This window comes from Hibiscus syriacus, unplaced genomic scaffold (assembly GCF_006381635.1).
Source record: "Hibiscus syriacus cultivar Baekdansim isolate YM2019G1 unplaced genomic scaffold, ASM638163v2 tig00111430_pilon, whole genome shotgun sequence".
NCBI classification, from domain to species: Eukaryota; Viridiplantae; Streptophyta; class Magnoliopsida; order Malvales; family Malvaceae; genus Hibiscus; species Hibiscus syriacus.
In genome coordinates, this window is record NW_024063090.1 from 32,343 (window position 1) to 104,431 (window position 72,089).

General features: G+C 34.5%; 3 protein-coding genes, 1 long non-coding RNA gene and 1 pseudogene across 9 annotated transcripts; 2 read left to right on the top strand and 3 right to left on the bottom strand.

Moving 5' to 3' along the window:
• The first annotated feature begins 15,101 nt into the window (after nucleotides 1–15,101).
• LOC120163231 (BTB/POZ and MATH domain-containing protein 4-like) lies at nucleotides 15,102–19,551 on the top strand. 2 transcript variants are annotated; one of them, XM_039173210.1, is made up of 4 exons: nucleotides 15,102–15,545; nucleotides 17,871–18,216; nucleotides 18,343–18,622; nucleotides 19,209–19,551. In XM_039173210.1, exons 1-4 carry the CDS (start codon nucleotides 15,169–15,171, stop codon nucleotides 19,475–19,477), a joined length of 1,272 nt encoding a protein of 423 aa, XP_039029141.1. In that variant the 5' UTR covers nucleotides 15,102–15,168; the 3' UTR covers nucleotides 19,478–19,551. The 2 variants fall into 2 exon arrangements, with proteins under 2 accessions (XP_039029141.1, XP_039029142.1); XM_039173211.1 differs by lacking the exon at nucleotides 19,209–19,551 and adding an exon at nucleotides 18,976–19,186 and having other exon boundaries at nucleotides 18,343–18,618.
• A 1,587-nt stretch (nucleotides 19,552–21,138) lies between these two features.
• LOC120163234 lies at nucleotides 21,139–27,313 on the top strand (annotated as a pseudogene).
• Nucleotides 23,451–24,274, bottom strand: LOC120163230. Its single transcript, XR_005519636.1, has 2 exons — nucleotides 23,979–24,274; nucleotides 23,451–23,678 (listed from the first exon to the last, which is right to left on the bottom strand). It is a non-coding gene; the product is annotated as an uncharacterized LOC120163230 (long non-coding RNA).
• Nucleotides 27,314–28,777: 1,464 nt separating the features above from the next.
• LOC120163237 (3-oxoacyl-[acyl-carrier-protein] reductase FabG-like) lies at nucleotides 28,778–41,935 on the bottom strand. 3 transcript variants are annotated; one of them, XM_039173217.1, is made up of 6 exons: nucleotides 41,698–41,935; nucleotides 40,336–40,412; nucleotides 39,571–39,937; nucleotides 39,141–39,370; nucleotides 38,725–39,017; nucleotides 33,820–33,833 (listed from the first exon to the last, which is right to left on the bottom strand). In XM_039173217.1, the coding sequence occupies exons 3-5, from the start codon at nucleotides 39,905–39,907 to the stop codon at nucleotides 38,739–38,741; spliced, it is 846 nt and encodes a 281-aa protein (XP_039029148.1). In that variant the 5' UTR covers nucleotides 39,908–39,937; nucleotides 40,336–40,412; nucleotides 41,698–41,935; the 3' UTR covers nucleotides 33,820–33,833; nucleotides 38,725–38,738. The 3 variants fall into 3 exon arrangements, with proteins under 3 accessions (XP_039029150.1, XP_039029148.1, XP_039029149.1); XM_039173219.1 differs by lacking the exons at nucleotides 33,820–33,833; nucleotides 40,336–40,412; nucleotides 41,698–41,935 and adding an exon at nucleotides 28,778–28,970 and having other exon boundaries at nucleotides 38,738–39,017; nucleotides 39,571–40,070; XM_039173218.1 differs by lacking the exons at nucleotides 33,820–33,833; nucleotides 40,336–40,412; nucleotides 41,698–41,935 and having other exon boundaries at nucleotides 38,537–39,017; nucleotides 39,571–40,070.
• Nucleotides 28,934–41,526, bottom strand: LOC120163236 (3-oxoacyl-[acyl-carrier-protein] reductase FabG-like). 3 transcript variants are annotated; one of them, XM_039173214.1, is made up of 5 exons: nucleotides 31,575–31,635; nucleotides 31,404–31,472; nucleotides 29,844–30,210; nucleotides 29,362–29,591; nucleotides 28,972–29,250 (listed from the first exon to the last, which is right to left on the bottom strand). In XM_039173214.1, the coding sequence occupies exons 3-5, from the start codon at nucleotides 30,178–30,180 to the stop codon at nucleotides 28,972–28,974; spliced, it is 846 nt and encodes a 281-aa protein (XP_039029145.1). In that variant the 5' UTR covers nucleotides 30,181–30,210; nucleotides 31,404–31,472; nucleotides 31,575–31,635. The 3 variants fall into 3 exon arrangements, with proteins under 3 accessions (XP_039029147.1, XP_039029145.1, XP_039029146.1); XM_039173215.1 differs by lacking the exons at nucleotides 31,404–31,472; nucleotides 31,575–31,635 and adding an exon at nucleotides 41,472–41,526; XM_039173216.1 differs by lacking the exons at nucleotides 31,404–31,472; nucleotides 31,575–31,635 and having other exon boundaries at nucleotides 28,934–29,250; nucleotides 29,844–30,180.
• Nucleotides 41,936–72,089: the final 30,154 nt, after the last annotated feature.

Genomic DNA, 72,089 nt, shown 5'->3' on the forward strand with positions numbered 1-72,089 from the left:
TTTCTTCAATGGTTAGATTCTTGAAGGAATCTTGAGTTTCCTCATCTTTTGATGATGGTTCTCCAATGTCATTCGTATTTATAATACCTATATCATCATCAACACAAGAATCCTTCATCGTAAGGGGATTATTATCGAAAACAACATGAATAGACTCTGTTGAGTTAATCGATCAGATAAATCGGCCAAGAGAGGGTGAATTGGCAATTAAAATTTTAGTGGAATCTTTGACAGAAAATTGAAAATATTTGCACAGCGATTTAGAGTGGTTCGACTTTCTCAACCAAAGTCTATGTCCACTACCTTAGCTATCCACACTAAGGATTTTCCACAAATTAACTAATTTGTCTTTCTTTTGAGAACAAAGAGTAAGCTTACAACTCCCTCAAGAACTATACCCCAAATTCTTGAGAATACTTTCTCTCAAAGAGAAACTTACAAATTTTGCAAACTTACAGAAAAACCTCACAAGGTTGAATGTTTGCACGATTATAGAACAAGAAAAGAACAGTCAAGGATGAATACAAATGAGCACAAAGTGTGTTCTTAAAAGCAAAATGAATACTGAAAGGAATTTGGCTTGAATTGCTCAAACTTGATGTTTGATGCTTTCTCTCTTGTTTCTAACTTGGTTTTTTTATACTTGATGATCAAAGGCTTCATAACTTATTTAAATACACCTTGGGTAAATTCAGACCTTTGGGTATCAAATTGGTGATAATAGAGTCATTGTAGTGTGAAAATCCTCTTGAAAAGTGTGCTAGGAGCGTATGGGGTATCGATACACCCTGAAGGTGTATCAGTACTACCTGTATAAAATTCAAATATTTCAACCATTATAAAATCAATGGTATTGGTACCTCTCAAGGGGGTATCGATACTACTATGCAAAGAGATATCGATACCTGCCATGGTATCGGTACCTATTTTGCATTATGTTATTTCTCGGAGTCAAAACCAAATGAGGGATATCGATACCTTTGGGCTAGGTATCGATACTCCTATTTAAAGAGGTATCGATACCCTATGGGGTATCCGTAGCTCTTTTGCATTCGATGTTTGAGGGGTATTGATACTCGCTAAGGGGGTATCGGTACTTCCCTATTTAAAACTCAATTTTGACTCGATTATGGTTCGAAATACTTTGTAAAAATTGTTTCAAAAAATTTTTAAGTATAAATCACAATTTTTCATTCGAATATATAATTTTGAATCGAATATAAAATCTTAAAATTCAATCTTAAAATTCATTAACACTTTTGTTATATCAAAATATCAAAATGTTTTCTCAACCATCTCCCCCTTTTTGATATAACAAAACATTTTAGAAATTTTAAGATTTTTGGCTTTTGAAATTTTTCTTTGAAAAATTACTCCTCCTTACTATAACATTTCTCCCATTTTTTTGTTAAATCAAAAAGACTCTATAAAACGTTTAAACAAGTTTTTAAAGAAAATAGCCAATTAATTTAAATGATATAGCTGCTAAGATCAAAGCCAAGAGAAATATTAGTCATTAGTCCATAATCAATATTCATAAACAATATGTAATTAGGAGTTGGTCATAATTTGATCTAAAATGTAGATGATGCATAATCTAACATAAAAATTCAATATAAGTTCAAATATCAAATATCATTCATAATAAACCAAACTCAAACATCCAAAACAAACAAACATTCAAAAACCATCCAAATCATTCAAAATATTTTAACAATTCTAAGTTCATAATTGAACCTAAGAAAACTAGCAAGAGAAGTTCAAGCATTCGTAGGAGGATCGGGATTGAATCGATGTCCTCTAAGAAAAACAACATCATTGGTTAGTGCATCGAGTCTCTCATCAACAGCATTGAATCTATTGTCCATTACTTTGCGGTGAGCAGTCAAATGAGACTCTAAGGATGTGAACCTCAAATCCAATATCACCATAAAAGACTAAAAATATAGAGGCATTAAACTTTCTTGTCGGGATGGCTCATCCTCGGCCTGGTTTATGGGATCATCGACATCCAATAGAATATCTTCTAGCTCTTGAGCATCAGCCGAAGCAGGAGCAGCTCGTGAAAAGCTAGTACCCGGTGTTTTCTAAGTTGAGCAAACCCATTGGTCTTTGTCTCCACTCCATCCCGATTTTCGCAAAGAAGAGAGGTTGATTTGGGTGGTAAGAGGGGTGGCTACATCAAACTCTACCTTAAGCCCCGCTTTGATAAACATATTACTAAGTACACATTCGTAAACTAAAGTTTCAACACATTTAAAGGGAATATTGTTTACGGTTTCTATGAGTTCTCCAAAGATGATCTGAGGGAGATTTATTTTCTTATTTTTCTGGATACAATGTATCCACCATAAGTAAAGTGCTCTAAGAGTAGAGTATTTGCCTCCGGATGGTCTGAACCACCAAGAGATGATAAGATGAAGGAAACATTCATGATAATCTAAAACACTTGCACTAGACTTGGCTTTATAAGGAGTAGACACTATAACTCTCTCATTATCTAACCCTCTGTTATCTAATCCAAATTCACTAGCGATGTAGTCGGAGTCTATATTAATGTATTGGCCTATGAGATAGAATCGAATACTCTCAGTTACGGTTCGAGACTCATTTTGAACATAAACTGCATTGGAGTAGAAAATACGAACAAGTTGGTGGTAAACAATTGGTTCAAGCTAAAAGTGTTTATCAAATTTCCATTATTGGAAGGTAGGGAGGTATTTAAATTTCATGTCTATCACAGCTTGGAGAGATGGGATATACTCTTCCCTAATGTTATAAGACTCAAAATGGTTTACGAACCTAGAGTAGAGGCCTCTACGGTTAGGTTCATTAAAATACGAGTTTAGAATGGTCATCTCAGGTTTATTAGGGTTTTGTGGTAGAATAAGAGGTGCATTTGGAGGTGGGTTTGATCGAATAAAAGATGTCCTAACTCGTTTAGACATGGTTTATGAAATCAGAATGGGATGTAATACCTACAATTTAAAAACACATGTATAAAACAATTATTCCAAAAACTCAATATGAGTCCTCAATATTCAAGGTTCTTTAAAATAATGTCTAATGGGAAATTTTGAAAACTAAGTTTGAAAGATTATAATGTATATAGTTTTCATGAAAATAAAATAATTAAATCAAAAATAATAATTTAAAAATATTTTTTATTTCGAAAATTTTAAAAAAATTCGAAATCTTGTGTTTTTGATGAAATTAGTTGTAGATTCTAGTTCTACTAAATGTCCGATCACTAATTTGAACTAGAACTAACTAAAACTAGTCTTATGTTCAAAAATCAATAAAATAGTGTTATGAGAAAAATTACCTTGAAAAATCGAGATTGAGTGTAATGTGATGTTGTTTGCACGATTTTGATGATTGTAGCAACATTATTAGTTGAAGAACGAATGAAATCCGACTTGAATCGTTGATTTTTAGCAAAGATAAAGAGTTTGGTAGAGGAGAGGGAAAATGGCGGTAATGAGTGATATATGGGTTTTTTTTACCAAATGAAGATTTTAGGGATTTTAAAGCCTAAACCCGACAGGGGGTATCAGTACCCATCGAGGGGTACCGATACACATTCAAGGAGGGTATCAGTACTGTATGAATAGGTATCGATACCTATTGAATCAATATCGATACTATGCTAGTAGTATCGATACCTAGCAAGAGGGGGTATCGGTACTGGGTGGCCCGTATCGATACCTAGTACACAGAAATGTCAAAAATCTATATTTAAACACTTAGCATGAAAAATTAATCAGCTCTAATGGTAATGGCAACTCATATCACAAAAATTAACTATGTTCAATCAATAAAATCTACCCTTAAATTTTATTTGAACATATTATTAATTTTCACCAAGATCATAAACTCCCCCTAACTATTAGCATAGAAGGCATTCAAAAATGTTATTTTTATATGCATTTTTCATTTGCTAATTAAAACTGCTAAAATCATTTTAAACACTAAATCAAGATATGTCAGTTAAACCTAATTCTCTTCTAAGTGTCCAAAATCTTTCTTTATCCAAAGGTTTTCTAAAAATATCCGCTAATTGATGCAAAGTATCTACAAATTCTAGAACTACATCCTCTTTTAAGACATGATCTCTAATGAAATGATGTCTAATTTCAAAGTGTTTAGTTCTAGAGTGTTGGATAGGATTTTTAGTGAGACAAATAGCACTAGTATTATCACACTTGATAGGTATGGTACCAACTTTAATTCCATAGTCTAAAAGTTGTTGTTTCATTCATAAAACTTGTGTGCAACAACTACCGACTGAAATGTATTCCGCTGCAGTGGTAGATAATGCAACACTATTTTGTTTCTTTGAAAACCAAGAAATCAACATATTTCCTAGGAATTGACAAGTACCGGAGGTGCTTTTCCTATCTATTTTGCATCCTCCATAATTCACATCTGAGAAGGCATGTAAGCTAAAGCTAGAGTATGTAGGATACCAAAGTCCTATACTAGGAGTGTCCTTAAGGTATCTAAAGATTCTCTTAATGGCTTGTAGATGTGATTCCTTAGGGCATGATTGAAATCTAGCACATAAGCAAACACTAAACTTAATGTCTGGTATACTTGCGGTTAGATAAAGTAAAGAACCAATCATTGACCTATATAATTTAACATCGACGTATTTACCTCCTTCATCTTTTTCAAGATTTGTTGAAGAACTCATAGGAGTGACATGGGGTTTCACATTCTCCAATACAAACTTTTTGAGCATATCATGAATATACTTTGCTTGATTGATGAAGATGCCATCTTTCCTTTGCTTGATTTAGAGTCCCAAGAAAAATGAAAGCTCGCCCATCATGCTCATCTCAAATTCACCTTGCATTAGCTTTAAAAATTCTTTGCAAAGAGCATCATTAGTAGAACCAAATATTATATCATCCACATAGATTTGAACTACCAATAAATATTTACCTTTTCTTTTTATAAACAATGTAGTGTCAACTTTCCCTCTTGAAAAATATTTTTCAATTAAAAAATTTGACAATATTTTATACCAAGCTCTAGGAGCTTGTTTTAAACATATAGTGCTTTTGTCAATTTAAAAACATGATTTGGAAATTTTGAATATTCAAAACCAGGAGGTTGTTCCACATACGCTTCTTCTTTTATAAAATCGTTTAAAAATCACTTTTAACATCCATTTGATATAATTTAAATTCATTGAAACATGCAAATGCCAACAACATTCTAATTGCTTCAATTCTAACTACAAGAGCATATGTTTCATCATAGTCTATTCCCTCTTCTTGAGTGTACCCTTGAGCAACAAGTCTAGCCTTGTTCCTCACTATATTACCACTCTCATCTAGTTTGTTCCTAAATACCCATTTAGTACATATAGTATTTATTACTAGGCCTTTCAACTAATGTTCATACTTTACTTGTTTCAAATTGATTTAGATCTTCTTGCATAGCCATAATCCAATTTTCATCGGTTAATGCTTCTTTAACATTTTTAGGCTCTATGCATGAGATAAATGCAACATAATTACAAATGTCCCTAAGAGAAGATCAAGTAGTTACCCCTTTGGATGGATCACCTAATATCTCATCATCCTTGACATATTTGTACTCTCTTGCGTATGTGATTTCCCTTTCTTCAATGGTTAGATTCTTGAAGGCATCTTGAGTTTCTTCATCCTTCACTTCTTCTTTTGATGATGGTTCTCCAACATCATTTATATTTACAATACCTACATCATCATCAACACAAGAATCCTTCCTTAGAAGGGGATTATCTCTAAGTAGCTACGTGTGCTTTATGCCACTAAGGATTTTCCACAAATTCACTAATTTGTCTTTCTTTTGAGGACAAAGAGTAACATTATAACTCCCTCAAGAATTATACCCCAAATTCTTGAGAACACTCTCTCTCAAAGAGAAACTTACAAATTTTACAAAGTTAAAGAAAAACCTCACAAGGTTGAATGTTTGCACAATTCTAGAACAAGAAAAGAACACTCAAGGATGAATACAATTGAGCACAAAGTGTGTTCTTAAAAGCAAAATGAATATTGAAAGGAATTTGGCTTGAATTGCTCAAACTTGATGTTTGATGTTTTCTCTTTTGTTTATAACTTGATTATTTTGTAATACTTGATGATCAAAGGCTTCAGAACTTGTTTAAATACACCTTGGGTGAATTCAGACCGTTGAGAATCAAATTGGTGATAACAGAGCCATTGTAGTGTGAAAATCCTCTTGAAAAAGCTTCTAGGAGCGTATGTGTATCGATACATCTTGAAGGGGTATCGGTACTACCTATATAAAATTCAAATATTTTGACCGTTATAAAAACCAATGGTATCAGTACCTCACAAGGGGGTATCGATACTACTATGCAAAGAGGTATCGATCCTGTCATGGTATCGATACCCATTTTGCATTCTGTTATTTCTCGGAGTCAAAACCAAATGAGGGGTATCGGTACCTTTGGGCTAGGTATCAGTACTCCTATATAAAGGGGTATCGATACCCTATGGGGTATCCTTACCTCTTTTGAATTCGATGTTTGAGGGGTATTGATACTCGCTAAGGGGGTATCGATACTTCTCTATTTAAAACTTAATTTTGACTCGATTATGGTTCGAAATACTTTGTAAAAATTGTTCCAAAAATATTTTAAGTATAAATCACAATTTTTCATTAAGTAAGGAGTAAAAATTGATCTTTGAAAACTTGAAGTAATATTTTTGATATTCGAATAATTGAATTGAACATATAATTTTGAATCGAATATAAAATCTTAAAATTCAATCTTAAAAATCATTAACACTTTTGTTATATCGAAATATCAAAATGTTTTCTCAACAGACTCTTCTACCACTAAAGTTCTTTTATTAAATACTTGATAAGCTTTAGAATTTAACGAATAACCCAGAAAAATTCCTTCATCACTTTTTGCATCAAAATTGCCAAGATTGTCTTTACCGTAGTTTAAAACAAAACATTTACATCTAAAAGGATGAAAATATCTAATGTTAGGCTTTTTATTTTTGAAAATTTTCATATGGAGTTTTCTTTAAAATAGGCCTAATCATTACTCGGTTAATAACATAACAAGTGGTATTTGTGGCTTCCGTCCAAAAATATTTTGGCAAATTATTTTCACAAAGCATGGTTTTAGCCATTTCCTCTAAAGTTCGATTTTTCCTCTCAATAATTTCATTTTGTTGAGGGGTTCTAGGTGCTGACAATTATGGCTAATCCCATTTGAATTAAAAAATCAGTAAATCCAATATTTTCAAATTCGGTACCATGATCACTCCTAACACTTTAAATGGATTAACCTTTTTCATTTTGGATTACTTTTGAAAAGGTGATAAAAATTTCTAATGATTCATCTTTAGTACTTAAGAATAGAACCCAAGTAAATCTAGAATAGTCAGCTACTAATACAAAGACATATTATTTTCCACCCAAGCTAGTAGTTCTAATTGGCCCAAAAAGATCTATATGGATCAATTGTAATACTCTACTAGTTGATACATAGTTAATGGATTTAAAGGAAACTTTCTTATATTTACCTTTTGTGCATGCATCACAGATTTTATCAAGATTAAATTTCAGTTTTGGCAAGCCTCTTACTAAATTGCCTTCATTAGTCCCTAAAATCCTAGTTCCCTTGGGTATCCATTTGTTTAGGGTATCCTTATCTTTAGAAGCATTGAGTCCTTTAGGAACCCATATACTCCTAATGATTTTACCATTAGAGGTTATTTGGGGACCTCTATGATTGTAAGCTTTAAAATTCTTTCTAATATAGTTGGATTTTGAACTTTCGCCTTTTTCAAAATGTTTTGATCCAACTTTATTGAAAGAAGCTTTAATATCATCAATTTCCTTTTGATGATCATCATAAACTTTAGAAAGTAAGTTTTGCAAATCATAATTTTTCTTTTCAAAATCATCGATTTTGACTTGTAAATCCTTAATCTTACTTTCAAGTTCAATGTTGGTCTTGGATATGAGATTTTTTTCGTTTTTCAATTTTGAAATGTATTTCTTGTATTTTGAAAATAATTTCTCATAATTCGAAGTCAACCCATTATATTCCTCTAATAACTCATCAAATGAATAATCTTTTAAATTGGATGAGTTAGAGATTACCTGAGAATCCTCCCCGAAGGCCATCAAGCACAAGTTTACTACTTCTTGTTCCTCTTCATCGGATGATTCGTCATTGATCCAAGTAGCCACATGTGCATTATGCTTCTTCTTTGAAAGACCCTTCTTCTTCAATTATGGGAAATCGTATTTAACATGCCCAGGCTTTTTGCATTCATAGCAAATGATTGGGTCCTTCTCATTTGAATCATTTTTGAAGCCTTCGTTTCATTGGAATTTTCTTCCTCTATTTGGCTTCATTAATTTTCTGAGTCTTCTAGAAAGCAAGGCCATTTCTTCATCTTTGTTATCGTCAGAGTCACTCTCATCTTTGGTGGATTTAAGAGCAACACCAATATTCTTCTTTTTTTCTCCGTCTCCTTCTTTGTGTCGTCCTTCTTCTCATGATCTACCTCATCTTAAATCATCATTTCATGAGTGAGGAGAGAACCAATTAGCCCATCGAGAGTTAAAGACTTTATGTCTTTAGCTTCGATAATCGCAATCTTTTTCGATTGCCAAGCTTTTGGAAGAGAATAAATTATCTTCCTCACAAGTTTCTCGTTGGGGATTATTTCTCCAAACTCGTTGAGGACATTGACAATCACCGAGAATCTATCATTCATAGCTTTGATATTTTCATCTGGTTTCATCATGAAATTTTCATAGCTATGACTAAGAAGACTAATTTTGGATTATTTTACCTCGTTGATTCCTTCATGTGTGACTTGAAGTTTGTCCCATATCTCCTTGGTAGTTGAACAAGATTATATTCTCATGTATTCATCTGGTCCAAGTGTACAGAAAAGAATATGGATAACTTTTGAGTTGAGCTGGAATAATCTCATCTCTTCTTCACTCCATATTTCTGGATCTGTGGATGGTTTAGAGTATCCTTTCATCATGATTTTCCATGCTCCTATGTAATTAGCTTGAATAAAGAACTTCAACCTATTCTTCCAATAGGTATAGTTATCTCTATTGAGGAAAGGAGGCTTGTTAACGGACTGAGAATCAAGAACGAAGTTGAAGTTTGATGTAGAGGCCATTGATGACTTGAATATCGATTGAACTTTTCCCGAATCTACTCAAGAGGTGGTAAAACCTTCAAATGAGTGTAGATCTGATAGCCAAGAGGGGGTGAATTGGAAATGAAATTTTTGGTGGATGCTTTGACAGAAAATTGAAAATATTTGCACAGCGATTTAGAGTGGTTCGACTTTCTCAACCAAAGTCTACGTCCACTACCTTAGCTATCCACACTAAGGATTTTTCACAAATTCACTAATTTGTCTTTCTTTTGAGGACAAAGAGTAACCTTACAATTCCCTCAAGAATTATACCCCAAATTCTTGAGAACACTCTATCCCAAAGAGAAACTTACAAATTTTGCAAACTTACAGAAAAACCTCACAAGGTAGAATGTTTGCTCAATTCTAGAATAAAGAAAGAACACTCAAAGATATACAATTGAGCACAAAGTGTGTTATTGAAGGCAAAATGAATATTGAAAGGATTTTGGCTTGAATTACTCAAACCTGAGGTTTGATGCTTTCTCTTTTGTTTCTATCTCAATTCTTGTGTAATTCATTGTCACCAATGGCTTCAAAACTTGTTTAAAAACACCTCAAATGAATTCTGAACGTTGAAATCTTGGTGGAGTCAATAGAGCTGTTGTGGTGTGAAATCCATTTGAAAAGTCTGCTGGGAGCGTATGGGTATCGATACTCATTCATAGGGGTATCGGTACTACCTGTTATAAATTCAAATATTTCAACCATTGCAACCCAATAGTATCGATACTGGCCAAGGGGTATCGGTACTACTTTTTAGTGTAGTATCGATACCGTCCAGGGGTATCAATACTACTATGTAAAGTAGTATCGGTACCGGTCATGGTATCGGTACCCATTTTGTATTATGTTATTTCTCAGAGTCAAAAACAAAGAGGTAGTATCGGTTCCATTGACTATGGTATCGACACTACTATGATTAAGTTTATTATAGAAGAGGAAGTAGTGAATGTCCTTTCAGTGTACACCCCACACGTTGGCCTAGGGGAGGGGGAGAAACGTTGCTTCTGGGATCAGTTAGATGATATACTTAGGAGCATTCCGGAGGACCAAAGAGTTTTCATAGGGGGAGACTTCAATGGCCATATAGGAAGTGCAACCGACGGGTATGACGGTGTTCATGGGGGTTTCGGTTATGGTAGCAGGAACGATGGGGGGCGTACGTTGCTTGATTTTGCTACTGCTCACGATTTGGTGATCACTAACTCCTTCTTTAATAAGAGAGATGCGAACTTGATTACGTTTCATAGCGGGGGACATTGTACCCAAATCGACTACATCTTGATTAGAAATCAGGAACGATGGGCTTGCATTGACTGTAAGGTGTTCCCTGAAGAGGCATGTGCATCACAACACAAATTGTTGGTTTTGGTGTATCGCGTACCCCACGGGCGGAGCACTCATAGGAGGGCTAAACTTGGTAAACCTAGGATCCTCTGGAAGAACTTACATGGAGCGACAACTGATGACTTTAGGAGTAAGGTTTTGTCTAATACAAGTTTTGAAACTACAAACTCAAAAAATGCAGATATGTTATGGAAAAATATGGCAAATTCCATCAGAGATGTTGGCAAAAATACCCTTGGGTTGTCGACGGGGAAGGCCAAGGAACATAAAGAATCGTGGTGGTGGAACGACGAAGTCCAAACTAAGGTGAAGACAAAACAAACTTGCTTCAAGGAGTTTCTACAATGCAATGACGACGAAGAAAGGTCGAGAGCTAAACAAAGATACCAGGAGGCAAAGCGGGAAGCCAAGAAAACGGTAGCTAAAGCAAAGGATAAGGCATACGAGGAAATGTACAAGAGATTAGACACCAAGGAAGGACAAAATGGCATCTTCAGACTTGCAAAATCTAGGGAGATTAGGAAAAAGGATCTAGGTAACATTAGGTTTATTAAGGACAACAATGGTGTTCTTTTAGCGAAAGATCACGATATTAAGAGGGTTTGGGGTAGTTACTTCTTTAGCTTATTTAATGGCGGTGCCTCTCCATGTAGAGATAGTATCGTTGATGGGTTAGCCGACTATCATACTACGGCCAATGACTGCCCTACAAGTAGGATTGGGTTTGAGGAAGTCAAAATGGCTCTTAGAAAGATGGGAAGGGACAAAGCTGTCGGTCCTGATCAAATTCCTATCACTGTGTGGTTGGCCCTAGGAGAAGAGGGAGTTAAGTGGTTGACCAACATCTTTAATATTATTCTAGAGACTGCCAAGATGCCAGAGGAGTGGAGAGAGTCTACGGTGATACCAATCTATAAAAATAAAGGAGATCCCCAACGTTGTGGTAACTACAGAGGTATTAAACTCCTCAGCCATACCATGAAGCTATGGGAAAGGGTGATAGAGGCTAGGTTGAGACAAGTTACTAGGGTTTCGGAAAACCAATTTGGCTTTATGCCAGGCAGGTCTACCACGGAGGCGATTCATCTACTTCGACGGCTTATGGAGAAATATAGGGAAAAGTCTAGAGATCTTCACATGGCGTTCATTGACCTTGAGAAGGCTTATGATAGTGTTCCCCGCGATACGATCTGGAAGACTTTGGAAACGAGACGGATCCCAACTGCTTATATCCGGGCGATTCGTGATATGTACTGTAGATCTACTACTTACGTCAGGACTACAGTTGGCGACACCGAGGCATTCCCGGTGGAAATCGGACTCCACCAGGGGTCGGCTCTTAGCCCTTACATCTTCACCTTGATCATGGACGACATCTATTGTGCGACACCAGACGATGTACCATGGTGTATGCTTTTCGCTGACGACATTGTCTTAGTTGCTGAAACAAAATCTGAGTTGAATAGTAGACTGGCTACCTGGAAGACTGCTTTGGAAGAAAAAGGTTTAAGGATCAATATTGAAAAGACAGAGTATTTATGTTCAAACTTCAATGGGAACCAAAACGATGAAGATGTAGAAGTATGCATAGAAGGACACGTTCTCCCCTCAAAGGATTGTTTCAAGTACCTAGGGTCTATGATACATAAAGATGGGGGTAGATGATGACGTTACACACCGTATAAAGGCGGGATGGCTAAAGTGGGGGCCGCTACTGGAGTTCTGTGTGACAAGAAGGTCCCTCTAAAACTTAAGGGAAAATTTTATAGAATGGCAATAAGACCAGCGCTGTTGTATGGATCAGAATGTTGGGCAACCAAGAAGGATCACGTAAGGAGGATTAAGGCCGCAGAAATGAGAATGCTTCGATGGACATGTGGTAAGACTCTGAGAGATATGACGACAAACTCTGCTATTAGGATGTCCTTGGGGTGGTGTCTGTTTCCGAAAAATTGAGGGAGGGAAGACTACGGTGGTTTGGGCATGTCCTTAGGCGACTACCGTCGGATGCGGTAAGGAGGGTAGAGTCGATTACAGTCGACGGTGCCAGAAGGAAAGGACGACCAAGGCGAAAGTGGGAAGACTGCTTGAGATCTGATTTGAGGGATTTAGCCCTTACCGAAGACATGACCTCTGATAGGAAAATATGGAGGCTAAAGACTAGGGTAGTCGAGTAGTGTGGGTCACATCTATAGGGTGTATCATCTCTGTCTTCTTTTAATGTCTTTGTAGTATTTTCCATGACTTATACTTTTTATACGTTTCTGTTATTGGTATTTATGAAGGATTAGAACTGGGCTTGCTAACGTTGACTTCTGTGTATCATTCTCTTCATGTTTCCTCTTTTAAATTTAGCCGGATCTTATCTTATGTTTATGTCTATATGCAGAGATTCTTTCGCAGGGATAATTATGCAGGGATTAATTCCCGTTACAGACGCACATATGATTTTAATGACTGCATATGAATACTGTTTAGCTATGTATTTATGTATTTATTTATACATGCATTGCATTTTATCTAAATTTTTAATTTTCTGACTGCCGGAGGTCTTCCACGGAAGTTACTCTCAAACTGGCGTTGGGGGTAGCCTACTACCCTACCTCCCCCTTACCCCATACATATGGGAATTGGGTTTTGTTGTTGTTGTTGTTGTTGTTAGAGTAATATTTGAAATATTTGAATAATTGAATCGATTATAATATTTTAAATCAAATATAAAATCTTAAAATTACTTAACACTTTATTTGTTATATCGAAATATCAAAATGTTTTCAACAGATATTCACTTCAGTATATATACCATTTCTGCATTCTGGAATCCATAGTATCGATACATTTCTCTTAGTATTGATACCCACAACAGTATCGATACTAATTGCATCAGTATCGATAATGTTTATCATATTTCCTCAAATTTAAACCTATAGTATCGGTATTGTTCTTCGAGTATCGATACCCTTACCCAGATTTTACATTTTTCATTTTGATTTTTACCCAAATTTTGTTTAATTTTCTTACTTTTACCTCCAACAATACCATTTAACTCATCCTTACTAAACCCAACTAATTTTCCTTCATTAATCTTCCTATAACATCTAAATTCTTCAAAGAACACTCCAATCCAAGAATCACACTACTTTTTCATACATGTTTTTAATCACATCCAATGCTTCTAATCTCTCATTTACTTCTTTGACAAGTCAAATTTACTTGTAAACTTCAATAAAAACTCATTTCATCATATCACTCAAAAAATCATTTTCTCAAATCCCATATAATTCACTAATCACTTAGTTTTAATCATCCTTGAACTTTTCTTAAACCTCTATATCACTTAAGGTTTCAAAACCAACCCATAAACTAAAGGAAAAATCAACTTATAGAAATCTTACCTTTGGCTATGGGGAGAACAGGAAAAACGGGAAGAAGGAGAAGAGAACCAAGTTTGCCTTTTTAACATTTTCCATTTCCAACCTTATTAAATATCCCCATAAAAGTAAATATTAAATTTGTTCATTCTAAAAGACTAAATTATCCTTCCATTCTTCCATTCTTACTAATTAGTCTTAAACAACATTTTCCCAATTCATTTCTTGTACTTTACCAATTATTCAATTTAATCCTCCAAATTTTAAATCCTTTCATTATAATTATCGACCCGACGTTTAAGGTATTACATTATGTGTATCCAAATCAAATGAGAAAGCTGCATATTTATAGTATGGGTTTGCAGAAAATAATAGTAATAAATTATTCGATGTTTATCAAAATATTTTAAACTCAAAACCCCCTAAAATTGAAGCTTTCACACATGGCGATGGAGTTCAACCTTGTACAGTGATCTGTAAATATCAAATATGTTAATCCTTACAATATGCGTTGAGGAAGAATGGAAGGAGAAGAAGACTGCTATTAGTTCAACCTTATATCCAATATTCAACAAAATTTGCTCCTCCCTCTTTGAAACAGTTGGAGTTTAGTTGAGGAAGAATGGAAGGAGATGAAGACTGCTATTCGTTTGTGTTCGTAAAAATTAAAAAATTGAACTATTATTTAATATTTATAATAGTTTTGTTAAGATTATAACAAGTTCTTAAGTTAACTTGATAATTGGGTGTTTAGCTTTGGTTTTAAAGGTCTATGGTTCAAATCCTATTGAGAACATTTTTTCCACTAACAAAACGACAATATTTTGAGCTTTTTGAGCGTTAAAACGATCATGCCAAAGCGACGCTGTTTTGGTGTTGGTGAAGGAGCCATGTCATCACCGTCATGGCAAGGAGATGTCATGTCAGCGTCCCGTTAACGGATTAACGGCGGGTGACATAATTGGAGTTAAACATAAACGTTAGTGATAAAATTGATAAAATTAAAACGTCAGTGGCATTTTTAAGCTTAAACGTAAAGATGAGTGGTATTTGAAGCAGTTAACCCTTTATTTAAATGATGGATGTTTAATTTGATTTGAACTCAAAAAAGTAATAAATAATGGAATTAAGTTTAAAACGTAAAAGAATATCTTCCAATCCAAAGCAATCAAAATCATTCCCCCTTTTATTTTTCCATCACTTTCCCCAGAAAACACTCAAAACTCCACCGACCCATGCCCCCCTCTCCCTTGGGCTCGCCGACGAGCTCCCGGTCTGTAACCCAGACCGTCAATGGCTCGCACCACTTCGTAATCAAGGGCTATTCCTTAGCCAAAGGCATGGGCGTAGGCAAACACATAGCCAGCAAGACCTTCACCGTGGGAGGTTATCAATGGGCAATCTACTTTTACCCCGATGGAAAAAACTCCGAAGATCATTCTACCTATGTCTCCGTTTTCGTGGCTTTAGCGAGCGAAGGAACCGATGTTAGAGCCCTTTTCGAGTTAACTCTTTTGGACCAAAGTGGGAAAGGGAAACATAAAGTTCATAGCCATTTCGATCGAGCTCTCGAGAGCGGCCCATATACGCTTAAGTATAGGGGAAGTATGTGGTAAGGTTATTGCTTCTTCGTTTTTAAATTCGTTTTTGGGCCTTTTTGCGTTGTTTCTTTTAAATTTTTTGGTGGAATTTTTAAATATGTTAGGGAAAAGGGTTGGAGAAAGGTTATTGAAGAAAAGAAAGGAACGATTAATTTCCTGTTCAAATTCTTATTAAATTTTAGGGGGCGGGGTCATTCTTGTTGTTGGGTTTGAACAATTTTGGAAGTAGGCTAAGGAAATAAGTGTTAGAAAACTGGGGGAACGGCCAAGTATTGATGCTTTTGAAGAATTAGACGTGAATGAGAAATGACGTTTTGATGAAGGATGTAGGATTTATGCACTGGGAATTGAGGATAATTTTTGCTGCTCAAGTGCAAAGGATGGATGATATGAGTTTAAATTATAGGTTCTAGCCGTTGCAATGCTCCCTTCTATACCGAACAAAATCAAAGATAATTTTGATTATTTATAGTTTATTGGGATCAGTAGATTAGGAATGATTAATAGAAGAAATTAATCAGAAATTCAGAATAGATTGTAGTTTGGTATGTTGATTGGCACCAATGGAAACTGTAAAACTTGTAATTGCATACCCAAGTCAAAATGGGGTGAAATGTTTGCTACATTACTGAAGCAAATGATCTTGTCAAAAAGAAAACGAATCTCATTTAGATTCAGGATTGTAAGTGCATGATATGTCTGTTTCTGCCAAACCTGCATTTATTATTAAACTTTTTTGAATCATATGTAATTGTAAACTATCAATGTGGTTATGCCTCTTCATGCTATTGGAGTATGTTTCTGGTACAATTTTTATAGTTAGAGTTCCATCATGAATTTGTTAGTAAGAATTCTGAAGATAACCATCTAATTCCTAGAATAGCAAAGAAATGGTCGGTCTTTCATAGTCATGAATCATGACGTGCAAGTTCTGTTAAAGCTTCTCGGATGGAAATTAATTTTACTTGAAACTAAAGTAGACTTATTTTCTTTTGACGAAGGGGGCTAAAAAAAGAAACTCAACAGTGATGTTTAAGGAAATAGAACTAGCATAAGACACAGGATATTAAATAAGAAATTTTCAACCAAAAGGAATAGATAGTAGAAGAACTATTGGTGCAGATAAATACTTAACCAGCTCATAGGTACACCAGATTGCATGGGATGCATGCATTTATAGAGGTTATTTTTCTCCTATAGAGAAAATGAGAAAAAGATTCTAACTGAAGATCCTTTCAGTTATGACATCCATTTCCAGTGTTAATGCTCCCTTAAACTCGTTCTGCATGTGTACCCTCTCTTTTCCTATACGTGAACGTGGAAGGAGACAGTATCTGAATGCCTTATTCGTTTTTTGGAGTTCCGTTATGATATCTATCTCTTTGTGTCTGTGTGGTTATGAAGAAGTCAAAGAGAGGAGGAACAATTTCTGCTGCTTCTTTTTAAATCCTCTCACACTACTTGCATATCTCTTGTATTAAATATTTGGTTCCTTCAGGTTAACATTTATTATTTCTTCACAAGATAAAATCTCAGTATAGGGTACTAACTAAGTTATTATTATGATCATTGTATTTCAACCATGTGGGGAATCTCTTCTCCTAATTCACCTCTGATATTTGTCTTGTCCACTTTTAAACTTTAAAGCATACTGTATGTTACTCAAACTGGGGGTTGAATGTTGGCACGTGTATCTGTTTGACAGGTCTGCTCATTTTTCTAAATATTTTCATTTATTTAGAGGGTCCCGCTTTCATATTTATATCTGAATATGTGTTTGTCCTTCAACAAAAATGAAGAGTTGGAGCACCATAGAACATTACCATATAATTGTTTTACATGGCTTTAGTAATCTCTTATGAAGAGTTATCGCCTAATTTTTTCTATTGTACCACTGAAACTTGTTATTTATTGTTGAAAAAACTAACTATAAGGTCAACTATGGATAATAATATTAGTTATTTATTTCCTATTTTTTGAGCAATCTACTTTTTATTTTTTTGAGAAGGAATACAAGTACAATCATGTTGATTAACAAATACAAATGCAAGACATCCAAATCAAAGCAAGTAAAATCAATCAATATAAAGAACAAATCGGACAAACATAGATTAGAATAATTCTGAACAAGATCCATACATTATGGATTTTAGCGCATTTACCATATATATACCCACAGCAAAAGTTGACTGTTATATAATGATCAATACTTCTTTCGAACCAGTTTTATTTTCCTCTCCTCCTATCTTATCTGAAGCATATAATTCAAATGTAATCAATTGCCTAAGTTTTGACACGTGACTCAATTTTACTTTCGATGGTTTCTTTATTTTCAGGGGATACAAGCGTTTCTTCAGGCGTGCTATGCTTGAAACATCTGATTTCCTCAAGGATGATTGCTTAAAAATAAATTGCACTGTCGGTGTTGTGGTTTCCGAAATAGATTGCCCAAGGTTGCATTCCATACAGGTCCCTGAGTCTGATATTGGCTCCCATTTTGGCATGTTATTGGAAAATGAAGAAGGTTCAGATATTACTTTTATTGTGTCTGGGGAAAAGCTTCATGCTCACAAGCTGGTGTTAGCTGCTAGATCTCCTGTATTTGAAGCTGAATTTTCTGATCAGATGGAAGAAGATGATAACGAAATAGTGGTTACAGATATGGAGCCCAGGGTATTTAAGGTAGCATTTTCCTTAGCCTACCTTGGATTTAGTTGTAATTCTGCAAAATTCATATTATCACTCTTTATAGGGCATTAGAGTTTACTCAGTGTGGTTGTCTTATTTTCCTGACATTCATTTTGGCAGGCTTTGCTGCACTTCATCTACAGAGACAGCCTTATTGATGATGAGGAGTTTGCCGGGACTAGTTCATCTTGTATGCCATCTGTACCTGATGCATTAACTGCAAAATTGTTGGCAGCAGCAGACAAATATGACTTGCCTAGACTTAGACTGATGTGTGAGTCTGTAATCTGCAAGGACATATCTGTGAACTCAGTCGCAAACATTTTAGCCCTTGCCGATCGTCATCATGCTATGGATCTAAAAGCTGTTTGCTTAAAATTCGCTGCTGAAAATCTTGTTGGTAAATTCTTCTGTTCGTTTATCGGTATTCCAAATTTTACATTACATAGAAATGCTTAATGCGTCCATGTTCCGGGTACAGTCTGGTTGCCCGTGTATGATAAACTACTTGTTTTTAAGATAAAATATCGAGATAATGCTCAGCTTCAGCATTCACCTGTATGATGAACATGGAAAAAGTTGAATATTTTCCTTTCATGGCATGCCTATTTGTATTCCAAAGCCAAAAATGTCACCAGACGATGCTAGGCATTCAAATTTAGGAAGAACTTGGTTTCGAGATGAGTCATATTTTCCATTTTTGGTTCTGGCATTGCTGCAGCCAGCCTGCTGGCCTTGCCTGTTTGAGGTTAGGTTTCTGTTATGTTTTTCAAGGCTAAGCCAGCCTGTCCCTGCCCATGGGTAAGGTTGGTATCGAGTGTTCTAGATGATAACAAGATGTTAGCTAAGATCTCTTATTGCTATTCTCTTCTGTTTGTGAAGATTTTTTCTCTTCAGAACCCGAGCGTTTCGTGGTTACTATAATAAACTACATTTTCTCTCAGCACCCTAACTTGTCATGTAACTGACTGTTGTATTCGATGCAGCTGTTATGCGCTCAGATGGTTTTGAGTATCTCAAAGAAAACTGCCCTTCATTGCAGTCGGAGATACTAAAGACAGTTGCAGGATGCGACGAAGAGTTCAGCGGTGGGGGAAAGAGCCGAAGCGTGTGGGCACAGTTTTCTAATGGCGGCGATACGATTAACAGGAGTGTAAGGCAAGAAACGTGGGAAAACGAAGGGGAACAAAATCAAGGTGTGTGGGTTCAGCTCGAAGAAGGTGGCGGCGAAGGGAGTCCAAGGCAAGAAGAATAGTTCTTGCTGCTGCTGGTGGAAAAATGGTAAATTGTTTTTACAGCTAACATTTGAGGACATTAGATGGGAGAAAAGGGCATGGTGGAAATGAAAATGAACATTATTATTAATAATAATTAATTGTGGAAAACATTTGCCTTTTGCCTCTTCTGAATGTGTGTTTTTTCTTTTATGGTTCGATGTTGCCGTATGTGACCATGTTTGGTATATGCTGTCACGTTATAATTTGGTCTCAGGTTGCATACGAAAATTATATTCTCTCTCTCTCCCTCTCTCTCTCTCTCTCTCTATATATTAGGAAAGAGAATCCTTTGTAAACGTTTTTATTCCTTTGATTAATCTGCAATATGTAAATGATGTTTCTCATTTGTGTTTTTTGGGGTTCTTGTATATAATTATTATAAAAGGTAAGACTTTTTCTAAACGAATTAGGGGTTTTATAGTAAATTAAAGGGTAAACTACTTATGTGGTCATTCACCTATTATTAGTTTTTGTTTGGGTCAATTATTATTTTTTTTTTTCAAAATCATATTTAATGTTACGTTTTGATTATTCGTTGTTAAAAATTAATGGTGATTTTAAAGTGCCAGGATAAAGTAATGCTATGTCATTAATGAGAAATAATTAATATTATTGGTAATAACAATCGATGATCATAATATATCTAAAAATATAATTTTATGTATGACTTAAAAAAATAATTAAGTGAATAAAATAAAAACTTAAAAAAAAAGAAATGAGTGAATGAAATAAAAACTAAGTAATAGATAAGTAGTTTAAATAAAATTATCGACATGTCCATGAACTTGGACCCATTTTATGATCGAGTTCAGACACCACCTCTTTTATAATTAAATAAAGAAGATGCTAAGAAAGAGTGTTTTATTCATTGTGGGAAATTCTACGGTGCGACAGTTTTAATATACAGTTAAAAAAAGATGTTATCGGTTTTGTTATTATTTTAAATAATAAAATCAGTAAAAAATACCCAAAACATTATTATTTCTACCGGTTTTGTTGTTATTATTAATTATCAAAATAGGTAAACTCGGTAGAAAAACCCGGTAAAAAATAATGTTTTAGGTAGCGCTTTACCGGATATGTTACCAAAACCGGTAAAGTGTCCAATAATAACAAAACCGATAATATCTTTTCTTAACAGTATTTTAAGACTGTCGCACGTGAGTATTTCATCTAAATACAGTACATTACAAGACTAAATATATTCCAATCTTTGAAATAAGCCATCAATGTCTCATCTCATGTTTAATGATTTAAGGGGGAACGAATAATTTTACTATTAATTTATGATATTATTAGATGTCATATGACATGATGACGTCTTAGGAACCATTCGAATCATAATCGATTCGATAACCTCCATTAAAGGTTATAATCGATCTTAAAGACATAATTATATTGACAGTTCGAAGTGTGAAGATGATCTTACCATAAAAATTTATCGAAGAAACATGGTGAAACAATTTCGAAGGAACAAATAAAACACTTACAAAAATATACTAAAAACATACGTTTTGAATAAATTTCTTCTTTCATATATGCTTTTAAATATTTTTAAATAAATTATACATTATCAAATAATCTAATTATATCCAATATAATTACACCACTGATCAACGAAGCAGTAAATAAACAAACAAAAAGATTGATTCTCAGTATGCAAAACAGGGGTGAATTACTACTTTCAAACTGTTCAAAGGCTTTCAAAAGCTTAGTTAGAAGAAAACAAGTTGATTCAGTTCATGTAAGAAGACAAGGTCACCAATTAGCCAGAAAACTAACTGCTCTTGACCTCACTGCCATTGGTATTTCTCACCACTTTGTACTTCTATTTCCTCTTCTGCAATTTGGGTTTATTTAATTTCCCATTTTTGTCTCTGTTTTTGTGGGCTCTCTTTTCTGATTGGTTTTGTTTCTGTGAAAATTTGGTCATTTGTGTGTGTGGTTTTAGTATGGAGAAGGAACCAGCATGAATATTAGCTATGTTTTCTCTTTTTAACCTTTTAGTTGTGTGATGAGTGCTAATTTTATAAGTTCGTCCTCTGAAATATTATAAGTTCACTGCTAGCATAAAATCCTGCATTTGCATTTGGGTGGTGGTTGATTTTTCTTTGAAGATTTTATTCATGTATGGAGCTAGAGCGAGTGATCGCCGCCGTTCGAGATGTTCAAACATTTTGACATTTGCTAAATGATCTTGTCGGAACTAGCTAATTGATTAACACACCTTGATTAATACAATCAGGAGTCGGGACAACCATTGGTGCCGGCGTATATGTTTTTGTCGGAACGGTTGCCAGAGAGCACATGGGACCTGCTCTTACTGTTTCATTTCTCATTGCCGATCTAGCTGCTGCGTTATCGGCTTTCTGTTATGCAGAGCTCGCTAGTCGCTGCCCATCCGCCGGGAGTGCATATCATTATGCATATATATGCATAGGGGAAAGGTAAGCTGAAATCCTTTTACCATTCTATATTTTCCTGAACGAGGGAATTAGATCCGGGACATCATCGGTTACGGCACCATTTTATATGTATAATTGAATCTGATGTTAGTTTGTAATGTAAGAACTCAGTTACTTGCAGCGTTGCTTGGTTGATTGGTTGGTCTTTGATTCTGGAATACACGATTGGCGGTTCCGCTATTACTCGTGGCATATCACCGAATCTAGTGAGGATTTATTTCTAAAAATTGTGTAATACTGTAAATTTATTGTGCGAGGGGAAAACCCCATCTCTAGCGACTGTTGTAAGATATTGCTCTGTGCTTTAGGCCTTATTTTTCGGGGGTGAAGATAAGCTACCTGCCTTTTTGGTTCATCATGCTATCCCTCAGCTTGGTGTTGTGGTGGATCCATGTGCAGCAGTTTTAGTTCTTATCGTTACCGTTCTTCTGTGTGCTGGAATCAAAGAGGCAGGCTATTGGTTTTCTATCTGTTTTACTTACTAGTTTTTCTAATTGCTTTAGTTTAACACTTGATATTACAGAGCTCACTGGTATAAACCACTGTTACAACGGTGAACGTGTGCGCCATGCTTTTCGTTGTAATAGCTGGTGGCTATTTGGCTTGCAAGACTGGATGGACCGGTTATGAACTTCGTGACGGGTAGCTATAATCTTTTTCATCTACATTGATCAAGTTTTTTTTTTTTTGGTTAGCTCTCCTGCTTACATTTTCCTTTTGATTTTGCAGGATTTTCCCATTCGGTGTAAACGGGATGCTTGCAGGATCCACTAGTGCTTTTTTCATACATAGGTTTCGATGCAGTTACGGGTGCAGCTGAAGAGGTAGTTCCAGTTTTTCATTATCTATCTTTTAGCATGAGTGAATTCGCATAATTTGACAAGGCACCTAATAATAGAAATTTCATCTAGTTGTTATCATTGATATATATACATTTCCCCGCTTCATGGCAGGCGAAAAGACCTTTACGAGATTTACCCTTGGGCATCGGGACGACATTGACACTATGTTGTATATTGTACATGCTCGTATCAGTTGTTATTGTCGGCTTAGTTCCATTCTATTCATTGAATCCTGACACTCCTATCTCCTCGGTTTTTTCTGCCAACGGAATGCAGTGGGCAGCGTAAGCATTATGTTTTTTTTGTAGTTCATAGTGTCGGTTCGTTGGTTAAATTCTAAGGCATGTTCTCCAAAACTTACTTTTGAACCCCGTGATCGATTTTTATACTTCCTAGGTACATAGTCACTGCTGGGGCAGTTACCACTCTCTGCACAAGTTTGATGGGTTCACTTCTTCCTCACGTATTTGGCGCTTAACCGGTTCTAAACTTGCATGAGAATGCAGTGGCCTATATGTTTGTTAAATTACGGTTTTACGACTTTATATGCATATTTCTTCAGCCACGGCTGTTGATGGCGATGGCCAGGGATGGATTATTACCATCGTTATTTTCCGACATCAATACGAATACTCAAGTTCCTATAAAGAGCACAGTGACAGCTGGTATGCTAGCTGCAGTATTGGCTTTATTTATGGATGTTTCGGGGATGGTAAGTTAGTTCGATTAACTGTGAATTACAGAAATTTCATGGGACAGGATGCATGTCCACCGATTGGTATTCCAACGCTCCAGCTACCACCGAGCCACCAAGCCGACCTGCAAAAGTCCATCCAACAGTGACCCGCATCCATCGAATAGTGACGGGTTTCCTGCAAATCAAAGAAAACCCAATAAACAATAGAAACAAAATCAAAATGGTGTCCCGATGATATCTACCATGACAAAGCAAAATAGGGGCACTCATACCCTATGTTTCGGGAATCAAAGTAACAAATCAACAGTCACCAATCATGCATCAAAATAAAAACAGAAGATAGAGGGAACAACGAGGCCATTCGGAGATTTCCAGAAAAGAAGGAGAAAACGAAAAACCAGAAAAAAAGAAAAAGAGAACTACTCAAATCGAACAAAAAAAACCGAGAGAGAAATAGAGAGAGAGGAGACTGTACCTTGATCGGAGGAGTCAGCGAGAGGAGGAAGGGTCACCGGTTTCTTGTTTTCTCGAAAGGTAAACAGTTAGATCTGTGGCTTTAGGGGATGTTTTAGGCTAAGGGGAGTCGGGTTTCGAGATGAGAGTAAGGAGAGGACACTTTTGAGGTGATTTCCTCTCTCCGACCACCGCCGGCCACCGTGAACTCTGCCGTGAGTTCCGCCTGTGGCCATTGCTTCTTCTCCCTGTGGAGAAGAGAGTTGAGAGCGTTTGAAGCTCTCTCTCTTCTCCCTCGGTTTGAAACTGAGACAAATGAAGGGGTTGGCCTTTTGGTCTTTAAATTATATATATATATATATATATATATATATTATGCAAAACGACGTCGTTTGCTGGGGTTTTTTTGCTTTTTTTAGGTTATGGTTTAATTATGTTTTTAATTCTTCTATCTTTGTAATCTTATGTTTTAGCCATTTAATGAAATTTCACTTTATTTGATTTCGAGCATTTACGTTTTAATTATTATATTTTAGTCATGTTATTATGTATTTTGTTGTTTCTTTTGATATTTAAATTTGGCCTTAAGATTTATGTATGTTTCATTTTGGTCAGTTTTATAGTTATGTATTTTGTATTTAGTACATCATGTTCATAAAACTTGTATTTTGGGCACTAGATCTTCTGTTGTTAATATTTTTATAAAATTGTACATTGTATTCTGCATTTATAAATATTTCATTTTAGTCCTGTCTTATCTCTGTTTAAATATTTAGATATCTAACTGTTAATTTTGCGTGGTTTTCATTTTGGTCATCAGTTAATGATTTCCATTTATTTCATTTTGGACTTAATATTTGTTTACTTTTCATTTTGATCCCTATTTGATCACTAATGTGGTTTAGGTAAATACTTTGTTTTAAGCTCTGATTTATGATTTAGTTCATTTTAATCACTGATTTTGTGCTTTGTGTAATTACGTGAAATTTCTAATTTGGCCGTGATATTTATGTATATTTTATTTTAGTCACTATGTGTTTGTTATTTATTTTCAATTAAATTCTTATTGTGATTGTTAACTTTTAGCTTAGTGTATTTTAGTCCCTATTTGTTGTTGATCTGTGTATTGGTTAATATCTGATTTTTAGTGATAATTTACGTTTTGAATCATTTTAGTCCCTTTTGTACTTTGATTTAATATGTATATTTATTCATGGTGTGATTATTTTGTTTTCATAATTTCTTTTATACCAAATTGTATGATTAATCACATATGTAGATAACGGTTTTGTTTTTGTGTGGTTCAACATTCGTTTGTTTATTTAACTGCTAATCGTTCTATATCTATAATATGGTTTATCACAAGTTTATTAATATCTTTTCAATTTTTTATGAAAATATTATTAAGTATTTTTTATTATTATATTATTTGTTTGACGTGGCTATTTTAGGCATTTGTTTATTTACTTAATATTTATCAATCTTGAATGTTTGTCTAATAATGTCCCACCTTTATGTATTTATTATATATGTTAATTTATTTTTTTTAAATGTTCTTTTGTCAATGTTACATGTATGTATTATTTGATATTAAAATTTTAGTGGTTTATTCGAACATTTTCGAGAACACAATTTGTAGAATGAGCGTGGAAAGTTTCACTTGATCGAAGTGATGCGATCCGATATAACATTTGAACAAAATGTTAACTTGAAATCAACTTTATTTTGTTAATTAATTCATTTCGCGTTTTAAATCGAACAACGCACTACATGTTACTCTAAATAACATTTTATTTCATGCAAATGTTGTTTCTCCATTTTATATTTGATTCGTGTTTTTTTAATATCAATGAGAAGGGAATATTCTAATAATGATAAGAAATATTTGAGTTAGCTTTCCCGACAGAGGATTGTTAATTTTGAGATTTCTTTTCAATTTAAAGAATTTCATCTATTTATTTAATTCGAAGTAAATTAATCAATGTTCGATAAATGGATCACAATTTACTTTATATTCGATTCATCATTTCTACCATTTACGACAACTTGTAAGCGATCAAGTACCAGTTTTTGGGCGCTGTAGGGTGCTAATCCTTCCCCACGCGTAATCGACTCCCGAACCTATTTTAATCGAATCTTTGTAAAAGCAGACCAGGTTTTTATTTTAAAAATGATTTTTATTAAAAAAAATTTTAAAAGACGTTTTTAGGTATTTGACTTACCTAACCCAAAGGTCGATGACGACTCCAATCCAATTTTATTCAAATAAATCCAAAATTCACCCAATTTCTCAAAATTAAAGTCACAATCGTTTTTAAAATAATATTTTATTGTCTTTTAAAAAAAATGGTTATGACAATGACAACATCGTCGAGCAAAGTCCTCAACTATCGGAGCATGGGGAGGCTTCAATTCAGTATCCACTTATTGAGAAACAATTCACTGAAGGTAATCAACATTATCAGGAATGTGGCTACTCTTGTTTCTTTTGCTTTCAGAATTGATATGGCCTCCATTGTTTATGAACAATGCATTATTATTAGCTTGTGACCGGTAATTCCGAGGAGGTTTAGAATACTCCTTCCTTTCTTTTTCAAGTTTCTCTGATAACTTTTCGGATTCACATGCTTTACAGATAAAAAATGTCGATGCAAACGGAGGAAAATTGCAGTGTTGAATATAGCTCTTTTCTGCATAGTTGTTCTCGTTCTTACGTCGGCAGCTTCTGCTGATTATCTTCCTAGGTTTGTCAACGTTTTGGAGTATGTTTCTTCTGAATGTGGAATGAATTTAAGCATGATTTTTTTTCATCTTAATTCATAATAAAAGATTCTTATGCTTTTAATTGCTCCGTCCCTGTACCAGCCTTGTTCGTTTCAGCTCGGGCGCAATTGGTGCAGCGATTCTGTTGTGCGGTTTGATCGTTCTTGCATGTTTAAAACAGGATGAAGCTAGGCACAGCTTTGGGCACACAGGATGTATGTTCAACTTTTATGTGGTAAATACGGATAAGATTTCGTATATTTTCGAGTACTTATCTACCAGTTCGATAGTTCGTAAACCGTTGAACATGTTCTTTAAGGTGTATGACTCGATATTCACCCGTTTACAGGTTTCCTGTGCCCGTTTGTTCCCTTTTTACCGGCAGCTTGTATTCTGATCAATGTATATTTTATTTACTCATTAGTCTCGGGTGAGTAATCAACTTGCAGATGCATTGTGTGAGTCGTTTTTCAATTCTGATAGTCCCATTTGATCGATATCTAACAGCGTCGGCACAGGGATCCGTGCTTCGGTCTGGCTGATAATCGGGGCTTCGGTGAATGTATTTTACGGATGGAGGCACAGCTCACTTAGGACCGCGGTGTATGTTCCGATGGAGTATCTGGACCACATCTACTGCGCATCATCCAGCCATCAGGTTTAAACTCTCAACTCTGAATTTGGGGATGCTCCTGTGACACATTGTTCTGAACCACTTGTGTATAACGATGAACCACAATGCTCTCACTTTTTTTTTATTTTTCTTCATGCCCCATATAAACTTGGATTTCCAGTGTGATATACACAATACTTTATAACTTTTATAAAGATATAATAATATGAGGATAAGGATTAGTGACACATCTTTGGTACTAAGTTTTGGAGGGATCTAATTATTTTTTTAATAAAAATTTCTATTTCTTTTTCGAAACTTTAATCACAATTTTGGGAATTTAAAAGAAAATTGTAGTATCAAAAAAGGATATTTAAAAACTAAATTTCTTAATGGAAAACCCTAAGATTTTGAATGATTAAATTAAAATTTTCAACTTTTTTTAAAAAAAGAATTTGAAGAATATTTCTACAAAAACTTAGCGTCAAAGCCCCTCAGCTCTATCATTCATTCCTGATAATTAATATATATTTAACATTAATATATATTTAAATTATGAATAATTGCTTTATATATTTATATTATAAAAGATTTTTTTTTGACTTAAGTGGGTTATATATCATTGTTACGTGACATTTAAAAAAACTTAAAATTACCGACAATCAGTTGGTCTAGTATGATGAGGCATTAGGTTCCTTAAGTAAAGTCAAGGGTTCGAATTATGACGTTTGCGAACGGAGCAAGCTGGGTTGGGAGGGTCACCTTCGCCTCTACAGTATCCGATCTGGATTAGTCGATCAATAGATCAAATACCAGTAATTAATTAAAAAAGGTTAAAATTTTAAATTATAATTTTTAAATCTTATCGAATCTAAATTTCAAATAAAACATTTAACATTAATGTATCTTTTTTTTTAAATATTTTTTCTTCCCCCTCTAATCCATCAAATTATTTATAGGAAAATCCATTTAGTTAAAATGTCTTCGCTATCCTAATTTCCTATGTTTCATATATTTTTTTAAATTAATATAGGATGATTACAAGGTTTTATCACTTTAAAATCTTACTTAACTATTGACGATATATGCATTATATAGACACAACTACTCGAATCTATAATCTCTAGGAAGAACAACATTCTCTGAAACAATGAGATAATTTGATGGGTTCATGTTTCGTATATTATTTTATTCAAATCATCCATATGCATTTTGGTCTTTTTAAAGATAATATATAATTTTCTTGTGGAAACAAACTTATTAATGTTTCGTATATATTGTAACGCCACTACCATACCATACCATACCATACCATACCATAACATAACATAATAAGAATTATAGGAAAAATATTTTATATCTTATTTATGATTAATGGAATGTGCATCAACATCATAATAAAAATTATATGTATATATCAACGTTATGATCACGATTAAGGAAATATATTTTTTGGAGTAATTTATAAATGAGGGAATGAAAGTGAAGAAGCAGACACTATATTATCACCATCTTAATCACGTGGTGTAGAATTTAGACGACTAAAAAAGGCCAAAACATAATTAGAATTGCATCAAATCTTATTATAAGACGGAAAACATCCCTTCCATCCTTGTTTTACCGTTCTCCTTCTCTATACTCAAAGCGAAGAAAATATGGGAACACCGGGCAAGGTAGCCCCAGCATCAACGATGAATATATTGCCTGTTACGTACTCCGATGAATCATAGATCAAGTATTTCACAAGCGATGTTAATGCCGGATCCGCCGTACCAAAAGTTCTTAATGGCACCGTTTTCTCAGCCACAGTTGTTAACCAGTCCTTCTTCATAAGGTCTTGTGTGATCTCCGATTTGAAAAGCCCTGGTGCTATCGAGTTCACTCGGATTTTATACATCCCTAGTTCCATGGCCATTGTCTGCATAACGGTCATAGTAGATTTCATTATTCTGATGCATAATGGTGTTTGGGCACAGCACCAATGGAAAACAGTCATAAAGTGGTAGGGTTGTTTTGGTACAATATTTACCTTTGTCATGGTGTTTAGGGCTGCTTTCGAGGAAGCGTAAGCCAGGCCTCCGGGCAATTGCCCACGGTTAAGACCAGCAATGGAAGATATGTTGATTATGGATCCTCCTTGATTTGCATCGCGCATGTGCATAGCAACATACTTTGACACCAACCAAGACCCTGTTAAATTGGTTCTAATATTCTGATTCCATTCCTCCTCAGACAATTCCAAAGGATCCTTCACCTGACCTGCCAATACGTGTAATACTTGCAAATGATGAAGAAATTCCAACCCAATGATTACGAATCGAAAGAAAGGAGCATCAAAATTCGACAATGTTTAACAGATGTCAGTTAAAAAGATGAAGCTGGAGCTGATTTCTTTCAAAATTGAGATACGTTCCGGTAGATCAAACCCAGAGCTTCGACTTGAAGTACAGTGTACAAACCCGTTTTCTAGCAATTTACTAGTAACCCTTTCATGATTGCTAAGTAGAGTACCTCTAATGCCAGCATTGTTTATTAAAGCATCGATCCTCCCAAAGGCATCCCAAGCTGCTTTGACAGAGCTCTGTATGGTGGCTCCGTCAGCACATACATCAAGCTCCACAGCAACAGCTCGAGGACCACTAGATTGGGATTCAGGAAAGCTGAGGCGATTGATATCTTCACAGAGGGATTTAAGGCGATCAACACGCCGTGCGGCAGCCACGATACGACAACCAACTTTAGCCAAGTCAAGACAAAAGTCACGACCTAAGCCGGAAGATGCCCCTGTCACCATCACCACTTTGCCGCTGAGATTGGTCCACGGCTCTAGTTGCTGCCGGTCCGCCATTCCCAAGAACAGAGTGGATGTTGAAACAATCTGAGATAAGGTGGACATCGAAGGATACAAAAATAAAATAATATAATCGTTAAGAATTGTACTAGCCATCCATAACACTCATTTGTAACACTTCTTACGCGGACTGTCGGTGATCCCAGGCAAGAAGTGCCACATTCGATGCTCGAGAGCATCTAAGTCGAAATTTCACAACTTGATTACCAAATCAATTCAACCATTCTCAATTTCAAGTAACTAACACGCTAAATAAATACCAGAACATCATGCCAAATGTTTGATATCAACAATTCAATTTTCAGAATACATTTATCGTATCCGCCAACGAATCACATAATCAAAATCATTATCTTTAAAGTTCCCAAATTTCCAAATGTCTAGTAATACCCACATTATATCCTATGTATTTGTCAAGGTATTAAATCTTGTTCATATAGTTATTATCAGCAGAAAATCATCCCAAAACAAATCCATAAGGTATACTGCAATTAAAGAACATTTCATTGAAGCTCAATTTCATCTATCTATTGATTGATAGTATTTAAGCGCCTATACTCTATGGCAAACCGAATTCACTCTTTGATGGATTTTGCGATCGGACATACTCTCCGTTGGATTTACTTAACAGATATACTCTCCGGAGGATCCAACTGGACATCTACATACCAATAATCTCCCAACTCCATGTCCATCACCAATTCATCAAGAGCTAAATGCATAAATTCTCTTACCAATTTTCATATGCTCATTGGCATGTTTCAAAATTTTATAGTATTTTCCATGTAAACATAAATTCCATTTCATATGTTTACCTAACTCCCAAGTACAGATTTCATGAAATCCAATTCCAATTGATTTTCAAACATGGATTCCATATTCTAATTTCAAAACTAAATTCTTCTTTAAGTCAATCTTTCTCGAAACAAATTCAACATGTACTTTTATATATTAGAGTTTCTCAAACATGACGAGGGTGAAAGGGAATATTTTGTCTAAAAATATAGTCATAAAATCAACTCAATAAGTTAGTGCAGGTGGAACCGTAAGAGATTTGCATTTGAGTTCATTGGGTACATGCTCCATTATAAGGTATTCGTTTTTTAATTGATTTATTTAAAGATTAAAGACAAGCATCTTTGTAATAATATTGATTTCAAACATGAGCTTTAATATTATGGAAAGAATCAACAAAATCTAAGAAATTAAAGAGCACAAACCTAATTTACTCCAAAAGAATCTCAGGAAGTATCCAAAATGCTTCCTTCAAGCTACTACCTTCCCTTTCTCTTTCAAAATATATCAACATTCAAACATATTCAAAATCATTCTCATATATATCATGATTCTATGTAAAAGAATGACGAAATCTATGGTCAGTTATCCCTTACCTCCGCTATTCGGAACCCATTCTTTCTTCAATCTATCACCCAATTCTCGTAGAGATTAGATTGAAGTAGAGTTTTGAAAAGGTGAGGAATATAAAGAAGGAATCAATGGGGGTTTTCTTCCCGGTCAATGAAAATGAAATGGTGGCCTCTCTCCCTTGAAATCTCAGTCAATGAAAGGAAATAGGAAAGGAAATAGGAAAGGAAAGTCTTCTTTTTCTAATCAATGGCCAAGATTTAGCTAAGGATGATCTACATCCATCCATCAAACATTCTCTTATTCTCTTTTCTGCGTTCCCACCTATCTACCTACTCGTGTTTAATCACTTTTATTTAACCAAATTAATTAAAAATATTTTATATTTTATATGAATTTTACTTAATTTTATTCATGAAAATTTGTTCTAAAGATTTTAAGGTAAATTACATTAATCATCACTGAACTTTATTCTCTCTCATATTTCATTCACTGTATTTAAATTTGTTCAATTTTCACTAAATTTAACGTAATTACAATTTTGGTCCCTCAGTCGTTTCTCACTAAACAATATTATAAATGAGTTGTTATATAAATGTAAAACGACATCATTTTTGTAAAATTTTGTTTTTCTAAAACGGCGTCGTTTTAACGACGTTAAATATTTAACGATTGAGTGATCGAAATTATTAATTGTATTAAGTTCAACGAGAAAATTGAACGAATTTAAAAAAGAGTGAATGAAATAAAAAAGAGAGTAAAATATAACTGTTAATTAAAATTGAACTTCATTAATTATGAAATTCAATTTTAATCAAATTATTAATAGGAGAGAGAGTTAAATATTCTACAATCATCTTTTAATAATTGGATTAAAATTCAACTTCATTAATTAAAATAGATGCCAGCTACGCGGCACAAAAACCAAACCCAACGGTTTTGCTTTGAAAATCGAGAGGAAATTTAACGCATGGATATGAAACAACAAACGGAAATGGGTAAATTTTAATTTTAATATTTTAATTTTATTTTATTTTATTTTCACTCCTATTTTATCCATTAAACTTTAAAAAAATTTAAATTAATAATTAAATTTTATAGGTTACATTTTTTTATCACTTGATCGATTTCTCACTAATAACTTGATGACGTAGATTAATTTAACATCAAAGAGGCCATATCATATTTACATTAAATATAAATAAAAATAAAATAAAGGTGCAAGATTTATTTATTTGGAGCAATTTTTTTAAAAAATAGCTTTTATGATCAAAATTTCACCATGGAAAGAAAAAGTGTACGAAGAAGATAAAATTAATGTCCGAGTCAAACTCTATTTTGATTTCTATTTCGATCAACAATTATGAAATTTGAACTGAGTTAAAGATGACATGATCATATGATTATCCCGGAAGATAATTTTTTTTTGGTTTAAGGGTATCATTTGCTCCTATAGTAGACTCAATTTATCATTTTCATCTCATATTATATTTTCGCATCAATTTAGCCCTCAAAGTTGTTTAATTACATCATTTTATATCATACTCCTAACTTAAACCCTAAATTATAAACCCTAAGTCAATATTTAAAGTTTATAATTCATGGTTTAGAGGTTATGAGGTTATAGTTTGAGGTTTAGGGTTTATAATATAGGGTTTTAAGTTAGGGGCAATGTATAAAATGATGTAATTAAATAATTTCGAGGGTTAAATTGATGTGAGAATACAATAAGAGCGAAAGTAATAAATTGAGTCTACTATAAGGACAAAAGTTACATTCGGCATTTTTTTTATTGTAATAATTATGACAATTGATGGTGCAAATCATGTCAATTTTGTAATAATATGAGCTACCAATTATTTCTCGTGCAAAGATGCTTCGGTTGGTTTTCTCAAACGCGTCCATCTTTCCTCTTTGGTAAGTGTGTGCCTTGTTGACGATCTGCGGCTTTCACAGCCTCCTCGCTCACCTCCACTCCGTATTTTCCGATCTCCCGATCTAATCCAACTCTGAGGTTTTTCGATATCTTTCCCTTTCTCAATGTAATTTTCTCATAAATATATATAATTTCATCTTGTTTTTGCTGTGGTTATTGATATCTTCTTCTTAGCTTCACCATCATTAAATTATATATATATATATATATCTGTATAAAATTCTGTTCTTTGTGTTAGTATACGACAAAACCCGATATCTCTTACAATTTTCCTTCCTTCTCAGATCCAATCCTTTTTCTGTCTCCCAACCTGATAAGCTTTTAGATTACCATTTTTTAGTATTTTGATCTCGAAATTTTGATTTTTCTTCTCGTTTTGCTAATTGGGTATTTCCCTGTTTTATGGGTTTTCTTTATTTATAGTCAAGCACAGTCAAAATCCTTTGTTTTTGTGTCTGATTTGTACTTTTGCATATTTGTAGAGATTTATGTGAGCTGAGTTTAGCTTATTCTTTGTTGCTTTGTTTGAAATTTGTATTAATGGAATTGCTCGCTTGCTTGTCAGTTTTGCTTTGAGTAGGATCTACTGGATCTATATTTTTGTACTTTTATTTGAGTAAGATTTACTGGAATTTTTTTCTAGACTCCTAGTATCTTATATCATTATCGATTTTTAAGTAAGTTATAAATCCAATCATTGGTTTCTAGCCGTTGGCCTTAAGTTAAGTAAGATAGTGTTAATTTGTCTTAAAATCCTATTAAGTAACCAACTAGGCTTCTTAGTACTCCTCAATTCTCTAGCGTTTTATTGGTGCATCTTCTGTCTTCTTTGGATTCTTTTTTCATAGTTCCTCATAGCTTCGGCTATAGATGATTACTTGAGGTCATGTCCTTCTTTTAGATCCCATAGGGCGTATAGGGGGAGGGCTCAACAAAGTGGTGTCAAGGAGACTAGACTTTGAGTTTGTTCGTTGAATGTAGGCACATTAAATGCTAGGCTGTTGGAGCTGACCAACGTTCTTAGTAATAGGAAAATAGATTTTGCATGTATTCAAGAGACTAGGCGGAAAGGGGCTCGCGCCAGAGAGTGTAATGGGTACAAGTTATGGTATTTAGGCGTAGATAACGCTAGAAATGGGGTGGGTATCTTGGTATCCTCTAGGCTCAAGGAAAATGTAGTTGAAGTTTGTAGATACCGGGATAGGATCATGATGATTAAGGTTATTATAGAAGCGAAAGTGGTGAATGTCCTTTTAGTGTACGCCCCACATGTTGGCCTAGAGGAGGGGGATAAACATTGCTTCTGGGATCAGTTAGATGATGTACTTAGGAGAATTTCAGAGGACCAAAGAGTTTTCATAGGGGGAGACTTCAATGGCCATATAGGTAGTACAACCGACGGGTATGACGGTGTTCATGGGGGTTTCAGTTTTGGTAGTAGGAACCAGGAGGGGCGTACGTTACTTGAATTTGCTACTGCACACGATATGGTGGTCACTAACTCATTCTTTAACAAGAGAGATATGAACTTGATTACGTTCCATAGCGGGGGACATTGCACCCAAATCGACTACATCCTGGTTCAAAATCGGGATCGATGAGCTGTCATTGACTGTAAGGTGTTTCCTGAAGAGGCATGTGCATCACAACACAGATTGTTGGTTTTGGTGTTCCGCGTACGCCACGGGTGGAGCACTCATAGGAGGGTTAAACTTGGTAAACCTAGAATCCTTTGGAAGAACTTACATGGAGCGACAGCTGATGACTTTAGGAGTAAGGTTTTGTTTAATACAGGTTTTGGAACTAAAAACTCAAATAATGCAGATATGTTATGGAAAAATATGGTAAATTCCATCAAAGAGGTGGGCAAAACACCCTTGGGCTGTCGACAGGAAAGGTCAAGGAGCATAAATAATCATGGTAGTGGAACGATGAAGTCCAAACTAAGGTGAAGACAAAGCAAACTTTCTTCAAGGAGTATCTACAATGCAATGACGACGAAGAAAGATCGAGAGCTAAACAAATATACAAGGAGTCAAATCGGGAAGCCAAGAAAATGGTGGCTAAAGCAAAGGATAAGACATACGAGGAAATGTACAAGAGATTAGACACCAAGGAAGGACAAAGCGATATCTTCAGGCTAGCAAAATCTAGGGAGAATAGGAAAAATGATATAGGTAGCATTAGGTTTATTAAGGACAACAATAGTGTTCTTTTAGTGAAAGATAATGATATTAAGAGGGTTTGGGATAGTTACTTCTTTGGCTTATTTAATGACGGTGCCTCTCCCTGTAGAGATAGTATTGTTGATGGGTCAACCGACCATCATACTACGACCAACTACTGCCCTACAAGTAGGATTGGGTTTGAGGAAGTCAAATTGGCTTTTAGAAAGATGGGGAGGGACAAAGCTGTAGGTCCATATCAAATTCCTATCACTGTGTGGTTGGCCCTAGGAGAAGAGGGAGTTAAGTGGTTGACCAACATCTTTAATATTATTCTAGAGACTGCCAAGATGCCAGAGGAGTGGAGAGAGTCTACGGCGATACCAATCTATAAGAATAAAGGAGATCCCCAACATTGTGGTAACTATAGAGGTATTAAACTACTCAGCCATACCATGAAGCTATGGGAAAGGGTGATAGAGGCTAGGTTGAGACAGGTTACTAAGGTTTCGGAAAACCAATTTGGCTTTATGCAGACAGGTCTACTACGAAGGCGATTCATCTTCTTCGACGGCTTATGGAGAAATATAGGGAAAAATAGAGATCTTCACATGTCGTTCATTGACCTTGAGAAGGAGTATGATAGCGTTCCTCGCGATACGATTTGGAAGACCTTGGAAATGAGACGAATCCCAACAACTTATATCCGGGTGATTCGTGATATGTACTGTAGATCTACTACATACGTCATGACTACAGTTGGCGACACCGAGGCATTCTCGGTGGAAATTAGACTCCACCAGGGTCGGCTTTTAGCCCTTACATCTTTGCCTTGATTATGGACGACATCTATTGTGAGACACCAGACGGTGTTCCATGGTGTATGCTTTTCGCTGACGACATTGTCCTAGTTACTGAAACAAAAAACTGAGTTAAATAGTAGACTGACTACCTGGAAGACTGCTTTGGAAGAAAAAGGTCTAAGGATAAATATTGAAAAGACAGAGTATTTATGTTCAAACTTCAGTGGGGACCAAAACAATGAAGATGTAGAAGTATACATAGGACACTTTCTCCCCTCAAAGGATTATTTCAAGTACCTAGGGTCTATGATACATAAAGACGGGGGTGTGGAAGATGACGTTACACAACGTATAAAGGCGGGATGACTAAAGTGGAGGGCTGCTACTGGAGTTTTGTGTGACAAGAAGGTGCCCCTAAAACTTAAGGGAAAATTTTATAGAATGGCAATAAGACCAGCGCTGCTGTATGGATCAGAATGTTGGGTAATTAAGAAGGATCACATAAGGAGGATGGAGGCCGCAGAAATGAGAATGCTTCGATGGGCATGTGGTAGGACTATGAGGGACATGACACCAAACTCTGCTATTAGGATGTCATTGGGGGTGGTTCCTGTATCCGAAAAAATGAGGGAGGGAAGACTACGGTGGTTTGGACATGTCCTTCGGCGACAACTGTCAAATGTGGTCAGGAGGGTAGAGTCAATTACAGTCGACGGTGCCAGAAGGAGAGGACAACCAAGGCGGAAGTGGGAAGACTGCTTGAGATCTGATTTGAAGGATTTAGCCCTTACCGAGGACATGACATCTGATAGGAATGTATGGAGATTTAAGACCAGGGTAGCCGAATAGTGCGGGCCACATCCATAGGGTGTATAATCTCTGTCTTCTTTTATGCCTTTGTAGTAATTTCCATGACTTCTACTTTTTATACGTTTATGTCATTGGAATTTATGAAGACTTAGAACTAGGGTAGCGGAGTAGTGTTGCCTTAGTTTAGGTTTTAACCTATTTGCCTTTATTCCTTCTCGTACCTTACTATCGTTGACTCCTGTGTATCATTCTCTTCATGTTTCCTCTTTTTAAATTTAGTTGGGTCTTACGTTTCTGTCTATATGCAGAGATTTTTACGTAGGGATTTATTTGCAGGGATTACTTCCCGTTACAGACGCGCATATGAAGACTGCATATGAAGACTGCATATGAAGACTGTACAACTATGTATTTATTTATTTATGTATACATGCATTGTATTTTATCTTTATTTTTAATTTTTCTGACTGCCGGAGGTCTTCCACAGAAGCTGCTCTCAACCTGGCGTTGGGGGCAGCCTATTACCATACCTCTCCTTACCCCATTGCATATGGGAAAATGATTTTGTTGTTGTTGTTTGTTTGAATTTTTACTTTGATTTGTTCTTTTTTTTCTCCTTCTTACCTGTATTTTTGGTGGATCAAGTTTAAAAATGATTTTTGATAATCAAGGTTGAAGACGATTTGTGCATTAATTAGTGAAGGTTGATGATGATTTCTAACTTGAATATTGAAGGTTGATGATGGTTTATGTATTAGGTATGGAAGGTTGATAATGTAACTTGGATAGGTTTTTGTCATTAATATTCTGTTAAGCATTTGAAATGTTAATGATATTTTATTAAGTATTATTTTGTCAATGCTATTATAAAATATTAAGGATATGTCCATTGTATTTTATTAAGGTATGTGTAGTTTTATAAAGATTTAAGGATTAATCTCGAAATTTAGAATAATATCATAACAATTAAGTCTAATCTTAAAATTTTATGAAATAAGGATTTTAAGAGTCTATTTATTTTTACTAAAAATTAGATTACGAAAACATCTTATTTGATATAATGTAAAAAATTACTTGTAACATTTAATTAAATAATCATTTTGATTCATATTTTTTGAGATATTTTAACCCAAATATTTTATTTTATGAAAGAAGACCCTCCGTAAATGAAAATCATTATTCAACAAACAGTTAACGTTCCAAAATAAGGATCATTTTACTCTAAAATGAAATATTAAGAACCAAAATACTCTAAAAACAGAACAAAATAACCATTTAATCAAACACGATAGATATTTTTTAACATTATGCCAACTTCAACTGTACCATTTAAATTATACATAATGATACGGTGTACTATTTAGAAGACTACAATAGGCATAAACATGAACAGAATTTTATGCAACAAATCTTATTATAAGACGGAAAACATCCCATCCATCCATGTTTGCTACTAATATACAGCGGCTTGCATCCTCAAAGCGAAGAAAATATGGGAACACCGGGCAAGGTAGCCCCAGCATCAACGATGAATATATTGCCTGTAACGTACTCCGATGAATCATGGATCAAGTATCTCACTAGCGACGTTAATGCCGGATCTGCCGTGCCAAATGTTCTTAACGGAACGTTTCTCTCAGCCACTTTTGTTAACCAGTTCTTCTTCATAAGGTCTTGTGTGATCTCCGATTTGAAAAGCCCAGGTGATATCGAGTTCACTCGGATTTTATACATCCCTAGTTCCATGGCCATCATCTGCATAAAAATCATTGCAGATTTCATTATTCTGATGCAAAAATCATTGCATAATGGTATTTGAGCACAGAACCAGTGGAAAACAATCATAAATCCATGTGGCTGTTTTGGTACAATATTTACCTTTGTCATGGTGTTTAGGGCTGCTTTCGATGAAGCGTAAGCCAGGCCTCCGGGTAGGTGCCCACGGTTAAGACCAGCAATGGAAGATATGTTGATTATGGATCCTCCATGATTTGCATCGCGCATGTGCGTCGCAACGTACTTTGACACCAACCAAGACCCTGTTAAATTGGTTCTAATAGTTCGATTCCATTCCTCCTCAGACAATTCCAAAGAATTCTTCACTTGACCTGCAAATACATGTAATAGTTGAAATTTCCAGCACGATGGTTACGAATCGGACGAAAGGAGCATAAAAAATTAACAATTTTTCACAAAAAAATAAGTTCAAAGATGAAGCCGGGACTGATTTTGCCCCGTACATCTACTATGATCATGCAAAACAAAATAAGAACATGGAAATTTTAAAATAAAAAACAAAATGGAGTACCTCTAATGCCAGCGTTGCTTATTAAAACATCGATCCTCCCAAAGGCATCCCAAGCTGCTTTCACAGAGCTCTGTATGGTGGCTCCATCAGCGCATACATCAAGCTTGACAGCAACAGCTCGAGTACCACTAGACTGGGGCTCAGGAAGGCTGAGGCGATTAATATCATCACAGAGGGATTTAAGGCGATCGACGCGGCGTGCTACAGCCACGATTTGACAGCCAGCTTTAGCCAAGTCGAGACAAAATTCATGACCTAAGCCGGAAGATGCCCCTGTCACCATGACCACCTTCCCGCCGAGGTTGGTCCATGGCTCTAGTTGCTGCTGCTCCGCCATTCCCAAGAACAGAGTGGATGTTGAAACAATCTGAGAAAAGGTTGAATCAAAGGATACCAAAATTAACTAATATAATCGCCGTCTTACAAGAAAGTCAGAAAAATTCATGAATGATCCATAAGCTTCTATTAATATTTTATTTTCATCCATGATCTTTAAAAATTGTACTAGCCATGTATAACCCCCATTTATAACACCTCTTACTCGGACCTATTAATATTTTATTTTCATCCATGATCTTTAAAAATTGTACTAGCCATCTATAACCCCCATTTATAACACCTCTTACTCGGACTGTTAGTGATCCCAGGAAAGAAGTGCCACATTTGATGTTCGAGAGCATCTACTATAATTTCTGATAATCTAATATATTTAACCAAATTAATACAAGATTTCTTAGAAATTTCAGTACAGTTTCCACTACTAACTTCTGGCAGTTTAAAACATTTTCCACAATTCACAAATTCCACAACCTCCCAATGGTCTCACCATCAGTTTTCCACATCTAAAGCCATATATGAAATTATAAATTCCAGTTTCATCAATCAAATCACATTCCATAACTTATATGCTTCTAAATTGAAACTTCACAACTTAATTACCAAATCAATTAAAGCATTCTCAATTTCAAGTGCAAAACCACATGCTAAATAAATACCAGAACATCATGTCATATGCTTGACATCAACAATTCAATTTTCAAAATATATTTATCATATCCGTATAACGCCCACAAATCACATAATGGTTATTTTTGAACTTCTCAGATTTCCAAATATCTAGTAATACCCACATACATCCTAGTGTTTTCCAAGGTACTATATATATAATCATGCACACACACACACACATACACACATAATCATACTCAAATTAATTCAATACTTGTAGGTATTAAATCTTGTACTCATACAGTTATTATCGGCAAAAATCATCCCAAAACAAATCCATAAGGTTTATTGCAATTAAAGAACATTTCATTGAAGCTCAATTTCATCTATTGATTGATAGTATCTAAGTGCCTAAACTCTTTCAAACCAAATTTACTCTTTGATGAATTTACCAATCACACATACTCTCTGTTGGATTTTTCGAAAGGATCCAACCGGATATCTATCTCCTAACTCCATGTCCATCCATTAGACCAATTCATCAAGAGCTAAATGCATAAATTCTCTTACCAAATTTCATATACTCATTTGCATGTTTCAAAATTTATTGTATTTTACATATAAACATAAATTCCATTTCATATGTTTACATAACTCCCGAATACAGCTTTCATGAAATTCAATTCCAATTGAATTTCAAGCATGAGTTCCATATTCTAATTTCAAAACTAAATTCTTCTTTAAACCAATCTTTCTCAAAACAAATTCAACATATACTCATATATTAGACAATAAAGTTAAAAAACTTAGTGTGGGTGGAGTCGTAAAAGATTTGTATTTGAAGATAAAAGACAAAAGCATCTTTGTAATAATATTGATTTTCAAGCACGAGTTTCAATATCATGAAAAGAATCAAGAAAATCTAAGGCAAAGAGAAACTAAAGAACACAAACCTAATTTATTCCAAAATAATCTCAGAAAGTATCCAAAATGCTTCCTTAAAGCTACTAATTTTCTGTTTCCCTTTAAATTCCTTTAAAACATTTTATCAAAAAAAAAAAAAAAATTCCTTCAAAACATATCAACATTCAAATATATTCAAAATCATTTCATAAAAAATATATATAATGATTCTCTATGAAATAGAAATGATGAGATATATGGTTGGTTAACGCCTACCTCAACTTTCGCTCACTAAAACCACCATTCTACTGGTAACCCAGTCTTTCTTCAATCTATCACCCAATTCTTGTACAGATTAGATTCAAGTAAAGTCTTGATTGGTGGGTTTAACAAAGTAGGTGAGGAATATGAAGAAGAAATAAACGGTGGGGTTTCCTTCCCGGTCAATATTGAAATGGTGACCGCTTTCCCTTGAAATCTAGGTTAATGAAGTAAAATAGGAAGATACGTCTTCTCTTTTCTGCACTTAACTCTATTTTCTTTAATATATGGCCAAGATTTAGTTAATTTTATTGAATAAAGTTAAGGAAACTACTTATATGGTTACTCATCAATTACTTAATTTTTATTTTGGTCACCTTACTATTATTATTCCCCCAAGCATGCCTAATTTAGTTCTGTTTTGGCCACCCACTGTTAAAAATTTAACGATGATGTTAAATAATTTGGATTGAGTACTACAGAGACTCAATATGAAAGCAACTCTCCCAATCTTATTTATTCTATTCGTAAATGCTATTCATACCACACATTTCTTAAAATATTTACGTTTCATCCTTCTAGACCAACGTATTGTTGGCATGGTTTGCCATTATTTAATTGCAAATCCATTTAACACAATCGCATGGCTCGCGAAGGGAAGAACATAAGTTGATTTATGAAGTGATCTTGATCATGTTCATTCCAGTTTTACTTTGAGCTATCCATTCAAGTGCAATTTGCATGCGGTGTAAGATGGATTGATTTTGGATGGAATTGTGCACGATTTATCCATTTGCTACAGAATTGATCATAATTGAATGCTGCCTATCGTTCAACTAAATAACAAGTACCGAGTGCAAAACTGAGTTTATAACTCGGTAAATTAATTCTACGATTCCAGTTCATCGTACAAACTACAACCACTTTCGTAGTTATGATTCATTGAATAATACAAGTACCGAGTGCAAAACTGAGTTTATAACTCGGTAAATTAATTCTACGATTCCAGTTCATCGTACAAACTACAACCACTTTCGTAGTTATGATTCATTGAACTACATCAACCCTTGCAAGGAAAAATAAGAGAGATGAAACTCTCGAATCCCAATGATAGGATGTTAGTGGTGAGAATATTAGGAAAAACCACCACACTTGTTAGTGGTGAGAAATTGCATGTATTATATATATATTCAATTTCATAGTGTAAACTTAATTACACGTAAAGATATGATTACAAAATAAATGGAAAGAATAAGCTAAACAAGCTCCTATAATTGAGGGTCAATGATACATATGGAATGTCTTAGATTAGGGTAGAGGATCCTCAACCCCCTGCAAGCTAAGCGTCGGATTGGAACAGACGTGTAGCTTGGATCTGAAAAATTGAAAGAGAGGCCTAGATACACTTTTGGTGAAGATATCAGTAATATGCAAGTGTGAGGGTACATATTGTGTCCGAAGTTTGCCAGCAAGAACAAGTTCGCGAGAAAGTGGTAGTCTAATTCAACATGCTTGGCCCGCTTATGAGAAATAGGATTGGAGCTCAAAAAAATGGCACTTTTATAAGCCAAAAAAAGTTCTGCTCGTGAGAGCAAGGGCACGATATTCAGACTCATAGCTGGAACGAGAAACGATCGGTTGCTTCTTGGCACTCCAGGAAACCAAATTGTCACCAAGGTAAATGGAATAACAGAGGTAGAGCAACGAGTGTCAGGACATCCTTCCAGTCAGCATCAGAGTAAGCAACTAAAGTACCGGAAGCAACATATGGATGAAAAGAGAGGCCAAAATGCAATGTGCCCTTGACATAGCGAAGAATGTGTTTGACAGCAAGAAAGTGGTCATCTGTCGGAGAGTGTAGAAATTGACTGACAGAGTTGACAGTATGAGCAATGTCGGGATGCGTGATGGTTAAATACTGAAGAGCACCAACAAGAGATCGATAAAGAGTAGGATACAAAAATAGAGAACCATCAGAAGACAGGTGCTGGGAAACAACCATCGGAGTGTGAACAGGCTTGCTATCAAGTAATTGAGCACGACTAAGAATGTCGCGTGCATATTTCAGCTAATTGAGAAAAAGGGCATCAGTGGTTGGTGTAACTTTAAGACCAAGGAAGTAACTGAGAGAACCCAAATCCTTAGTAGCGAACTCAGAGTGAAGCTTACGAGTAAAGCTGTCAAGAAGAGAGGAATTATTGCCTATAATAACATTGTCATCAACATAAACCAACAAATAAATGATGTCGGATTGCTTGTGAAAGACAAAGAGTGATGTGTCCGCACGACTGCAAGAAAAACCAAGGTGAATGAGAAAGGAGCTGAATCGCTGAAACCAGGCACATGGTGCTTGTTTAAGGCCATAAAGAGCTTTCTTCAATTGAAAAACATGATTGGGGAAGCGAGGATCGATATACCCTGAAGGTTGTTCCATATAGACTTGTTCAGTAAGGTGACCATTGAGGAAGGTATTTTTTGACTTCAAGTTGGCGGAGAGGCCATCGGTTAGTCACCGCAAGAGAGGGTACAACACGTACAATGGTAGCCTTGATGACAGGGCTAAAACTATCCGTGTAATCAAGACCAGGTACCTGTGTATATCCCTTTGCAAAAAGACGAGTTTTGAGACGTTCGATAGATCCATCAGGCAAATATTTGGACCGAAACACCCATTTGGAGCCCACAATATTGGTATTGGCAGGGCATGGGACCAAAATCCAGGTACAATTATTTTGCAAAGCTTGAACTTCTTCATCCATGGCGGCAAGCCAAGAAGGATTCTTGGCAGCTGATTTGAACCCTTTAGGCTCAGTGGATGCCAGAAGAGCAGAGAGAAGGCAAGAGGATCCCAAGACAACAAGATTCGTCGGGTGGCGAAGTTTGAAAATACCAGCCTTGGCTCGTGTGAGCATAGGATAAGAACCCCATCAGAAAGGCAACAACAGGAGCAGCAAAGGGCAACTCAGTAGACTCAATAGAAGGTGAGCCAGAATCTGAGGACTGCAGAGATGGACCTGCAAGAGAATCATGGGCCTGTAAAGAATTATCCACGGGATCAATACAAAGAACACACGAACGAGATCTAGATTCAGTAATATGCTGGGAATGGGGCACATAAGAAGGTGGGGTTATGGTGGTGGGATAAAGACTTGGTTCCAGAAAATTTAAAAATTGGAGGGAGGATAATGGTTGGGCCTGAGAGGTATCCAGAGAGGGAAAATGGGTCTCATCAAACTGAGCATGGCGAGTGATATATATCCTAGAGGTTGTGGGATCAAGATAACGGAACCCTTTATAAGAAGAGTTGTATCCCATAAAAATGCAAGGAATACTACGAGGAGAAAATTTATTAGGCATGTAATCACGTAAACAGGGATAAACACGACAACCAAATGGGTGATTTTTTTATAATTTAGAGGGGAACCGTATAGAAGCTCAAAAGGGACTTACCTCCGAGAAGTGGCGTGGGCAAGCGATTGATGATGTAAGATGTAGTGCTAAAGGCGTCAACCCAAAAGCGAGGAGAAGTGTGAGAGTGGAAAAGTAGAGCCAAACCAGTTTGTCACATGATGATGTTTTCGTTCAACGCAACCATTTTGGGTGGGAGTATATGGACAAGATAGTTGATGATGAATGCCAGAAGTACGAAGGTGTGTTTTAAAGTAGTTACTAGTAAATTCTGTACCACCAATTAAAACAATATAATTGAATCAAAAACATGAATTAAAATAACAATTTTTGATTTTTGATTTAGAAATTTAAAGATAATTTTGAAAAATTGAGCGTTTTTGATGAAATTGGTTGTAAAATTTAGTTTCTAAACACTAAACAATCAATGCTCGATATAATGTTTATCCTAGATCTAATCAAAACTAGTCCTAAGTTCAAATATTAATAAAACAGGGGTTTTAGAGATATTACCTTGAGAAATTTGGATTTTTGTGAGAATGTGATGATTTTTGCACTAGTTTGATGATTCCAACAGGTTTAGGAGTTAAAAAATGAAGTAATTCTGATTTTGTTTGATGATTTTGGAAAAAGTAGAGATTTAGGGAGATAAGAGAGAGAACGACGTGAAAGAAGACTAATAGAGGGTTTTAAGAAAATAGGGTATTTTGGGTGTGTAATATCCAGACCCCGTGGGGGGGGGGTATCGATTCCCTACAGGGGGAATCGATTCCCATTCAAAGGGGGAATCGGTTCCCCTTCAAAGGGGTATCGATTCCTCCCGTCAGAAAAATAAAAAATATGTAATTTAAACACTTAAAATGCTAAATTAATTTGCTCTAGTGGTATTGGAAACTCATATTAAGAAGATTAACTATGTTCAAACAATCAATTCTATCCTTAAACATAATTTGAACATATAATTAATTTTTCACAAAGAATCATAAACTCCCCCTAACTAATAGCAAAGAATGCAATTAAAAGTGTCATATTTATAAGCATTTTCCAAAACTAATTAAAAGTGCTAAACTTATTTTAAATACTAAGTCAAGGTAGGTTGGTCAAATCTAATTCTCTCCTAAGTTTCCATAATCTTTCTTTATCTAAAGGTTTTGTAAATATATCCGCTAATCTGTGCAAAGTATCAACATATTCTAGAACTATATCTTTTTTTAGTGACATGATCTATAATGAAATGATGTCTAATTTCAATGTGCTTAGTTCTAGAGTGTTGGATGGGATTTTTAGCGAGACAAATAACACTAGTATTGTCACACTTGATAGGAATGGTACCTACTTTAATTCCATAATCAAAAAGTTGTTGTTTTATCCATAAAACTTGTGCAAAAAAAAAACAACCGACTGAAATGTATTCCGCTTCAGTGGTAGATAATGCAACATAATTTTGTTTCTTTGAAAACCAAGAAATCAACATATTTCCAAGGAATTGACAAGTACCGGAGGTGCTTTTCCTATCTAATTTACATCCTCCATAATCCACATCAGAGAAGGCATGCAAGCTAAAGCTAGAGTCTCTAGGATACCAAAGTCCTAAACTAGGAGTGTCCTTAAGGTATCTAAAGATTCTCTTAACAACTAGTAAATGTGATTCCTTAGGACATGATTGAAATCTAGCACATAAGCAAACACTAAACATAATGTCCGGTCCACTTACAGTTAGATAAAGCAAAGAGCTAATCATTGACCTATATAATTTAACATCCACACATTTACCTCCTTCATCTTTGTCAAGCTTTGTTGATGAGCTCATTGGAGTGTCATGAGGTTTCCCATTTTCCAGTCCAAACTTCTTGAGCATATCCTTGACGTACTTAGCTTGATTGATGAAGATGCCATCTTTTCTTTGCTTGATTTGGAGTCCCAAGAAAAATGAGAACCCCCCATCATGCTCATCTCGAATTCACTTTACATTAGCTTAGAAAATTCTTGGCAAAGAACATCATTAGTAGAACCAAATATTATATCATCAACATAAATTTGAACTACTAATAAATCTTTACCTTTATGCTTTAAAAACAATGTAGTGTCAACCTTCCCTTTTGAAAAACCTTTTTCAATTAAAAAGTTTGACAATCTTTCATACCAAGCTCTAGGAGCTTGTTTTAAACCATAAAGAGCTTTTGTCAATTTAAAAACATGATTTGGAAATTTTGAATCTTCAAAAACCAGGAGGTTGTTCCACATACACTTCTTCTTTTATAAAACCATTTAAAAATGCACTTTTAACATCCACTTGATATAATTTGAATTCATTGAAACATGCAAATGCTAATAACATTCTAATTGCTTCCATCCTAGCTACGGGAGTGTATGTTTCATCATAGTCTATGCCCTCTTCTTGAGTATACCATTGAGCAACAAGTCTAGCCTTGTTTCTCACTATATTGCCACTTTCATTAAGCTTATTCCTAAATACCCATCTAGTACCTACAGTAGACTTATTACTAGGCCTTTCAACTAATGTCCATACTTTTCAAATTGATTTAACTCTTCTTGCATAGCCATAATCCAATGTTAATCATTTAATGATTCTTTAATATTCTTAGGCTCTATGAATGAGTTAAATGCAACATAATTACAAATATTTCTAAGAGAAGATCGAGTTGTTACCCCTTTTGATGGATCATCTATTATTTCACCATCAATGACATAGTTGTATTCTCTTGGGTAAGAGACTTCCCTTTCTTCAATGGTTGGATTCTCGAGAGGATCTCGAGTTTCCTTATCTTTCGTTTTTTCCTTTGATGATGGTTATCCAATGTCATATGTATCATCATTTGTGTTTATAATACCTATATCATCATTCACACAAGAATCATTCCTCGGAAGGGGATTATCATCGAAAACAACATGTATAAACTCTTCTACAGCTAAAGTTCTTTTATTAAATACTCGATAAGCTTTATAATTTAATGAATAACCTAGAAAAATTCCTTAATCACTTTTAGCATCAAATTTGCCAAGATTGTCTTTATCGTTGTTTAAAACAAAACATTTACATCAAAAAGGATTAAAATAGCTAATGTTAGAATTTTTTTTAAAAGTTCATATGGAGTTTTCTTCAAAATAGGCCTAATCATTACTTTATTAATAACATAACAAGCGGTATTTGTGGCTTTTGCCCAAAAATATTTTGACAAATTGTTTTCACAAAGCATGGTTCTAGCCATTTCTTCTAAAGTTCAATTTTTCCTCTCAACAATTCCATTTTATTGAGGGGTTCTAGGTGCTAAAAAATTATGGCTAATACCATTAGAACTATAGAATTCAGTAAATCCAAGATTTTCAAATTCAGTTCCATGATCACTCCTAACACTAGTTATAGAGTAATCTTTTTCGTTTTGGATTACTTTTGAAATGTGATGAATTTTTCTAATGCTTCATCTTTAGTACTTAAGAATAGAACCCAAGTATATATAGAATAGTCATCTACCAAGACAAATGCATATTGTTTTCCACCCAAGCTAGTAGTCCTAGTTGGCCCAAAAAGATCTATATGGATCAATAGTAATACTTTGCTAGTGGATACGTCATTAATGGATTTAAAAGAAATTCGCTTTTGTTTTCCTTTAGCACAAGCATCACAAATTTTATCATTATCAAATTTTAGTTTAGGCAACCCTCGAACTAAATCTCCTTGAATTAACCGTTACAAAACACTCATACTAGCATGTCCTAGTCTCCTATGCCATGACCAACTATCATGCTCATCCTTAGCAACTAGACATAAATTAGTCATATCTATAGAATCTAAATGCACCATGTAAATGTTTCCTATTCTATGACCAACAAGCATAATTCGATTAGATGCAATTTCAATGACTTTACAACCATTAGTATCAAATATGACATTGAATCCCTTATCGCACAATTGACTAATACTCAATAGATTATGCTTTAATCCATTCACATATAAAACATTCTTAATTTGTATGGAAGAGGTATTACCTATAGTACCTATACCTTCAATGTGACCTTTTGAGTTATCACCAAAAGTCACCTCTCCTCCATTTTTGGCGTTGAGCTCTATGAACCGGCTTTTATCTCTGGTCACGTGTCTTGAATATCTACTATCAAGGTACCATAAGTTTGAATTTGTTTCTCGTGCCTTGTAGCAATGCTCCTTTCCCTACAAACATAGATTAATTTTTGATTTTTGGTACCCAAATTCTTTTGGGTCCATATTCATTAGTCTCCAAAATTCTAGTCCCCTTAGGTATCCATTTGTGTAGGATATCCTTATCTTTAGTAGTAATGAGTTCTTTAGGAACCCATATGCTTCTAACGATTTTTCCATTTAAGGTTCGTTGAGGACCTCTATGATTGTAGTTTATAAAACTTTTTCTAACAAAGTTGGATTTTGAATTTTCTCATTTTTCAAAATGTTTTGATCCAACTTTATCAAAAGAAGCTTTAAGATCATCAGTTTCCTTTTGATGATCATCATTGACTCTTGAAAGTAGATTATGCAAATCAATATTTTTCCTTTCAAATTCATTTAATTTGACTTGCAATGATTTGATCTTACTTTCAAGATCATTGTTGGTTTTGGACATAAGACTATTTTCACTTTTTAATTTTGAAATATCATTTTTGTATTTTGAAAATAAAGTCTTATAATCCGAAGCTAACCCATTATAATCCTCTAATAACTCATCATAAGATAATTCATCCGAATCGAATGAGTTAGAGGTTACCTTAGAATATTCCCCGAATGCCATCAAGCACAAGTTTGCTACTTCTTGTTCCTCTTCATCACTCCATGTAGCTACGTGAGCCTTGCGCTTATTCTTTAATTGACCCTTTCTCTTTAATTGTGGGCAATCATATTTGACATGCCCTGATTTTTTGCATTCATAACAAATGATCGGGTCCTTCTCTTTTGGTTCATTCTTGAAGCCTTCATTTCGTTTGAATTTTCTTCCTCGGTTTGGCCTCATTAATTTTCTGAACCGTTTGGCAAACAATGCCATTTCTTCATCATTGTCATCTTCATTCGAATCACTCTCATCTTTTGTTGATTTGAGAGAAACTCCCACGTTCTTCTTCTACTCCGTCTCATTTTTTGGCTCGTCTCTTTTCTCAAGACCTTCCTATTCTTTAAGTATCATTTCATGTGTGAGGAGAGAGCCAATAAGCTCATCGAGGGTCAAAGCTTTTAAGTTCTTAGCCTCGATGATCGCCATATTCTTTGATTGCCAAGCTTTTGGAAGAGAGTAAACTAACTTCCTTACAAGCTTATCATTTGGAAAAATTTCTCCATATGATTTGAGACTATTGACAATCGTGGAGAATCTATCCGTCATAGCTTTGGCATCTTCATTCGGTTTAATCCTGAAATTTTTATAGCTATGAGTTAAAAGACTAATTTTAGATTCTTTTACTCGCTTGTACCTTCATGAGTGACTTGTAGTTTGTCCCATATCTCCTTGGTTGTTGTACAAGTTGAAACTCTCCCGTATTCATCCGGTCCAAGAGCACAAAAGATAATATGGATAGCTTTGGAGTTGAACTGGAACATTCTTGTCTCTCATTCACTCCATAATCTCGGGTGAGTGGAGGGTTTGATGTATCCATCTTCTATGACATTCCATGCTTCCATGTCACTTTCTTGTTGACGACCTTTGAATCGAGAACGAAGTCAGAGTTTGAAGCACCGACCATTGATGACTTGAATATCGATGTAACTCTTCCTGAATCGACTCAAGGGACGATTAAACCTTCAAATGAGTGAGGCTCTAATACCAATTATTGAGTTAATCGATCGATGAAATATTCCAAGAGGGGGGTGAATTGGCAATTAAAAATTTGGTGGAAGCTTTTCAGAAAATTGAAAGTAATTGCACACCGATTTAGAGTGGTTCGACTTTCTTAACCAAAGTCTACGTCCACTACCTTAGCTATCCACACTAAGGATTTTTCACAAATTCACTAATTTGTCTTTCTTTTGAGGACAAAGAGTAACCTTACAAATCCCTTAAGAATTATACCCCAAATTCTTGTGAACACTCTCTCCCAAAGAGAACAATACAAATTTTGCAAACTTACAAGAAAATCCTCACAAGGCAAGCTGTTTGCACAATTCTAGAACAAATAAAGAACACTCAAGAATAATATAATTAAGCACAATAAGTGTTATTGAAAGCAAAAATGAATATTGAATGAAATAGGCTTGAAAATGCTCAAACTTGAGGTTTGATGTTTTCTCTTTGATTCTCTCTTGATTCTTGTTGATTATTGATCAATGGTATCTAAGCTTGTTTAAATACTCATTCAATTGATTATGAACGTTGGAGATCATTAGTGGAGTTAATGAAGCCGTTATTGTGTGAAAACACTTAATAATTTAGCTTGGAGCGTGGGGGAATCGGTACCCCCTCATAAGGAATCGGTTCCCCCTCATAGGGAATCGGTTCCTGTAGTGTAAAAATTTAAATATTTCGACCATTACACAGGGGGAATCGGTACCCCCTGGGGGGAATCGGTTCCCTCTGAGTAATCTGTTATTTCTCGGAGCCAAAACCATTCAGGGGGAATCGGTTCTCTCATTGGGGGGAATCGGTTGCCTCTGGGCAATCTGCCCATTTTGGTTTGAATTTTATTAAGAAATGATTTTTGACTCGATTAAGGCTCGAAATACTTTATAAATTTGTTTAGAAGATTAAAACATATTTTTACACTTAAGTAAGGATTTGAAATAGTCATTTGTAAAACTTGGAGTAGTATTTTGATATTCGAATAGATTGATCGACTATATATTTTTGAAAATGATTAGAAAATCTTGAAATCCAATATCATTTAATTTGTTATATCAAAACATCAAAATGTTTTCAACAAGATGGGGAACAACCAAAACATCCAACAATTGAATATCCAGGAGAGGGGAAATTTTACCAGTGTGGGTAATAGGTAGGGACACACCATTCCCTACAATTACATAATCCTTACCAGTGTAGGTGGAAGACTAATCCAAGGTGGAGTGGGCTGGAGTCATGTGGAACGAAGCCCCTATATCCAAAAACCAAAAAGAAGCCTCACTTTCGGATAAAGAGCAGGAAGAGGTCAAAGCCTCTGTAAGGTGTGCCGTGGATTCAGGCCAAGCATACCGCTGCCTACACCGATCGACAAAGTATCAATCTTACTGGCAAATCTGGAAGCGTGGTGCCCTATCCGTGACTGGAGTTGCTGCGTTGGTCATTTACATGGCCACGGTGTAGGAGAGAACCACTTGCACGATGAGAAGAGTTCCGGGTAGCAGTAAACGCAGTAGCTGAGGATGCCGGAGTCTCTAGAGATTTTTGAAAAATTTCAAAACTCTTTGCTTTAGTTATAAGATCCAAAAAATAGGGGAGAGGGTTTGTGCCATCTGGGCAGTGGAGAAGCTGGAGAAATCAGGACCGAGACCACGTAAGAACCAATAGACTTTGTCAGTTCCATTAACCGGACGACCGATTACATGTAGTTGGTCACACAAAGTTTTGAAGACACGTCAAAACTCTCTGCTTTAGACACAAGATCAGAAAAATAGGAGATAGGGTATGTGCCATCTGGGCAGTAGAGAAGCTGGATAAATCGGGACCGAAACCACACAAGAACCAATGGACTTTGTCAGTTCCATCAACTGGACGACCGATTGCATGTAGTTGATCACACAAAGTTTTGAAGGCACGAGCATAGGCAATAATAGAATGAGTGCCACATTTCATCAATTAGAGGTCATCTTTGAGGTGAAATTCACGGGCTTTGGAATGGTGGCTGAATGTATTTTTGAGGAAAGTCCAGATCTCACAGGATGTAGATAGGCCAACGGCTTCAGCCATTGCTTCCTCAATAAGGGAAGAGAGGAGAATACTAAAGAGGCGTTGGTTGGTTGCTTTCCATGTCAGGTGTTTGTTATTTGGCGTCTGAGAGGTGGGAGGATCAAATAGAGGTGGCTGCACAAGGGTGCCATCGACGTGACCTAGTAAACCTTGGCTTTCAAGGAGGGGAAGGAGTTGGCTCTTCCGTAGAAGATCGTTTGAGGAGGAGAGCTTGATGGTAACCATGTGGATCATGGTGTTGAAGAGAGAGGGTGAGAGAAGAATCAGAAGAGGAATCACCATTAAGGATCGTGGGATGCTAATCAGGTAGGCTCTTGATACCATGAGATTATTAGGAAAAACCACCACACTTGTTAGTGGTGAGAAATTGCATATATATATATATATATATATTCAATTACATAGTGTAAGCTTAATTACACGTAAAGATATGATTACAAAATAAATGGAAAGAATAATCTAAACAAGCTCCTATAATTGAGGGTCAATGGTTACATATGGAATGTTGTATATTAGGGTAAAGGATCCTCAACACATCGTTTGTTTTTAACTATTAGTAAAAAATTATACAAGTGTCAAAGGTGCTCATGAGATATTTCGAATGAGTAAAATGCAGAGATAGAATGAAAATTAAAACATGAACATACAACCATAAAGTATTGGGAGAACAAAAGTAATGAAGGGAATACATATGCATGGAGAAATCTATCACATGCGGAAGGCCTACATCACAGTATCCTGAAACTAAAGCACTATAGGCACTCACAATGAGACCATTCCCGACCTGAGGTGGATAACTAGGAAGAAAACCGATTTATATGAACTTGACTTGAGGTGGAAAAATTGTCATACCCTTTCGAATCTCTTCCATAAAACTGATCTTCATTTAACACAACAAGATCTTCAGAAAAGCTTTTCGTAATCAAAGCCACATAATAGTAGGGATGGATATGGGTCAGATTAGGTTGAGTTTTTGGTCATTCTGACCCAACCAAAAAATATATAACCTCCACCCGAAAACTAACACGACCCGAGTTTAGGGGTGGCTTCACCCGACCTAAACCAAACCAACTTTTTGAGATAAAACCCGAACCTGACCCGAGATAAATATTTATAAAAGTATTATTTTCAATAAAAATAGGGTCTAATTGAAAATATATATATATATATATATAAGATTATTATTGTAATTATCCTTAAATATAAGATAAATTTATAATATTTTTTTGGCCGGGTCATATAAATTTATATTATGCTTGACGAAATTCTGTTAGACTTTGACTCAAAAAATCTCACAACAGCTTGAAAAAATCTCAATATTTAGACCCAATTAAACCATCAAATACAAGTTCCACACATGTCTCTTCATCTTTTGTAATACCCCAAAAATTTAGATAATGACCAAAATAAAAATTTTGAAAGTTTGATGGTCAAAGTAGAAAATTGAGAAAAGTTTAAGGAATTAAGTGATAAATTCCTAAAAGGAAATTTATTCCATTAATAGATAGTTCACTCTTGAGAGTGGGGTTTTATAGAAATCATATTTTTGGATTGAAATTTTACTAAAGAAAAATTAGAAAGAGTTAAAGCCGGTAAGGAATCGGTAAATTCAGATCGAATTGAAATTTTGCAAAAATTTGAAGGATGTTATAAAATGGTTGGAAATATCATTTTAATATTTTAGATCAGCGAAATTTGGTTTGGAAATGTGCAATTTTTCAGATTTAACCAAAATAGTGGAATTTAGTGAATAAAACGTAAGTTTGAAAAATTTAGGGGCAATTTAGAAATAAAAGTCAAAATAATTCAGCTTTGACTTTGGAATATGATAAGGATGAGTTTCCATGTTTTATGGTGAATAAGAAGATTATTAAGGGTGATTTGGTCTTATCTCAACTAAATAAATATTATATCCATTTATAGTGGAATATAATGTAAATTAAGATGAGATTTTCCCCACATTTCATCCAAATTTTCTCATCTTCTTCTCCAAGCTGCCGTGGGTTTTCTCCTAAGGTAGGAGAAAGCTTCAATTCAATTTTCAAGTAATTTTCTTAGGATTTTGAGTATTCTGAAAATAGAAAATTGTTATATGCGAAAAACGCTATCATTTGGTACCAATATTGCATGATAATATTGTTAGTGTTCAAGTTCATCTTGAGTTGATGAAGGGGATGTTGATTTCTTGTGTTTTATGGGTTATGAAGAGTTAAGTGATTTTAAAGAATTGGTTGTAAGAATTTATGAAGAACCTAAAGATGAGGTTAAAGAAAATAATTTATATTTTGAAATTAGAAGTGGGTTTGAAAATTCACCAAAATTATAAAAAAATATTTTACATTAAATTTATTATAATGAAACATAATTCATATGATATGATATTTTATAATATCATGTACATATATTTTAAGAAATAAATTTTAAATCAATTTTTGAAATGGAAATAAATTTCAAAATTTAGGTGGCATCTATAATCTGTATAGGTATAATTATACAGGTTATGGGTGTTACATTTATTGGCATAAGAGCTACAGGTTTAGCCGATTCTAGGACTAAACCGAGTTTGTTTTTAGTTAAAAGTATATACATACCAATAGGATGTCAAAAGTTACTGATAGTTGTATATATACTATGATGATGCTTATAAGAAGTAAAATTACTCTTTACTAAAATATGATGATTCTGACTATGTTCAGATGTTGGAAATGAAAGATAAAGGTAAGAAAGTCAAAATTGTTGAAAGAAGGTCGAGTTTGAAATCGACAAAAAGGGACCGACATGACCTATGTAAAACACCATAGAAGGGTGGATTATTGTAAGGGATTTTCTCCATTTTGTGGAAGAAATGTCTCAGTGTTAGCAAAGTTTATGAATTGGAAGAATTGATTAAAAAGTTTGAACGACTTACAAGAAAAGTCAAATCGGATAAGGATCTAGAGGAGATTACTAAATCTAGTGATGATTTTGAGGTTCCTCCAGGTAACTTAAATAAGTGAGAAATATTTAAGCTAAGCATTAAATTGTTTAAAGCATTATTGATTTGAGTAAGAGGAATTGAGTAAGCAGTAAATATGATTTCTGCTAAAAGTTTAAAGAAAGTTGAGTTATTAGTGAATCAAATGGTTATGAGTTAGATTGAGAATATATATCAAGTCTATAAAACTTGATAGAGTTACCTTGCGAGGGTAAATTTGCGAAAATGGGTTGTCTCACCATTCCATGCTACAATGATTTTTGTTTAGATTGAGATGGATTCTCAAGAACTTGAAAAGTGTCAAGTTGGTAGTGAGAGGAAAAATAGTAAATTTGCTTGATAGTGTGATTTTAGCATTAACTATTATAAAGTTATTGCTATAAATTGTCAAATTTTCTTATTGAACGATGTGAACATTTAAACTTTCATTTGAGATGGAAAATGTTTCAACTGTTAAAAAAATATTATCTCTATATATGGAAAGGTTATACAGATTTTCTTAAGAATGAAATAAAGAATTCTATAGTAGAAATATTCAATTCTACTTGATATCAAGTGATATTATAATAGAATACCTATGGGTCATGATACAAGTGTTAGAAGAACAAATAGTAAATGTTCGATAAATATTTAGGAGTTTACGTTAATGGTGAATCTTATGGGATTATCATTAGCAAGTTTTAGATCATTTTGATCATGATTTGATTGTCTCTGTATTAAGGTTGGGTTAATGGTCGCAAGAAGCAATTAATTTAGAAAAATACGGAGAAATTAAAATTTTTAATGATTGATAAAAAGTGAAATCATCACTAACGTGATATCAGCAATGGTTGCGATTAAGATGATGTAAAAAAGATGAATAGCTTTTGTAGCTAAGGTGATAGATACTTAAGTATTTGAAATAAGATCATATGATATTTCCATAAGTTGGGAATTTCCATATGTCTTTTTAGATTTATTATTTGGGTTACCTCCAGATTGAGAGGTGGAATTCAATATTATTGGTTATCAAGGCATTAATCATGTATCTATAGGTTCATATCAAATGGTTGTGACTGAGTTAAAAAAAACCAATTGCAAGAGTTGCTAGATCATGGATTCTTTAGACCAAGTATTTTACCTTGGGGTAAACCGTTGTTGTTAAAAAAATGGATATATGCAATTATGCATAGATTAACGATAGTTAAACTAAGTAACTATCAAGAACAAATATCTTATTTTGAGGATTGATGATTTGTTTGATCAACTTAAAAGGAGCATCAATTTTCACTAAAATTGATATTCGAATGGGATATCATCAGTTAATTATTAAAGGGGAAGATGTTCCAAAGATAATTTTCAGAATACGGTATGGACACTACGAGTTCGTAGTAATGCCGTTTGGTTTGAAAAATGCTCTGGCAATATTCATGGATTTTGATGAATCGAGTATTTCAACCTTACTTAGATCAGATTGAGGTGGTTTGTATTGATGACATTGGGTATACTCGAAGACAAAGATAGAGCATGGTGGTTATCTTCGTATTGTATTTGAAATTTTAATGATAAAAAGTTATATGTTAAACTGTCAAAGTGTGCGTTTTGGCTATCAGAAGTTGATTTTCTTAGTCTTGTTGTCTCGGCATATGGCATAGGAGCTAAAAAAAAGAAATAGAAAAAAACAAAACAAGAAAAAAAAATTAAAAAAATAATAGAAAAAAAAGAAAAGTAAAAAAGAGAAAAAAATGAGAGATGAAAAAATATTTCACTTGTAAAAACAAATGTGAGACTAAAGACTTTGAAGTCAAGTCTGATGAATGTCTATTTTATCGAGGAAGAATTTGTATTCCTCATAATGATGAGTTGAAGAAAGATATTCTTTCTAAGACACATTATAGTCTATTGACTATGCATAAAAGTGGGAACAAAATGTATCAGGATGTAAAGAGTCATTTTCGTGGCCAGGTATGAAAATAAATATTACTAAGTTTGTTGCTACATGTTTGACATGTCAACAAGTAAAAGCTGAGCATAAAGTGCTTTCGTAATTGTTGCAACTGATTTCTATTCCATAGTGGAAATAGTAAAGAGTCACTATGGATTTTGTTACAGGGTTATCTTTGACATCAAATAAAAAGGGTTCCATTTGGGTAATAGTGATCGGTTAACTAAAATCGGCATATTTCATTCCGATGTGAATAAACTATGCATTAGATAAATATACAGAGTTGTATATCAATGAGATAGTTCGATTACAAGGAGTACCAGTATCCATTATATCCGACAGGGATCTAAAGTTCACTTTAAGAATTTGGAAATATTTGCATAAAATTTTGGATACTTGATTGAATTTTAGTGCGATCTTTCATCCATATATGGATGGTAAGGCACTATTCAGATATTAGAAGATATGCTGAGAGTATGAGTGATTGATTCCAAGGAATCAGGGGAAAAGAAAGTATTTGATTTTAGTATAACTTATCTACAATAACAATTATCAATTGAGCAACAAGATGGCTCTGTATGAATGTTTATATGGGAGAAAATGCCGAACATCATTAAATTGATTCAAGTTAAAAGATCAAAATCTTGTTGGCCCAGATTTATTGAAAGAGGTTGAGGATAAAGTAAAGATAATTCAAGATAATCTCAAAATGACATTTGATCGGCAAAAGTCTTATGCAGACATGAAGTGAAAAGAGATTGAATTTTTATGAGGGCGATAAGTTTTTATTAAAGTATCACCTTGGAAAAAGATTTTGAACCCAAAACACAAAGGAAAACTAATTTTATGATTCATTAGACCTTATGAGATATTAAAAAGAGTTAGACTGATGGCTTATCAGTTAGCATTTACTCTGGAGATAATTGAGATCCAAGTTGGACAAAGTGCACAATGTTTTTCATGTGTTGATACTTAGAAAGTATCAATCAGATTCTTCATATGTCATTGCATCAGAGGAAATTAAGATTCGAACATATTTGACTTATAAATAAGAACCAATATGGATGTTAGCTCGAGAAATCAAAGAACTATGTAACAAGACGATTCCTCTAGTCAAAGTGATTTAGCAAAATCACCTTAGAAGACGTTACTTTGGGAAAGAGAGGATGATATGTAAATGTGTAGATATTTTAATATCTGGTTGAAGAATTAGATTAAACAAGTACAAAATCTAATGTTTTGTATGATCTTCACAAAATCCTCAAATTAAGGAGGAAAAATTGGAATTTAAGAAGTTGGCAAGACAAGAAGAAGTTTACAGTTAAGGTGGAGCACATCTTACCAGTCAGTATAACCCTAAATTAGGGTTATAAATCTATAATGGAAAGTGCAATCCTTATAAAAGAGGAGTTGGGGTTTTCATGGAAAGTTTTAAAATTCGAAGACGAATTTTCTTAAGGAGGGGAGAATTGTAATACCCCAAAAATTTAGACAATAACCAAAATGAAAATTTTGAAAGTTTGATGGTCAAAGTAGAAAATTGGGAAAAGTTTGAGGAATTAAGTGATAAATTCCTAAAAGGAAATTTATTCCATTAATAGATAGTTTACTCTTAAGAGTGTGGTTTTATAGAAATCATATTTTTGGATTTGAAATTTCACTAAAGAAAAATTAGAAAGAGTTAAAGCCGATAAGGAATTGGTAAATTCAGATCGAATTGGAATTTTACAAAAATTTGAAGGATGTTATAAAATGGTTGGAAACATAATTTTAATATTTTAGATCAGAGAAATTTAGTTTGAAAATGTGCAATTTTTCAGATTTAACCGAAACAGTGGAATTTAGTGAATAAAACGCAAATTTGAAATATTCAGGGGTAATTTTGAAAATAAAAGTCAAAATAATTCAGCTTTGACTTTGAAATATTATAAGGATGAGTTGTCATGGTTTTATGGTAGAAATAAGAAGATTCATTAAGGGTGATTTGGTCTTATCTTAAGTAAATGAATATTATATTTATTTATAGTGGAATATAATGTAAATTAAGATGAGATGTTCCCCACATTTCATCCATATTTTCTCATCTTCTTCTCCAAGCTGCCGTGATTTTTCTCCTAAGGTAAGAGAAAGCTTCAATTCGATTTTCAAGCAATTTCCTTAGGATTTTGAGTATGCTGAAAATAGAAAATTGTTATATGCGAAAAATGTTATCATTTGATACCAATATTGCATGATTATATTGTTTGTGTTCAAGTTCATCTTTAGTTGATGAAGGGGATGTTGATTTCTTGTGTTTTATGGGTTATGAAGAGTTAAGTTATTTTAAAGAATTGGTTGTGAGAATTGATGAAGAACCTAAGGATGAGGTTAAAGAAAATAGTTTATATTTTGAAATTAGCAGCGGGTTTGAAAATTCACCAGAAATTATATAAAAATAATTTGGAAGTTATTTTTATATATTTGTGTTCATATATCGATCTAGTTTTGTTTAAAACAAACAAGGATCAATTTCAAGGTGTATACAAAAAGATATGAATTTTTAACCAAGGAAAAGTCAAAACAAAAAATCGGACAACAGATTCTGTTGGTCAACTTTGAAAATTCACCATAATTTCTACAGAATGAATTAGAAGGATTTATTTATATGGATAGTTTCATATTCGAGTCTGGTTTTTAACAGAAGAAACATAATTAAATTCCAATGTGTATATCAATACAAAATATTGATTCTTTAAAGGTAGTGCAAATTGTCTGAATATGAAAAGTTTAGAATTTAAGTGGAAAGAGATTAGAAGATGAAGAGTAATGTTTAAATGTTGAATATATTTTTGGATGCTTGGAATCGAATTTAAATGGTAAGAGACCATTTTGGGTAAATTGGAAATGTTGGTTCCAATGTTAATAGGAATTATTAAGTATTGAGTATTTTGATATAAAATGAGTTCAAGTATATTATGGAGTTATTTTGGAAATATATTTATGTTAGTACAATACTAACATATGTATCATTATGAATTTGTGATTTATACATATCATGATTGATTTGCAATTAAAGCAAGTCAAATAGAAAAGGGGTTTATTGTGGACAATAGCGTGGCACATATTTTTGAAAGATATAAAGTGTCAAGGTGAGTGCAATACATGCATGACTTTATACTTGGATGTTTTATACATCATCAGGAAGACTTGCGATAATTCGACCTTGTTTATATCAGTATGATATTATTTCATATTTTTATAATTTGACATGACATTTGTATGTCACAGTATGAAATTATAATGCATTGATTATGGAAAATGTGATATTTTACATGAATGTTATTTCGGGTATGAACTGCCAATGTTAAATATTGATAATATACTTTGCCATGGATATCAAATAAAATAGCCTGTTTGCCCAAGTAAGTCATTGAGGGATAGGGTATAGTTGGCATGCCATAGAGTCCAGCAACAGGCTGCATACGGGATACACTAAAGGATACCTAATGTATATGGTGGGCATGACCTTATATGTCATACGGGATTGTACTTAAGGATACCTATTACAGATGCTGGACACGACCTTATGTGTCATACGGGTTAGCACTACGATGCTTATAATTGACTCGTGTACCTGGGTCTCAGGGTTTTATATTGGGCTATTGTTTATGATTTATGATTTATTGCTTAATAAATGGTAAGCATGCAAATAAGCTTACGAGCTTATGGAATAGTGGCATGCATATTGGTAAAATAAGCTTACGAGCTTATGGAATTAAATGTAAGTATATTGTTAAAATAAGCTTACGAGTTTATGGAGTTAAATGGTAAGTATATTGGTAAAATAAGCTTACGAGCTTATGGGATTAAATGGTAAGTATATTGGTAAAATAGGCTTACGAGCTTATGGAATTAAATGGTAAGTATATTGGTAAAATAAGCTTACGAGCTTATGGAGTTAAATGGTAAGTATATTGGTAAAATAAGCTTACGAGCTTATGGGATTAAATGTAAGTATATTGGTAAAATAAGCTTACGAGCTTATGGGATTAAATGGTAAGTATATTGGTAAAATAAGCTTACTAGCTTATGAGATTAAATGGTAAGTATATTGGTAAAATAAGCTTACGAGCTTATGGGATAAATGGAAATTATATTGATAAGAAATTTTATGTTATTTTATCATGGAAAAAATATTGAATATGCTGGTAACATGATTTTATGGCATTTTGAAATTGACATTGAAATTCATGCATGAATTGTATTGCACTGTAATTGTTTTAATTGCATCACTAAGTATATGCTTAGCGTGTGATGATTTTCACGTAGGTAAAAAGCCAGTAGTGGATTAAAGAGTTCAAAGTGATATCAAGCATCGAGGAGTATATTTCAATATCAGTAAGACATCCTATGATGGAATTTGACTTAGATAGTGGCATGTAATTAATAATCTTTATTTGTTTTGTTGAACAAATTTGGAAACAAAATGGTAACTTTATAGTGATGAAAGGTTAAATTTTTATGTATTTTCGGAAGTTACTGTAGCAGTGAATAGTGATGAACAACACCGATACTTTAAAATTTCCATAATGCTACAGGGGTACCGATACCCTACTACAGGTACCGATACCCTCACTGTTTACTATTCATAAAAATATTTTACATTAAATTTATTATAATGAAACATAATTCATATGATATGATATTTTATAATCTCATGTATAGATAATTTAAGAAATAAATTTGAAATCAATTTTTGAAATGGAAATGGCTTTCGAAATTCAGGTGATATCTATAATCTATATAGGTATAATTATACGGTTATGGGTGTTACATCTTTAGTATCCACATCTTCTATGTTTGCCTCCAATTCTGAGTTGTTTTTTAGTCTTAATCTTCTCAACCACGGGTTACTTTGCCCCAATCTTACTATGTTCTAACTTCTTCTTCTTGGTCTCCTCCAAGAATTTCAATTATAGTTGGAACCACGTTACATTCATTGCGATCGCATACATAACAGATGTTATTGTGGTAAGGGTTAATTACCCCATTCATACATGAACTATAACCGATTATCAGTTTCATACATAAAGTTTAAAAATTCACTATTAACTGTGTTAGGATTTTCGAAGCTCGAAACGACAACCGGAACGATTTGCAAAGAGGAGTCGGAACATTTTTGTGTTTAGGGAGTAAGGAGATTGAAAGATAGAGAATTGGACAGCGATTTATAGTGGTTCGACTTTCTCAATCAAAGTCTACGTCCACTACCTTAGCTCCTCACCAAGGATTTTCCAACAAATTCACTAATTTGTTCTTTCTTTTGAGGATAAAGAGTAACCTTACAAACTCCCTAGTTTTTCCGGGCTAAACTAGAACCTTTCCCTAGCTTTTACACGGGCTAAGCTAGAACCTTTCCCCTTTACAAAAGGATAAAAGATGTAAACAATAAAACCTCTCTAAGGTAGGTGTTTACAAGAATTAAGATCACAAGAACAAAATATTTACAAGAGAAAGATGAAATAAGAATGAAAAACTCTTCTCTTGTGTTTGATTACTTGGATAGTTGTTCTCATACTTCTTCAAGTGTCCTCAGCTTGTATTTATAGCTTGGAATGTGTTTGATGTTGTTTATAGCCGTTGGGGATGTTTTGGAGCCGTTTGGGGATGATTTTTATACTCAAAAAGGTTGCCCAGAATAGAGGGAATCGGTACCCCTTCATAGGGAATCGATACCCCTTCATAATATTCAAATATTATGACTGTTGGGCTGTTTAACAGGGGGGAATCGGTACCCCTGGACATTCTGTTTTTCTCGGAGGCAAAAACCTGCAGGGGGTATATGTACCCCCTGGGGGGGTATCTGTACCCGGGGTATCTGTACCCCCTGGGGGGGGAATCTATACCCCCTGGGCAATCTTGAAACCCCTTAAAATATTTTTGGCTCAAATCCGAATTTTAATTGATTTTGAATTATTTTTGAAACCTTTTAAAAACTTTGAATAAATTCAATTAAGTCCAAAAACATTTTGTAAATTCAATTCAAGTCCAAAAACCATTTTGCCTTAAATTGTTATATCGAAACATAGTTCAACAAACTGCATAATGTTTTATGCCGTTAACGGGTATACCCATTTTCGTCACGGAAGATGACACGGAACCCTTTGACCCATAAAATTCAGACACGTGGCAGAATTTTTTTTAAAGTTTTTTCCCGATTTTTTTTACATATTTGGCTCATAATTTCCACGTGGGTTCAATGGTCAGAAACCCATATTTGTAAAGGGTTGTCTTCAAAAGAAATCGAGGATTACAAATCTCAATCTTTCGAATCAATTCAAGGGTTGTTTTCCACAATTTCTGGTAAACATGTGTTCGTTTGGATTTCATTTGGGTTTTATTTGGATTATTTTTGATTTGTTTTGGTTAATTTGATGAATTTGTTTTTAGGGTTCTTCGTTTGGGTAATTTTATGAATTTGTTTGCAAAGGCAGTTCTTCATTTGTTTATTTTCACGATTTGTTTTTAGAGTTCCTTTCGATTTCGTATGGATTATTGCTTATGTATTTTTTTTCAACATATTTTTCTTAAAGGATGTCATCATATTCGTCAGACTCAAAGGGAAGAATCTGTCGAGAATTTATCTGCGATTTTGGGAAGAAAGCTGTAATTCGTATATCCAGAAAAGAATTAAGCAAAGGCCAACGATTCTTCGATTGCCCAAATTGATTCGAGTTTAGTTCATGTACATGTTAATTCTTTTGAGTTTATGAAATGTGATGCATATTGGTTAGTTATGAAATGCTTCACCATGATTTGTTCTTTTGTTTTAATTAGACTTTATGAAATGTGATACAGGGCAATTGATGTAACTTCTGTCATTAGGTTGATGAAGATGTTGGAGACAAATACGATAGGGGCATTCTTCTCGAAGTTATGAAAGAAAATAACATGTTGTTAAGAGAGAATCGAGAGTTGAAGGTTACTCAAGTATTGCTGAAATGAAAAAGAGATTGTTGTGTAAGTGATGATTCAAAATTGTTGGAAGTGGAAGAGAAGTTGAGGAAGGCTAAGTGTGAAGCATTTATGTTCAAGCTTGTGATATTGTTGTTTATGTTTTTTTGTGTTATGTTCTCCATGAGTATTTGATAGATTATAATTGGTTTAGGGTTTAAGGTTTGTTCATAGTGTACTTTTTATGTAGTTGTTAATCTTAAGCTTGTTTTAGTTGTATAAGGTTGGTGTACTTGAACAATTGAAATGTTAATGAAATGTTACTTTTTATACTCTATTGCACATTTACAGTACCAAAGATGTTAACCTTCATTTAAATGTACATTTATATAAAGTTGACCAAAATTTTCATTCAAAATTGACAAAATATATGAAGTTACCATATTTATATTCAAAAATTGACAAAATACATAAAGTTTAACTAAAGTTAAGTTGTACAAAATATGATAAAAGACAGTTCATTTGATAGTTCCTTAACAGAGTTGAACACAAAATGCAAAGGGACAATCCATCTACTTCCATGGTGTTGTTGCATGTGGTGGTGATGCCTATTGTGTTGCTGACTGTTATGTTGCTGCCTGTTGTGTTGGTGCCTCTTCTGTTGGTGTCTATTGTGTTGCTGTTTTCTGTTGAGGTTGTTGTTTACTAGGACATTTCCTTGAGTTATATCCCTTTTTGAAACATAGTTGACACCTTTGTCTGACTCCTCTTTTAGACAATCTTGTTCCACAACTGCTTTCACATTGTTCTTGTCTTCTATTTTTTTTCGGTCTCCTAGGCATTTTATTCTCAATGGGTAGTTTTAGAGGGCCCAGATTTGTCCTCGGCCAGAACTTATCATCATGTATTGCAGGGAGGACACAACTATAAAGATACTCATTAACTTCTTTCTTGTACAAATGAAACACATAATCCTCAATTGACTCATTTCTAAACAAAATGACACATATAGTATGAGGGCAAGGTATACCAGTTAAATCCAATGCCCTACAGGAACATCTTCTTCTATTCATGTCAACAACATAAGTATCTTCCCCCCACACTACTTCATACCCATCAGAACCATTCCAAGTAACATGAATGTAATAACTCAACTCCTTATTGGCTTGCACTTTTCCCATGATTTTAGGCCCAAACATTGATTTCCAAGACAAAGTTTTTTCCTGTTTTTTAGAATCCTATTCATTACATAGTGCCTAATGTACTCAAGCATGAATATTATGGACATGAACCTTGATTGCAGAATAACATCATTAAATGCTTCAGCAAAATTATTTTCAACTACATCACTATGAGAAGTTGTTTTAAAAAAAGCCCTACACCAGTGTACTAGGTCTTTTAGTAACAAATCTTCTAAACCTTTACTTTGCAACTCACCCAATCTAGATGCATGATGATAGAAATCACCTTCATTGGTGCTCTTGTAACAAGTCCAAAATAGCTTTTGTAACTCACTATCCTTGTATTTTTTCCAAGAAGCATAGAAGTGTCTTGCACAAAAATGATGCTCCATAGTTGGCAAAACTATATCGATTTCTTCAGTTAAACCCTATTTTCAAATAATAAAATTATAGTTAGAGGTTAGATAATTTAGAAAATGTTAATGATTTACATAAGATAAAGTTTTGCATTACTTACCTTTTGCACATCACTCATTATAGTAAACCCTGAACCATCACCTAAAGGAGATCAGATTGCAAGTTCCCCAAAAACCATTTCCAAGACTGCCTTGACTCCACTTCTACAATAGCCCAAGCTATTGGATAAATCTGGTCATTTGCATCTCTTCCAACAGCTGCCAGTAATTCTTCATTAAAAGCACATTTCAAAAGTAACCATTTAAGTTGATAATTGGCTATAATAGTTCTGAAGCCCTCTTTGGTTGCACCAAAGCATATATAAATCCTTTTGAACATCTTAGGGTGATTGGGACTAGCTCTTACAACCATTAGATCTACATTACAATTTAGGCCAGCTTACCTTAAAGCTGCAACATAGTCAAACAACCTGTCAAACTCATATGTAACACTCCCATTAATCTCATAATTTGGCCACAAAGCAAATTATAAAAAATTAAACCCTTTTAAAATCTAATAACATCAAACCCCTGTTCAAAATTAAATAACAAAGAACCCTAAACCCTAAAAATCAAATTATTATTATAATTAAAATAAGGGTACTTAACTCAAATCAGATGCGAATACGAAGAAGATTAAACCCTTTTTCAGATTTCATAATTTCCTCACATGTGAAATCGATTAACAACCTAACCTTGATGTCGCGTACAAACCCAAACCATGATTGTTTAAAACCTCAGTAAAGTCAAAGTCGAAGTGGGTATTCGCGCCACACACTTCTCTCAAACGTACAACCTTCTTCTCCGATAAACAGAGGTGCAAAACAAAATCGGTTTAATCCAGGTGGGAATGAGGCAATTTAAATTCAAATGGATTTCCTCTGTCCGTTTAACCCACGTGGAAATTAAGATCCAACTGGGTAAAATGTTTTTGGAAAAAAGCTTTAAAAATTATTTTTTCCGCCATGTGTCTGAAATTTATGGGTCAGAGGGTTCCACATCATCTTTCATGATGGAAATGGGTATACCCATTAATGACAGAAAACATTATACAGTTAATAGAGAATTTTTAAACTTTATGTATGAAACTGAGAATCGGGTATAGTTCATGTATGAATGGGGTAATTAACCCTTGTGGTAATTACATGTATTACACTCATGAAAATTTTTAAGGGTGAACTAATCAAATGATGACTTAGCTATCAGATTGGTGTCAATATGTTGATCATACTTTCAATTTTAGCAATATGACCGCATAACTATTTAAGTGGTATAGATATAACCAATTATAGTTACAAAACAAACAACAAAACTGATGTGGCTATTATTGGTTAACGACGAGTTAGATGTCCACATTAACTACATTGTTTTTTTAAAATATTAATAAAAAATTATAAAAGTGTCAAAGGTGAACAAACAATTGAAAAGTATCGAGAGGAAAAAAATAATAAAGAGAACACATACATGGAGAAATCTAGAACATACGGAAGGCCTACAACACCGTATCTTGAACCTAAAGGACTATAGGCACCCTAACAAGACTATACCAGAGATGAGGTCGATAACTGTTAGTTATGGAGTGGATAAAATAGAACGATTTCCAGTTAATTTTTTAGGGATGGATAATCGAATGCCTAGTTGGCATAATTGCATGAATCGTTCTAGCAGTTTTTATATGCTTTAAATATGTGGTATTGGTTAATGAATAAAATAGGCCTTTCTGAAAGGTTATTAAATAATCATTTTTCAGTATGATATCGAGAGTCTTGAGACCCTTAGGATTTTAGCTATGTGTTCTTGTCCTATGGTTGATCCGGATGGTTCATCCGGTTGTTCTATAGAGGGCCTTCACCAAGAAGAGGCCAAGTGCTATCTTGGATGAGTGCAATTTCCTATTATAGAAGCAATATGTTCTTTTAGTCACAAGAAGCTTCTTCTTGAGAAACTTTTCACCATTGAGCTTGATCCACCATCTCTGATGTCTTGATTCACCAAGACAACAATCTTGCCTCATGGCTTTTATCCATCATTAACCCAACCATTCTTCCTCATTTGGTTGAAGCTGATACGGTTGCTCAAGTTTGGTACACCATCACTAAGTTCTTTGCGAGTAAATATAAGAAAACAATGATGAATCTCCATTACTGTTTAAAGGTCATCCAAAAGAGGGAGATAAGTATACGGGACTTCATCGCTTAGGTCAAGGAAATTTGTGATGCTCTTGTCATGTGTGGAAGTCTGGTGTCCAAGTTTGAGTAGGTGACGTCAATCTTAAATGGGGTATCATTTGAATATCGACTGTTCATCACGATAATCACTGGTAGTAGTGTGTCTTTTACTTTGGATGGGGTTATTTATATGATTGATGATGCAATATTTAGAAGAAAGCCTTTGACGATGTTGATAATCTATTGATCAGTTCTAATCATGCACATCTGAAGGTGACTGATTCTATGAATCCAATAATGGTTCAATCTTCTAGGAAGTAATCTGGTTAATTCATGTCATATCAGAGAGGTCATGGACGTGATAAACCATATATTCAGTGAAAATTATGTGGCAAGGTGATTAATTCGTATACATGTGTTGGTATCTGAAAAAGACTATAATTCGTGCCTTTTTACTTAAGTTCTTGGTTGTTTAAAAGCTCATACCATTGCATATTGATCGCTTGGAAATGTATATGCTAAGACAAGCAATTCCGTGCAAGTATACACAGTCGAATCAAGTAATAAAGAGTAAGTGAGTTATCGTCTCCTTAGGGATTGGTCGGCTCTTTTAAGTTTCACCACAACTAGAACTAGTTGTCACAAGCTAATTCCTAAAGTCTTGTCAAACTAGAAAACTATTAGTAATAAAGTAAAGCAAGAAAATATTATAAAGTATGGGTGTAAACAAGTTTGGTCTAGGAAAAATAAATATGTAAATTATTGAATTAAAATAAACAAGGCAAAGACAAACGTTGATTCAAATATATTCAAAACAACCTCACATATTTAGACTTTTCACAGAGTATGCTAATATTTTGTTATGACAAACAATTATTCTAAGTCTAGAATGATTTGTTATGATATGCTTAAGCTGCTCGATAGGATTACTGAGTATTCTTAGACGGTTGTTATGGAAATACTACTCAACGTTAACTATAACCCTTGGTTTGTCAGACTGTTGTTGTAGCAATACCTCTCAACGTGAACTATAATCGTTGCCTATCATAGTCTAGCGTCTATCCCTTTTAGTCGATTAAAACCCTGTCCTTATCTCTAAGATAGATAGGTTAGAACATCACCATCTCGGATCCATTCCATTGTTCATGTAAATTTATCTTATTTCTCTCGAATCTAAGAATCAATATCTAGACAAACGATAATCTCTCGAAGCTCTTACATTGTCAAGACGTGTTTCACCTAGACCCTAGGCAATATTTCGAAGCTCTTACAGTGTTAAGGAAAAATATTTAAACAATGAACAAAACAAACATGAGCAAAATCATAATTCATCATTCATAGAAATAAAATAATTATTTCGGCAAAACAAAGATTAACACCAAGTAAGCAGTTCATGGTGTTGTCAAAAAGTCAACCAAAGTATCATCATTTTAATACAACCCCAAGCAAAGTAAAGAAATTAAGAACAAAGGAAGAATAACTCCCAAAATTGGGGGCTCTATCATGACGTCTCTGATCAACACCGCGCCTGCCCTGGCAGCCAGCCTCTCTTAGATTCTTGACCGCCGCTCTACTATAGTCTAGCTATGGAGGACACCAAGGACGGTCGGGTTGGAAAACGGTGGGGAAGCATTGCAGTTGCTCACTCACTTTTCAGTTAAAGCTCTTCTTATTTCCTTGCCTCCTCTCTTGTTGGCGGTTGTAGCTGGGTATTTACAGAGGGAAATCTCCTAAGGATTCATGCAAGTAAAGATTCCCTAAATACCCGTTATTTTCTTGTCCAGACTAAAAAAGGAAAGGCGACTGACTGTTGTCAGAATCTTAAGGGCTTGCTTGCATATGAGGGTAGTCGTACAGTTGGCATGTGACATAGGAAAACCGTCATATCCACTTCAGACTTGCAAGATAAACCTTGCCTTGGTGAGATAAATCTGCTCCTCACTGTCTTTATCTTCTCTATTCCACTAGCCCTTTTGAAATACTTTGTCGTGAGTGATATGTTATTCCTCAGTTAATTTACTACACATACACAATCTATACAAGCCCTTTATCTTCAGCAACATCAGTTAAAGCAAATAAATGTTGCCTAAGCAAAACTTATCCACCAAAAAAAATAGAACCTAAATCCAACTAATATGTTGTGAACACTTTGTTTAGACGAGTAATAACTTAAGTAAAAAGACTAGAAATAGAGTAATTTTATGGAGTTATCACACCCCCAACCTTAAGCTATTATTTGTCCTTAAGCAATGGAAAATAGCTAAAAAAATTAAGATTGTCATGGCAAAGCAGTATTAAGAAAATCATGTGTTTTGAAATTTCAGCCCTCAGCAAAAGTTGGCCTCAACATGTTTGACTGTCATATCAGTCATGTACCTTCCCTAGTCATGATTCCTTGCTAGTGTGTTTGCGTGATTGTAATCAGTCTATGCATTAATGTAATTAGAAAACTTCAAGTAAGTGGTTATTTTTTCAAGGTGTCAAATCATTTGTCAAGCGCAGTTTCCACTCATATTTGTTTCTCAATTTTTTTGGGGAGTCATCTTATCATACCTACCCTCCCACACTCTAGGTTAAAAGGAGTATACCTTCCACCCCAAGCTAGTTTGGTAGAGTCATCTTGTGACTACTTTAATTCACTCATATGCCTCGTCAACCCTTAATTTTATGGAGTTTTCTGGTTATGCCATTACATAGAGGAGTGTCCCTTTTTTTCTTCAAGTTTTCAACACTAGGAGTTTGACCTTAACCTTAAAATTCTTTGATGTCTCAGCAAGCAGAGAGTTCTTTCCTCAAAATTTACTAATCACCTTAAGCAGAGATAGTCTACAATGTGTTTATAATATATTTAAAGAATCAAGTCCAAGGTTGGTTCTTTTTTTTGACAGTCTTAAAGATAATTTTGTCTAGGCAATTAGATTGTGGTTTCATCATCGGGCATCCCTAATCCATTCCAAACAATAGACTTAACCTACTTATATCTTGACAATCAAAATTTTAACCAATTATCCTCAATTTATTTTTAACAAAGTGTGAGGCAAAACCTCCCCCAAACTTGAGGGATGCATTGTCCTCAATACATGAAAATTTAAACTACAAGTGACTAATTGCAAATGCAAATGTAAAAAATTATAAAAATGTGAACTTACTGTGGTGTGGTATCTTGACTGGACACACATGTTCTGTGTCATTTTGGAGGAGGGGAACTCTTGGATCCTATATATTTTGTTACAATCTACGATGGAGATGGCTGAAGGACACGACCCGCTGTTCGCTTAATGATTCGCTTAGTACTCGAGGCTCATGCTGGTGTTTGTTGTTCTTCAGCTTGAGTGGGTTGTTGAGGAATTACTGGAGTCTGGCTTTGATCTGGTTCAGGATCTGGCATGGCGTGATAGACGGGGGATTATTCTGGTACTTGCTCGAGGACGGGTTTAGTAGGGACTGGAGTGAAATATTCATCAGCAAAGAATTCAGGTGGAAT

What these genes read in the sequence shown, in the direction of transcription:
- LOC120163231 (XM_039173210.1), top strand. Translation starts at nt 15,169, where the DNA reads ATGCCCCCCTCTCCCTTGGGCTCGCCGACGAGCTCCCGGTCTGTAACC. An exon ending in AAGTATAGGGGAAGTATGTG is followed by an intron (nt 15,546 to 17,870) that starts GTAAGGTTATTG and finishes CTTTATTTTCAG; the next exon opens with GGGATACAAGCGTTTCTTCA. An exon ending in TGGAGCCCAGGGTATTTAAG is followed by an intron (nt 18,217 to 18,342) that starts GTAGCATTTTCC and finishes TCATTTTGGCAG; the next exon opens with GCTTTGCTGCACTTCATCTA.
- LOC120163237 (XM_039173219.1), bottom strand. Translation starts at nt 39,907, where the DNA reads ATGGCGGAGCAGCAGCAACTAGAGCCATGGACCAACCTCGGCGGGAAG. An exon ending in AAGCAACGCTGGCATTAGAG is followed by an intron (nt 39,371 to 39,570) that starts GTACTCCATTTT and finishes ATGTATTTGCAG; the next exon opens with GTCAAGTGAAGAATTCTTTG. An exon ending in CCCTAAACACCATGACAAAG is followed by an intron (nt 39,018 to 39,140) that starts GTAAATATTGTA and finishes ATTTTTATGCAG; the next exon opens with ATGATGGCCATGGAACTAGG.
- LOC120163236 (XM_039173216.1), bottom strand. Translation starts at nt 30,180, where the DNA reads ATGGCGGACCGGCAGCAACTAGAGCCGTGGACCAATCTCAGCGGCAAA. An exon ending in AAACAATGCTGGCATTAGAG is followed by an intron (nt 29,592 to 29,843) that starts GTACTCTACTTA and finishes ACGTATTGGCAG; the next exon opens with GTCAGGTGAAGGATCCTTTG. An exon ending in CCCTAAACACCATGACAAAG is followed by an intron (nt 29,251 to 29,361) that starts GTAAATATTGTA and finishes ACCGTTATGCAG; the next exon opens with ACAATGGCCATGGAACTAGG.